This window comes from Gymnogyps californianus, chromosome 1 (genome assembly GCF_018139145.2).
Source record: "Gymnogyps californianus isolate 813 chromosome 1, ASM1813914v2, whole genome shotgun sequence".
In the NCBI taxonomy this organism is placed as follows: Eukaryota; Metazoa; Chordata; class Aves; order Accipitriformes; family Cathartidae; genus Gymnogyps; species Gymnogyps californianus.
Window position 1 is genome coordinate 75,893,555 of NC_059471.1, and position 60,948 is coordinate 75,954,502.

Below are 60,948 nucleotides of genomic sequence, written 5' to 3' on the forward strand. Positions count from 1 at the left end.
TATAAAGCTACCCTCTTTCAGTTTAAAACCATTGCCCCTTGTTCTGTCACTACAGGCCCTGGTAAAAAGTCTCTCTCCATCTTTCTTATAAGCCCCCTTTATATACTGAAAGGCCACGATAAGGTCTCCTCAGAGCCTGCCTTTCTCCAGGCTGAACAACCCCAACTCTCTCAGCCTTTCTTCAGAGGAGAGGTGTTCCAGCCCTCTGATCATTCTTGTGGCCCTCCTCTGGACCTGCCCTGACAGATCCATGTCTTTCCTGTACCGGGGACCCCACAGCTGGATGCAGGACTCCAGGTGGCGTCTCACCTGGACTTAGAGGGGGAGGATCACCTCCCTTGACCTGCTGGCCACACTTCTTTTTATGCAGCCCAGGATATGATTGGCTTTCTGGGCTGCAAGCACACATTGCCAGCTCATGTCCAATTTTGCATCCCCCAATATCCTCAAGTCCTTCCCTGCAGGGTTGCTCTCAATCCATTCATCCCCCAGTCTGTACTGATATTGGGGATTGCCCCAACCCATGTGCAGGACCTTACACTTGGCCTTGTTGAACTTCATGAGGCTCACATGGGCCCACTCCTCCAGCCTGTCAAGGTCCCTCTGGATGGCATCCCGTCTCTCTAGCGAATCAGCTGCCCCACTCAGCTTGGTTTCGTCTGCAAACTTGCTGAGGGTGCACTCAATCCCACTCTCTATGTCATTAATAAAGGTAAGAAATTGTATTTGTCCCAGTATGGATGCTTGAGGGACACCACTCATTACTTGTTTCCACTTGGACATTGAGCCATTGACTGTAAGACTTTGGATCTGCCCATCCAGCCAGTTCCATAGCCATCTAACAGTCCATCTGTCAAACTGATATCCCCCCAATCTAGAAGCAAGAATGTTGTGGGGGACCATATCAAAGGCCTTACAGAAGGGATTTACATAGGGATGATTTGAAGCTCTGAGTTTGGAATGTGTTGGAAGAAATGCCCAGCATAGATAAACATATATCTGAGAGTTTAGTGCATGGAGTGGCCCAATGCTGCTACTTACAGAAAAATTTGCACCTTTTCCTTCTGAAATTGGGGTATTTTTTGACAGTATTTGGGGGCAGGGGGGGAAGAATTAAAGCAGAACAAAACAGACACAAACCAAAGGGCAGAGTGTCTAAGTAAGGGATGATTGAGTGTAATCAAGAAGCAAAATTAAGCCCTCTGAAAGCTACATGTGGCCTTCATCTTGCACACAGGCGGTACCTTGCTGCTTTCCAGGCAGAGCAATTACTCTTTGTTTCTGCTACTTAGGAAGATTCTCAAAGTGGCCACATGATGGTATCCCAGGATCAGAGACAAGCAAGCTAAATCACGGAACTAAATAAGGTGAAAATTTACTTCTTGTAAACTGAAATAAAAACAAACGTTGGGACCAGTCACTGCCACACAGTGAGGAGTTGAACTATATTTCAGCTTCCAAGTAGTGTAATATCCACGAGAGGGCTGTCTAATGTACCTGCTGGATAGCCCTATACCGAGATATACTAGGTGTCTGAAGCTCTGCACTGTTACGGACAAATTTGTATCTAGCAAGCTTCTGCTTACACTTCCCTTACCATGTGAGGTCAGCATATTATCAGCTGCAGTTGCCTGCAATTTCCTCTTTTCTTCTAAAGTGCAAAACAGAAGGAGTAAAAGGTTCAAACAAATCTCCTTGCTACAGTCTCAGAGTGTCTTTTTCATTAGAAAAACAAATAGCTTTGACTGTATGCCACAAATAAAGGAAAAGGAGGGTTTTGGACAAAATCAGCTGATTCTGTAGTTTGAGGAGACCTGGCGGTATTTGCAGATTTGAACCAAATTCAGTCAATAGATTCTTAGCCCTGTTTCTTGGAAGGGTATGAACTCTCCTTGTTAAGATTTGAAGCATAGCTTGGTCATGCAAAAAGGTGAAGACAGTGTTTGTGTTCTACAGAAAATGTCACTGGCCCTGAAGCCAGCTTGAGGCTTGGGCAATTCTACTGCACAGACATGTATATTTGTTGATGGAATTAAAACAAACAAGCAAACAAACAAACAAACAAAACCCACCAATAAGAAAAACTAGTTCTAAGCCATATCCAGGTTGCTAATATCGCTTGCTTTCTGCTTCTGATACCTCCCATAAAAGGCGACAATTTTAAAATAGATTAAGCCAAAGAAAGAAAAATAAGAATGAATGAAAGATTCTCTTTTGATTATCAACTTCTTTTTGACTATAACAGCAATGTTCTTTCTTAGCATTAGCTATGAAGAAGACTAAATGCAAATCTTTGATTTCTTATGTTTTAAAGTAAAGTTTACAAAGCTAGACATATAAAGCTTGTACAATTAGTCTGGTTTTAAGAAGAATCCAGATTGACCCAAAAAGTCTGTGGTAAAACATGCTGGTCTAGTAAAGGATGCTTTTAGACTACTCTGGCATGGAACTCCCCTCCCTTTCATTAAGCAAATCAAATCATCCTTCAGACTGCACAGCAGCTAAGGAGAACTTCATCTTCAAGTTGACTGGTTTGGTGAAAACATCCAGTCAAATACTGATTATGAGACTCTGAATGACAAGACTGGGATGCATATGTAGTACCCCAAATCCTCTGCAGAGGTGATCTTGGGCATTTTGTGAGTTTTCATGAAGTCATACATTCCATATAGTTAGTTAAATTGCCTGTACTGAAAGCGATAGCATATTATTTACTCTGTATAAATATTGAAGGTTTTAACTTTTCCAATCTATATGAAAAATTTTCATATTTAAGGAAATTCACTTGACAATAAATGAAGGCTTTTATACTAGCCCAGTTTCCCATATCCTAATTCACTGTAACAGTTACATCATGACCCAGCTTCTCCAGTGCTGGGACTTGGGGTTCCAAGAATAATTCTGTTCTGAGAATCTGCAGAGTCCAGTTTCAAGAATTACAGAAGCTGAGTAGACACAAAAGTCTAAGCACTATCTTTATCCTCTAGCAGGACTCTCAATTCCTCTACAGAGCAGCAATCAGAACAACTAAGTTTTTCTTCTCTCCCATTTCCTGTTTTATGAAGACAATAATTGTACTGAATAAATGCATTGGCCCATAATTCACAAGGTCTCTCAACCTCCCAGACATTGCCATAATGCAATTTGTCAAAATAAACTTTTGGCGTAACTGTGGACTTCTCCTATTTACCTGCTGTTTATGGTGTTGCTTGATGCAGGTATTCTTCTAAGAACTATAAATAGCCACATAACATAGCTCTTCTCAGATCAGTGCCACTATCGTTCCACATGCTCTGACATGTGTGTGCTTCAGCCCCTCACTGCTTCAGGAAGGTGTTTCTCTTGCTGAAGGGACTTCAGCAAGAAGAAGCATCAGCTTTGGAATACTAGGCAAATTCTGTGTCTTCTTACTGACACCCCTTGGCTTTCTCAGCAGTTTGCTCATTCTACCAGGCTCAAAGAGGCTCTCTTGATTCATATTTGAAATCACAACATTAACCTTTCTTGGTATGTTTATCCTGTGAAATGTTTTATGCAATCACCTTCAGTTCTAACATGAAGCCATCACTGAAGGAGAAACAAAACCTAACCCATAAAAACCTCCTGATATCAACCACCTCACCACTGGCAATATGACATTTGTTTTTCAAGGGAAGCCTTTTACCGGAAGACAAACACACATCTGAAGTGCCAGTTTTCTTTGGGGGTTTCACATTAAGTCTCACAGAAACCAGTTTGCTGAATGATTCTTCACACCTCTGAAAGTGAAGTGGAGCATTTGTTTTCTTTTGTCTTTGGATTCTTTCCATTGCTGTATTTTCACAGTAATTCTGCATATCTTTTTGCATCTGTTCCCACAAGCCTCCAATGAAAAGTTCCTTGCAGAGCCTTTTATGCAAACTGGTACTCTAGAAGGAAGGGAATAAACAAGATACAATACTTTGTCTTAACTAAGAAGAAACTGATGACTGCCCTCACTCATACTGCATTCCTCAGTCTGCTGTTAACCACAATATGTGCATGAACACCATTCATTTATCTGCATTTTCTGTTTGTTGTTGTCCTGGTTTCAGCTGGGATAGAGTTAATTTTCTTCCTAGTAGCTGGTATAGTGCTGTGCTTTGGATTTAGTGTGAGAATAATGTTGATAACATGCTGATGGTTTAGTTGTTGCTAAGTAGCGCTCATCCTAAGCCAAGGACTTTCCAGTTTCCCATGCTCTGCCAGCAAGCAGGTGTGCAAGAAGCTGGGAGGGAGCATAGCCGGGGCAGCTGACCCCAACTAGCCAAAGGGGTATTCCATACCATGGAACATCATGCCCAGTATATAAGCAGGGGGGCATTGGCTGGGAGGGGCTGATTGCTGCTCAGGCATCAGTCAGCAGGTGGTGAGCAACTGCATTGTGCATCACCTGTCTTTTCTTGGGTGTTATTTCTTTTTTTGTTATATTCCTTTTCATTACTATTATTATTATTATATTATTATTAGTTAGTAGTGTATTTTATTTTACTTTAGTTATTAAACTGTTCTTATCTCAACCCATGAGTTTCACTTTTTTTTGTCTCCTCCTCCCCACCCCACTAGGAGGGGGGAGGGGGAAGCGGCTGCGTGGTGCTTAGCTGCTGGCTGGGGTTAAACCACGACAGCTGTGCAGGAAGCTAATCAGGGTAAAAAAAAGGAAAATAATTACAATTTAAGTCAAGTCTCATTCCTCTGTGACTGCATGAGAGTAGCTACTGATTATACAATTTGCTATGTTTCCTTTATTTCTCTCCGTTTCTATTCTAAACCTTTTGGTCTCTTTTGCCAACCAAGCTGCCCCTTTAAAGTGCAGCTTTACAGTGAAATTTCACCTTTTTGTCATTCATTATTGTAGGGAAAGTATCCCAGCCAGGGCAACTTTACAATCAATGGCCAGTGGAAGAGCACATTTTAAAACTTTTTCTCTCCTTGAGAGCTTGCCAAGGAGAGGTTTCCACCATTTCATTTGGAAATGAATTGCAAGCCTAAATAGAGCTTGAAAACTAGTTCTTCCCTGAAGTAAGCAAATAGCCCAGCATTCACAGAAGTTCTCGGAAAGACAGACAGGCACAACCAGTTCTGTGTGCTGAGCTCGAGGTGGAAATCACAGGTGAGTGTATCCTAAGCCGTTCCTCAGCTTGTGGGAGAAACACTAGTAACATGAAACATGCCTGAAGTAGCTGCATCCATGGAGAAAGCGTGTGGTTCTGTGGACCCTTGCAGAGGTTTTGAGGGAAGCCTTTCCAGGTACTTCTTGCCAAAGCATGCCCTTCCCACACACACGCTCAGGATGCAGAAATGCTGATACAAAAGAGAAAGGTAATACAACTGGCGCTTTGCCTTGCAGCAGTAGACTACCACTTGATGCTTGGGTGTTTTTCTTTATCATCTCATCAGTAAACAGAGCATGAGTAACTTGCATGCTGGATTGTCCTGAGAGCATTTGTCTTATAAAGTGTTACAGCTCATCTGGTGCCAACTTGGCATCTTGCCACAGGCGCTACAGAGGCAGGGTTGGTTTGACTGAATTTTCTCTAGTCATTGCAAGATGTCATAACTAATGAGATTTCCTCGGTGGCCAAACAGAGAATGCACAGTAGTCCCAAGATCACCAATTAGCTTTGTTCTACCTGAACATAATAATATAAAAGCACACTTCACAACTTGATGGTTACCTTTCTGTACACTATAGAACAGTGAAAGAGAAACAGTGCTGAGAATCTTGTTTTCTGTAAGATGTGCCAGTTTGTACCTTACCTAGAACTTACTTAGAACGCTCATCATGAAAGCCATTTTGTTTCTATGTTGGCAGTTTCACTTATTTCCTGAGGTTAGGTCATGATTTTGGGGTTTTAGTTGCAAACAATTAATATATTGTTTCAGGGAAGATGTAGTGAGCGCAACTCGTGCAAGTTCACCAGGTACCACATCTTGGAGCTAAATTAAATACTAAGCTCTGAACCAAACACAAGGACAAGTTCTTCCTCTGTCACTGCTGACAAAGAAGACATCCCTAGTTTTATTCTGCATGATCCCACTCTGCTGTTTTCATGAGTGGCTTCACCTGAAGGCTCATGTGTTCAATGACAGATTACCTAGTGATGCCTATGGTTCTGGATCAGGTCCCATATTTTTCCTCCTGGTTGGCATGTAGAGAGTGCATATTAAGTGTCCGATTGTCTACGAGTTTGCATGTACTACTGATGGGATTTGGACTCTTTTCAGCTCTGACCTTTCTATATCTTTCCATTTCTTTAACTTCCTTTTTTTTCCTAGGCAATCTGCCCTTAACAGGTTCCAGGACATGGTGGCAATGTGCTTTGTCAGTAGTTCATTAAAAGTGAGTATAGAATTAACTGACACTTTGAAAAGCAGCAATCCTACCAATGGACTAAAGAACATAACCAAAAAAATCCAAGAAATCACTGGACTATTACAGCCATTTTCCTGGATAATTCATCCCTCTAACAATGTTAAATGTTCTGAGAAATTCTTATTTATTAAACTAGAAAATAATAGTAACAGGGTTGCAGATTGTGTTCACTACACAACAACTAGTATTTCCTACCACACTGAGAAGCTTTGACGTCAGTGTGATTACATACATATACGATTACATATCCTTTCCATGGAAGACCTGTTTCATTCTGTGCAACTTATGGATGCATATGAGAATCAGTTGTTTAGCTTCGAACCTACACAGCATTATTGTCTTCTCGCTGGGTAGGTTGTACCTACCTTATAGAAAATTAGGTTTCAGGTTCACTGATACAAATCTATCCCAAAAGCATAATTCACTCCAATTTTATAGAAGTGTCTACAACAGAAAGTGAGAAAGAGAACAAAAAACCTTACTTCTGCAGGTCCTGAAATGAAGTGTCTTAGCAGGGAACGTGCTAGTGTCCTGTTGTCTACTCTACGAATAAAATTGAGGAATTGAGACCTGAAGAAGAGGAAACATCTCAAGAAACCCACCAATTCCTCCTCTGCCCAGAAGAGCAACAAGAACAAAGGCTGATGGGAATAAAGCTGTACCAGATACAGACAGACAGAAGCAGGACAGATTTGATCTGATTTACCACTCTTCCAGTGAGGTATAACAGATATGTATAGTAAGACTAGTACACTCAGTGAACATTATAAGTAATCAGATTTAAATGCTGTTGTCTACTTTAGTAACTTCATTTTCCTGTTCAAATTATTTAAAGGTGAGAAAGGCAGAGGGCTTTGTAATCAGACTACTATGGGGTACATGAAAAGGCAGGTGCTATGTTTCTCAGTTCACAGAGAGTTGCTTTGCTGGACAAACATCTTTCAGGACCCAGGCACACTCTTCAGTGTCAAAAGCAGTCAAGAATGCAAAAAACCCTTGGTCTTACTCATTTTGGAGCCTGCTAACAAGGGCAGTTCTGGATGTCTGTGCCTGGGCAGTGCACAACTGACTGTGTTAGCACTACACTGTGTGTGTGCTCACATTGCTGAATGCAGTTGGCAAGAGGATGATCAGACTCTGCAGCCAGAGGGCAAGGGGGATTGCACACCCTCCTGGGACCAGGGTACGAGCACAAACAAGTGACATAGTGTTGATTTGGTACACTCAGGGCATTTGCACGTGTGAAGAAACTTTTCCTGGTCTGTGCGTTGAGTTCACCCAGCCCAGAAAAACGTGTACGCATGTCAAGTAGAAAAGTTGTGGAGGCTGGTGACATTGGTTTGTTACCCATGTACAGGAAATGAGGCTGGCTAGTGCAAAGCTGGGAACGGCTCTTATGAAGTCCGAAGCACTAGGCTTATTCTCCTGTGCAGGGTGGTCAGCCTAAGCAATAAGCAGAAAACAGTGGCGTGGCTTGAAACAATGGTACCTGACCTATACCTGAGCCAGAAGGTAGACTCATATATTCACCTCCCTTTGAGGTTGTGCCCTGTACAGAAGCCTATATGAAAAACATGAGACAGAAACGAGTGAAAATTATGTGAATGAAGTGGTAAAGCAGGCGTCCCTCTATGCTGACCTGTAGAAAACCAAACAATGGCTGTAACCACACTTCTCCCTGTTACATTACAGAAGTACACGGTAACGGAAATGAGTAAGACATAGGCGGGATTTTTACACCCTGTTACATGAGCAGTTCAGAAGACCTTAATGAAATCACGTCGTCAAAGCACACGAAAACATGCCACCAAGGCAAATTCACAGCTTCCGTCCTTTTTGTGCCCCATTACTCTAACTGCCACAGGGAAATGGGTTTTCAAGGAGAAGGTAGGTTTACTTTTGTCTTTGTCCATTGTTTACTTTTACTCTAAAGAAGCTAGGCAAAGAAATACTGCATTTTGTTATTTGTGCTAGTTTTCATGTTAAAGTAACTGTGAGGGGTGGATAGACACTACCTGCAAATGCATGCTTTTGTCTGATGAATGTCTTAGCTAAAATTTTGATGGTGTATTTTTTCTACAGTCTGAAAATAATTATATGTCCTGGTTTCGGCTAGGACAGAGTTAATTTTCTTCCTAGTAGCTGGTATAGTGCTGTGTTTTGGATTTAGTAGGAAAATAATGTTGATAACACACTGATGTTTTTAGTTGTTGCTAAGTAGTGTTTATACTAAGTCAAGGATTTTTCAGCTTCTCGTGCCCAGCCAGCAAGAAGGCTGGAGGGGCACAAGAAGCTGGGAGGGGACACCACCAGGACAGCTGACCCAAACTGGCCAAAGAGCTATTCCATACCATATGACATCATGCCCAGTATATAAACTGGGGGGAGTTAACTGGGAGGGGGGATCGTGGCTCGGGAACTAACTGGGCATCGGTCAACGAGTGGTGAGCAATTGTATTGTGCACCACTTGCTTTGTATAGTTTAATTCTTTTAGTATTGCTATTGTCATATTATTATTATCATTATCATTGTTTTTCATTCCTTTCTGTCCTATTAAACTGTCTTTATCTCAACTCACGAGGTTTTTTTTTTTTTTCCTGATTCTCTCCCCCATCCCGGGGCGGGAGGGGCAGTGAGCGAGCAGCTGCATGGTGCTTAGCTGCTGGCTGGGGTTAAACCATGACTTTATATAAAAGTATTTTAAAATTAGCAGTTTCCAGTATATACTGGCCTCATCCACATGGCAGTATTTTGCGTGTTAAGTTGAAACCTGCATTACAGTATTGAAGAGTGCCTACATAATTTTCTCTTGAAAACACCGTCGAAATGGAAACGGTCAGATTTTAGCTCTTTACATCCATAGAGCAAAATCACTACACAGAGTGAATCCCATTTAGCAGTACTGCATTTAGGCATCAGTAGAATGGAAGTATGTCAGTGTCTTTTATCTTATTACAATTTTAATAGTGAAGTAGAAGATTTCACATATACACGGTTCTCTGAAAATGTCACAGGAATGTAGGCATAATTTTATCCTCATAGCGCATCCAACATGTAAGCAGTAATTCCATTTCATATATTCCCCCAGAAAAAAATAACTTTCCAAGTGTTTCAGAGGCAAAGTTGGGAAATAAAACTCAGACGTCTAGTCTTAAGTACTATAACCAGCACAGATAAGATATTTCCCTTAACAAAAAATAGTGATATAAAAAAGAAGTGTGTTGTTTTGTTTTTTTTTTCAATTACAAACCTTCCTTCTCATTGATTATAAAAATCATAGCAATATTGAGACATGATAAGCTACATGGTTATATGTTACTTATAATCAGCAGGTTATTGGGCAGCTTTTATTCTCATCTAATCAGCTCTCTAATGAATCTGGATCAGAATAGCCACTGCAGCAGGATTTCAACCTCACTGATATTTCCAAATTCCTAACATGATCATCTCCTGTGGACATGTGTCAGGATTCAGCATGCTTTGAGAGGTAACTGAGAGTGGCATGTGCTGTAGCACGGCGTCTAGCAGTAGCCAATTTTCATAGAAAGTTTATAAAATACAGTGCAGAAAGGAAACAACTTCACACGGAAATATTTTGTTTCCTTAAGATTTTGATCAATAATCTGCACAGGAATTCTCTGAGATGTGAAAGGAAGTTTGGACCACATCTGAGGAAAATAGTACTGTTCTCTACTGCAACTGTTTTTCTGAAGAGAAGAAGCACATGATACTAGCACAGGTATAAGAAAGAAGAGGAAAAGACATTTTCAAAAATAAATTTGCAGTTTTCAGTGAGAAAAGAATAGTAGCAGCATTTCTGTTTAGTACTTACACGTGGATTACAGATGATGTAAGAGGGGAAAGGAATGAATCCTCCTGGATTCACCTGATCAAGGTGGATAGCTTAGTCTTAGAGGGATCCCTCTGGGCTGGTCACCCTGGGCTATCTTTTCAGTGACTGGCAGGAAACAAACATAGTGAAGTCTTCATTCATCTCATCCTAGACGAGGCTGAATAAACTGTGTCTTGAGTAGCCGTTTCTTTCCAGCCACTATTAAGGCAGTGTAGAATTACTGGTTCCCCTGTGGGCATATCTATACAGCACTTGGGTAAGTTTAGGTAAGACAATCTCCACCCCACAATTTGACAGCATCTTCAGAGTTTGATTAAAAGGTTAAAGCAATTTAATTTCCTTTTATTCATTTCCAGTAGCAAGTATGTTATTTGCAATCCTTTACAAATTATCTGATCCATTGTGTCCAAGAGTCAAGAGCAGTTTATGCATTTTCTATCTAAGAACTACTGAATAAAAGTAAAAATTCTCTTGGGCTCAAAGCCCAGAGGTGAGATCCTGTACTTCCTTGTTAATAATCCTGATTACCACAAAGGATGGCAGAGTCAAATTTTCTTTTCGCTGATATTTTTCTGCAGCTACTACTCCTACACAGTTTCTAACATCTGCCCAAAAGATGGAGGTAATCTAAGTTGACTCAAGAAAAGTAAACAAACAAATAAATAAAAGCACTGTGTGTGCCTAAAACAGTGAGTTGTTATGCAGTTGGGTGCAATCACAGTCATCCCATCTGTCTCAATTAAGTACCTTACCTCTTTCATGAAAAGATATAAAGAATGTCAAGAAAGATTTCAAATATAGCTAAAGATATTAAAATATGGAAAAATAAGTTATTCATGTATGAAACAAAGGGTGCTTGTAAGGATATTAGTATACTTGCATCTGTATTTCATTTTCATTATCAAAGAATATAGGAGGCAGTTCAGAAGGAAGAGTGCACTACAGAGAAACTAAACTGTTCTTTGCATCACAGCTCACAGAAATGGATCATGAGAGTATGGTCCTACCTCTTTTTTAAGGAAATAATGACAAAGAAGTGACAAATATGGGGTTATTAAAAGAGGAGTGGTTAAGCAAGAAGCCACTGGAACAATTTAGCTAGTCCTCAAGTATAAACTGGAAAGAGAAAAATTTCAGTTTCTCATTGAAAAAATGGGAGATAATGGGAGAAATGTCTCATGAAGACTTAGCTCTGTTCCAGGTATTCCTAAAAATAAGAGTAAAACTGTAACACTTGCACTGTGAACGAATACAGTAGGCTCAAAAATAAACCTTAAAGGAAGGGTAGTCATACTTGCCTACTCTGCTAGATTTTCTTTGGCATATCCACAGAAAGGTGAATAAATAAAAAATGAAAAATAAAACCCCTCAAAACCTGGAACAAAAGTCCTGTCTGCAAAGGGAATAGAGTGACTCACACATACCTGGGTGATCTTCCCACCATGTGCTTGATGTTGGTATGAATGTGACACTGTGCAGTTGATCGTGGCTGTTTTGTAGGCAGAGTAATATTCTGGCTGCAGAACTTAGGTGAATTAGTTTAAAGAACATCTGAGTACATCTCTATACATTTCTCTCAGATACAAAAAAACTGAGGCCATCGCTGAAGAAGCCAAGGATGTGGTTTCATTTGCCTTTTCCTTGACCACAATGCCATTTTAGGACTTCCTTTCATCCTATTTCCTATGTTGCCAGCCAACTCAACTGCTTCTTGGGCCACATGTGAATCAGGTCATGATCTGATTTGAAATCAGAATAATCCTTTTTTCTTTTGATTTGCAGCATTGTCAAAGACTTCACAAAGCCCATCCCTCTAAGACCCTTGCACAATACCTGTGATCATACTTCAGACTGCTGCATTTACCTCACAGTTTCTTGATAGGAAGAAAACTTCTTTATTTCTTTTGTAAATGAGGAAGTGAAGTACACAGATTTGACTGACCCTGAGTCATAAAGTGAATCTGTGGCAGACCAGAGAACTGAGCAAAGCTCTCCATCACCTCAGTACAGTACCATAATTACTGGGCTCTTGGGAGTGGTTTGTTATACATACATATATGTATAAACTTACACATAGATTGGATATAAGCAACTCTACACTGAGAGCTTAGATCCCTCTAGTGACTAGGGGTCAATATTTCTTGCAGCAGCAGAAATATCTTCGACAGCTCTCCTCTGGATCTTTGCCACTAACCCACACTGTCATCTCAGATGAGCTTGTTCCATTGTTTCTGGTAAAGGATGATAAGCCAGATGAAAAAATATGAAGAAACAAAAACTGCTGGGGTGGGAGGAGCATTATTATTTTTACTGATGATCACTTCTTCAGAACCACTCACTACGAGGCCCCACAAGGAATGGCACTAGCACAGCCAGGGAGGCAGGATGGAATCAGGAAGGAGCCATGGAGGATGGGGAAGGACAGGGAATGCTTAGGCCAACACTGCTGTCAAAAGAAATGCTGCTGAACCAAGCTCTTGAAACAGTTTCTACCTTCCTCTTGGAACAGAGGAAGTTTTCCAGAAATCCAGGAGTACTCTGACAACTTTGTTGTCTCTTGAACAATTCCTCTTTATTTCGAAAGTTTTAAGAATCAGATGGTTGCTACTCTTGGGACTCCTTTGCAAAGTCCTGTCCCTGACAACATTTTCCCTAGCACATGCTGACTCCTAGTGTGATGAGCATGAAGTGAACGCTTCCACCGAGGTGTTCTGAGGGATGGGGTTTAATTTGTCCAGCTATATTTGTAGCTAAGCTACACAACATCATATTAGGTCAGATCTCCTAGATAACAGCCTTTTCCTCTGGAAACTGTGATCCTAGCCACCTTTATTATGTGCTCACACCTGTAGTACACTCAAATAAAAAAATCTTCCTTCTCTAGAGTGGTCCCAAAAGCCTCCATACAGCACAGTAGCTGTCTGGAGCAATCCATGAAAAAATATTAGGTACAAGTGTGTGTTTGAGCTCCTTCTCTTCTGGAGAAGAATTGCCATTTCTCACGTTACAGCTGAAGAGAGGAAAGGGGCCAGAAGGAAAATACACCTTTTGAATTTTCCCTTTGCTCATCTTATTGACAAGGGATCTGGTAGAGGCCAAAAAAAAAAAAAAAAAAAAGATTCAAAAGGGATGAAGGAAATTAATGGGGGATCAGGCTTTCTCAGACTGCTGAGCACAGTGAACTATGAGGTAGCCTTTAACTTTGGAAGTCCATAGGGCTCTGCTTGCTGGTAGCTGAGAGAGCATACAGGTGAAGGCTTGCATGGTGCTTTCTCTCTCCTTATACTTTTCTCCCTAAGCATCCAATGATGTTGTCATGGTTTAACCCCAGCTGGCAACTAAACACCACCCAGCTGCTCGCTCCCTCTGGTGGGATGAGGGAGCGAATCGGAAGGCTAAAAGTGAGAAAACTCGTGGGTTGAGATAAGAACAGTTTACTAATTGAAATAAAATAATAATAATAATAATAAAAATTGTAATGAAAAGGAAAATAACAAAAAGAGAGAGAAATAAAACCCAAGAAAAACAAGCAATGCAAATGAAAAACAATTGCTCACCACCAACCAACCGATGCCCAGTCTGTTCCCGAGCAGCAGCCCCCTGGCCAGCTTTCCCCCTAGTTTATATGTTGAGCATGACATCATATGGTATGGAATATCCCTTTGGTCAGTTGGGTCAGCTGTCCCAGCTGTGTCCCCTCCCATCTTCTTGTGCAGCCCCAGCCTCCTCGCTAGCAGGGCAGCATGAGAAGCTGAAAAGTCCTTGATTTAGTGTAAGCACTGCTCAGCAACAACTAAAACATCCCTGTGTTATCAACATTATTCTCATCCTAAATCCAAAACACAGTACTATACCAGCTACTAGGAAGAAAATTAATTCTATCCCAGCCAAAACCAGGACAGATGTCAAAAGTTTTTGTCGGCTCAATAACAGCATTTCTTTTGGAATCAGTGCTGTCAGCTACATGATCAGATGCTTGTGGGAATGTAAGGAAAAAGAGGCTTCCAGCTTGGACTGCAGTGAAGCTTGGACAGGAGGCAGTCGCTTGTTTTCATAATATGGTGGCTTCTGAGCCATGTTTGGGAACCTGTGTTAGATATGTAGGGAGCTTTTAGCTTAACTGGGGAGGTACATGTAAAGGCAAGCAGTGGTGGTGCTTAAGCTCAATGAACCACTGTCATGGAAAGCTGTGACCCAGTCCTTCAATTCATGATGATAATAGTTAAGAAGAGGTACTGCATGATTATTATTTCCTGTGGGAGATCTCACCTTTTGATAGGGAAGAAACAACACAAGGAATTAATCCCTTATGGGAATACACAACCTGAATAGTCTTCTAACCTAAGCAAGCTATCAACTTCTGCTTCAGTTTTGTCTTGGTTTTACATTAATGACATGGATATTCAGGCCTGCTTCTATCAGTTTCAGTGCAAACAAAATTCACCCTGTCCTTGAATCCAAAGTGCCAGAATGGATTAGCAACCGTTTTCAATTCAAGATCAAAAAATATGCCATTCTCTCTTCAAAATCATGACACTTCTGCAGGGACTAGCTTCAGGAAGCAGTCTCAGGGTTAGGTTGTAATCACCCAGCTGTTACACAGAAGAAAGTGGTGGACAGCTTATTTTAAATCCTTAGTCCTTCATAAGTCAACCAAGGGTCAGAGCACTTAAAAAAAACACAGGAGAGAGAACTTGCTTTGCTCATGGTTGTAGAATTTATATTCCACTGTAGACTGGACCTTAGATAAACAAGGGATCTAAACAAAGGACACAACAGGGACTGTCTTTTTGTTATTAGCTTCCACTACATCACTGTGCCTGAGTTGATTAAAGAGTTGATTAAATCTTAGTCATATCTTCAGCATCTGTAACAATGGTAGATTATCCTCGTGGCTCAACACAAATAAAATCATTGCTATCTTAAAGTAAGCACATAACTGCAAGACCCAAACAATATGCAGTTGGATTTACTAATCAGGTGGTTACAAATTATTAAATGAGCGTGCAGATATCTGCATGATTTGAGCAGTTATACAGTCATTCTGCAGAGTGGACATGGGATATTCTTCCTGTGTTCGCAGGCATGAACGGGACAGCTATCGAAAATTTTGTCTGTGTCATCTTTAATGTTTCCTTCATGAACTGCACTTGGCATGTGGGCAGGACTGCTTCAGGAGATACCCAATATTTCCTGTACTGGAGGACCTCAAGGTAAGTAGGTCTGCTTGAATCTAAGGAGTTTTGATTTCTGGTCTGACACGTGATATTGTCAACATTTAACTGATGCAATATGTCATGTAAAGGAAAGAAGATTTCACAGGATGTCAGAATTACATCAAAGATAATTGTGGAAGGCATACAGGATGTACTTTCCAAAATGTGACAATAGAAAATAAGACAGCTTATTTCCTGGTAAATGGATCTAGAAGTGGACAAAACATTCAGTCATATGAGAAGAAGATTATTCTGTACAAAATTGGTAAGGATTTTTTTTTTCAATTTTATTTCCAGTTTTATGCTAAGAGAATGAAGAATTCATCCCTGGAAAAAAGCATATATTTTTTAAATACTGCTCCTCAGAACAGGTTTTTTTTTTCCTTTTCCCCAGCAAAGTCAAAAGTATAAGAATGAACAAAACCAAATGAATGCAGAGACAATCTGAAATCATAGGTCAGAGAATTGTGAACATTTCAGTCAAATATTTATTCTCTGAAAGAAAGGTGTCATCTTTTGCGGTTAACTAGCTAAGGATGCCTGAGCGGGACTATCTAGATGTTGGTCTTATATCATTATCTGATCAATTCTGTTCATCCACATAATACAAAAGAACCAATTACCTTAACACTGTGACCAAAAACTTTCGGTTTTTTAGTGGAAGAATGTTGCTAATTAAAAAATAAATAAATAAAAAGAAATTACTTCTGTTTAATATGAACACAGTATAAAAAAAACCCTCTGCATAGATTATATGTTGAATTCAGTAAAATCTAACAAATGGTTTGTGTTTTTTAATTTTATCTACTGTTGCTGCTGACACTCCAGGCTCCTCAACTGGAGTGTTAAATCAGGGAGTCTTGCTTCAGAATATGGGGTGAATATAATAATTTTGGTAAAGCTGCATTACATCTTTCTAGACTAGTTGCTTGAACATCTACCTATATTTTTAAAAAGCAGAGTGAAGAGAGCTGCTTCTTAATCAATAATATTTCTGATTATATTAATGTAGAAAAACTCACCCCTCCATTAAATGTCACTGTGAACTGTAAGGAAGCTTCTCATGGTTGTGAAATTCGGTGGCAACCACCTCACACAAGTCATGTGAAAAATCATGCTTGTTTCAGATATGAAATTGTCATAGAAAACAAGGTAAGAATAATTATGGCTCTTAACAGTATTTTATATGCTTATATTTCCACACGTACTACCATACAACCAATACCCTGTTATCTTTCCCCACTTAACTAATCTCTCCTTTTTGATCTGTAGTGCCCCTCTTGCACATGAGCTGAGGACTGCTGTCACTCACAAATAGGGGCAGCAAATTGAGGGAATGCTTTCAATCCACTGTACAGCCGGTCTTTAAAGAAACTGGGCAAGGGATCCCCACACTGAGGGTGAATAGCTATTCTAGCACATACAGGGGGACGGACCATATTACCTGACGACTTTATTACGAACAGTTATAGGATACATCAAATGAACTCTAAGCACACTACAAAAAAGCAAAGCTACTGTTAAATTGTATACAACCACTTTTATGTGTCCCTGTAAGGCAGTTTAGGTCCCAGTGTAGTCTTTCAGTCCTACTGCTGGTTTTTGATGAAGTTAGGTCAGGACCTTCTGTTCCGTGGTTTTCCTCTCTGCAGTCTTCTATCCCATCAGTCACTTTTTATCATGCCTTTCACAAACTCACTTTGCATTTGTTCCTACTTCCTGTAGTCATCATTACTGCTCAGTCAGGTTTATGGTATTACTAAATCAGGTCCAAAGAAGTAACACATGCTTTATTACAAAGGCACACCTGTAAGTTAGGATGTGCTGCAAGAGCTCTTAGCTATCTCCACCTGGACCCCCGTACTTTCCATCCTGTCCTTTGTGTATCCAACCTTGCCTTCTTCTCCTATTGCCTCCATGTACTGACACCAGCGTGGTGTTGCTGAAGGAGTTTAGGTTTATCTAAAGTAGGCCTGCAGCATACACAATCAAGATGGTTGCACCACAGCTGTCACAGTCAGATGTAAGGGGCAGTAATACAGCATCTGTTCATTGTGGGGTTTTACTAAGTTCTGTATCCTTTCTTTTTAACTTAAAATGGAAAGAGCCATCCACATGTTTGAATAAAAAGAAATATTCTGTCAGGTTATTCGTATAGAATATCCAGAGTTTCCAGGTCTTAGCTGTATATGGTTGTTATTATACATTTCAGGAATTGCAAGTATTTTGAAGACTTGGGTGAATATGGAAAGTAGTATTACATCCGTCAAAAACAAAGTTTGAAATATTTGTAGAAATATTTGTGAGTTCGTTGTTCCAACAGTAAAAAATAAAAAAAAAAAGAGACATAATGTAGCTAGATTAAATGTTTAAGAATGTAAAATCTACACAGACAAAGGTTTTAATGGAAAAAACATTGTCCAAGTTTACTAGTATTTTTTTAGATACTTTATTTTGTACAGGTAAAACATAAAATTTTAATTGGTGGGCAACCTGAGCATTTTTTGGTTTAGTTGTTTGATACTCAGTTCTGCAATCAAATTTAAAGGGTACAGTATTTCAGAGCACCCGTGGTGAGGAAAAACCTTTCAGTGGAAGAACAGCTTAACTTCACAGTCTTTAAAAGAAGGTATTTAAAATATTAGATGTACTTTTTTTTCCCTGAAAATCAAACATTCATCAGGCAGTACCCTCTATTATATAGTAACAAAAAGAACAATCATAAAAATTAAAATTTTCTCTTGTTGCTAGGCTGATCCCAAGAAAAACATCAAAAAGACATCTAAAACAGTAAGTCTTTATTACCATATTAATCTAACATTTATGCTGGGCTGAAATTTCATCTATGTCAGAGCATCCTCCAACCAAATTGTTTTGGTTTCACACTACGAGTTTCGGCATACTACGTATGCTCTTTATTGACAAGTTTCCTAAACTCAAAGTTTTAAACTGTTATTTATAAAACATGGTACAAAAAAAACACCTGCACATGTGGAACTTTATATTACTTCTATGCAAGTCACAAAATCTTCCATTTTACAGTCTTGTGTACTTCCTACCAATTCATATGTATGTAGAAATATGGACCATAATTCCACGTTACACTTGGACACACAAAATGTGGAGAATTTTTTCTTTATTAATGGTCTCTGGAAGGGGATGAGATGGAGCAGGCAAGAAAATATCACCTGAAAGATTAAACCAGTATAAAGAAGGAAGAAAAAAATCAAGTTTTCAAGAAGGCTCAATATCCTCCTGAGAAGGATTTCAATATATGTCAAAATGTTCCCTTCTGTATAATCTGGCTGTTAAACTCTACTTCAGTTTTGAAAACATCCACAGTAAAAGAATGCCAGATCTTTGAGGAATTGCCTTCTAGTAGAATAAGTCATTTACAGACTGAAAATAAACTATTGATTTTTTTTCCCGAAGTCCTATTGTTTAGCAGAGGCTAAGGAACCAGGGAATCATAGTGCAAATTTCATTGTCATATCACCAATAAAAAAAATGTTCAAACAAAAGGAATTAGGATGGAACAAGCTAATTTATTAAGGGATAATTTTCTGTTTGTTATTTCACTCTAGTCTGTTCACAGAGGTATATGTAAAATTTTCTTTTGTAACTGTTTGCATCATTAAATGAACCTGACGCATTCTTAACATCTCTACATCTAGTGAATAAAAAGTTCTCAGTCTAGTTGTTTTGTATTTAGGAAAGAAGCATCACAGAACACTCCTACATATTTGAGAGCTTCAGTGCAGAAAAAAGGTACAGCGTCAAAATCAGAGCAACTGACAACAGCTGTTTAGTGAGCACAAGCTGGGGAGAGTGGAGTACACCCGTAGAGTTTGGTAAGAATGAAAATCACTTCCTTGACCTAGTTTTCCCTCAGCTATTACTCGTCTACCTTATTTATTATTTCATACTTACAGATGGAAACACATTGATATTTGCACATTAATTTGCTAGGATGAAAAGGATCAAAGAATTGGCATATCTCTCAATACAAGGGAGGTCACCAAGCATTCTAGTGGGTGCTTCTTGCAAGGAGATAGTGAATAAAGCAGGCCTTTTTGAGCTCTGTTGCCAGCTCTTTTCCTTCTTCCATTTCTACTTCTGGCTTTATAAACTTCTCTTTTCCCCTGTTACTCTCTGCCACCTTGGATTTTGAAGTACTCTGTAGGCCTCAGTTCTTCACAAAATGTTTGGTAAGGTCTCAAGTTACTGTAGACAGTCCACACACTGTCAGCCATCCTGTTCCTTCACATATTACAGGGCAATGAGGTGCTAAGCTAAAGAAGATGCCACTTCATACCAGTGCTTGACACTATCATGCAAAGCAGATTGCACATAGCTGTGCAGTCATTCCTGTTTTGTGATACATTTTGATGATTGCTTGTCTTTCAGGAAAAGAACAACTTACATCTACTTCATCATATACGTTATTTCTGATACCAGTGCTGGCAGCAAGTCTCGTACTTTTTCTCTGCACACTGTAAGCCTTATTTCTTGTTCAAAATTTGTATTCTGTAATTGAAATAACACCTCTTTCCCCAACAGAAAATTTCTGGCCTCCTTTTATAGGAGAAGAGGGACAGGGAAAATCGACACTGAACTATAGCAGGAATCACGACCTGCTGCATGTTCCTCAAGTGGGCTCTATATTTCTGATTCCCAACCTTCTTATCCAGTTAATCAATATAACACAATGCTTTCCAATACTGGGACAAGACCTTGTATCAGCGCCACTCTCCTGCCATCAGACCCTACAATGTAGATAGGTGGTACATGAAATTGTTTCTTTGTTTTGAGGATATTTCCCTTTCAGATACTTAAAAAACCAACTTCCTATGATTCTTTAATAAGCCATACAAAATAAATTATTATCATCCAAATTCTGAACAATGAAATTGTATTCAACCTATGTAATTTTTAGTTACTTTTCACTATTTTTGTCTTAGAGGAATAAAATAATACCTCAGGAGCATTATTATACAGTATGTGTTCATATGTTTGCATACTAAGTCTTTTCTTCACCAATCCTTTCTTTCACTGTAGAAGTATTTATTTGAAAAAAACATCTGCTATAGTACCACAGCCAAGAGACCCATTCCATGACCTCTCTGCAATGGATTTCCAGGTATGTTTTCTTTCCATTTGCCTGAAATTTGTAGTAAATAAGTATGCATTACAGTCTCAAAGGTATGACCTAAGTGTCAGAAAGATGCACAGAAGGGAGGATAAATTTTCTTTCTTTTTCTTGTTCTTGGGGTATTGAAAGAGAAGGTCCATATGCAAATAATTCTTCTGGTTTTCCTTTTCCATTTGGAAACAATTGTCATCCATCTACCTGGAGCATTGGAGAAAATACACAATTTCACCCTGCTCTCCCTACAAGCCATATGCTATCACTAGAATAGTGCTGAGCCTAAGCTTCTCAGCACAATAATAATGCAGAATCAGACTGTTGGTCAGCTATGGGGAGAGAAGGGACAAGGAAATCTACTGCTGGCCAAAAATAGTTGTGCCATAGCAGATGTTGAGACCCATGTTGGTATTTGGTAATGATACTGAAGGAGGAAAATTTTCTAGGGTATGGCAAGCAAGAAAGTATAGCAGAGACCTGAGAGGTTCTAGCTTATGTGGAGAGCTGGAGAGACTCATAACAAGGAACAGACAGACAGACATTGCAGGAACTGCCCATCTAGATGGGGAACTGCCCATCTAGACAACATGTTGCAAAGTTTGCTGCATTTTGCAATTTGCAAAGTCTTTAAGTTGGCTACAGCCGGGTCTGGAAGCAAGAATGTGTCTGCAAGGACACACTGGGTCACTGGTGAGCCTTTATAAATCCTTTTATTTTCTGTTCCTTTGTCATGTTAACTTTTCCATGTTTAAAAAGATGAGTTTTCTGGCTTTTAAGTTGAAAAGTCTTTTGTTCCTCTTTGGAGAGCTCATCATGGAGGGAAGACCAAGACCTGTCTGCTTCAGTCCTCTCATTGACAGAGTCCCACTACAGTTTCTATATAATAAATAACAACTCTCTGAATGACAGAAGATTCATAAATTGTAAACTCGTGGCTAATATCATGCATGAAACACTAATGAAATGTTTTATTCTTCCTTTAATAGACAGAATATAAGAATCAATTAATAAAGCATGAAACCGAAGAAATAACAATTATTGAAGAAGTGACGTAATGGCATGCAAGTGAAACAAGCAACTTCAATTTTTTCAAATATATGTATCTTATTGGCAGTAATTTACAGGTTTTTCATATTCTCTCCCTCTTGCAAGCAGAAAGAATAGCATGGCCTGTAGAGACAATTCCCCAAGAGCCTATCTTTAACAGCCTCTTTGTATTTGATTGTATTTTCCATAAATAATTTGAATTGTTTGGACTATTTTTCTTTCTTCTTATGATGAGTATCTTGCAATGTTTCAGCAAAAATATTTCAGTAGTGCTTTGGAAGTTATTATACTGCTTTTCAACACCATGCAAAAGAATAAGATAAGAACAACCAAACTTAAGAGGTTGTCCTGGTTTCGGCTGGGATAGAGTTAATTTTCTTCCTAGTAGCTGGTATAGTGCTGTGTTTTGGATTTAGTGTGAGAATGATGTTGATAACACGCTGATGGTTTAGTTGTTGCTAAGTAGCGCTTATCTTAAGCCAAGGACTTTCCAGTTTCCCATGCTCTGCCAGCAAGCAGGTGTGCAAGAAGCTGGGAGGGAGCATAGCCGGGGCAGCTGACCTGAACTAGCCAAAGGGGTATTCCATACCATGGAACGTCATGCCCAGTATATAAACAGGGGGGAGTTGGCCGGGAGGGGCGAATCACTGCTCGGGCATTGGTCAGCAATTGCATTGTGCATCACTTGTCTTTTCTTGGGTGTTATTTCTTGTTATATTCCTTTTCATTACAATTATTATTAATTATTACATTATTATCATTATTCTTAGCTAGTAGTGTATTTTCTTTTACTTTAGTTATTAAACTGTTCTTATCTCAACCCACAAGTTTTACCTTTTTTTCCCCTCCTCCCCATCCTACTGGGAGAGGGGAGGGGGGGAGCAGCTGCATGGTGCTTAGTTGCTGGCTGGGGTTAAACCACGACAGGGGTGTATTCAGGATCTCCAGTGGTCCAGTGCCTTGGAAAAGGTACAGCCACACTGAGATTGTGATCAAGAATAAAAATTTGTCATCTGTTTGAAAACCCACTGAAAACTGGCCAAGATTAAGCCTCTTAAAAATAATAATTTGCTCATATAAAATGAGTATTGTTAAAGACTTCAGGAGACAATTTGCTCAGAAGTCTATTTGTTGCCTTCAAACTATGTTGCTACATCCTTCAGCACAGCATGCCCTAGATGTTGCTCACAGCCATTTACAAAACCAAAAATTTCCTCCCACTTTTCATCACTTAATATCTATGGTAGCTGAAAAAATAGCTTAAAATATGATTGCTAACAGGTAGCAGATAATTATGTGTATGTGTGTGGGGTGGGCTATGTTGGAAATGGAACTTTTGAGTTCTCCAGCAGAAGCCTGCCACTTGCTAGCTGCAAATGGTACAGGCTGGTTATGTGGTTTTATAACACCTGAACGAAACAGAAGCGGCACATCCTGAATCCTCCAATTGGTAAGGAGATATGAGACAAAACCATCAATTTGGAGGGCAATCACACATTGTGTGTCTGTGGATGGACGATTTAGATTGGGAAAACCAGGGGTTAGAGGCCATTTATAGCCATGAAGTCCCCAGTGCCATGCCTGTGTCCCATCTCTTATCCAGCCCCATGCCTCTACACCTCTATGCCCTATCCTGTGTCTCCATTTGTAAAGGCCTCTGCCGTCATCCAGACCTACACTGCATCAGTACACTAGTTGTACTGAGTTGTAAAACCTTGGTGGTACCATACAAAGATAAACAGAAGTAAAACAAATTAGCCATGGACACCTGGTCAAACAAAACTACAAACAGGTCAAGAAAAGTTCAAACAGAGCAAGCCTGACAAACTTCAGCCCTGAGGCCTTGCAAACTCGTTACAAAGCTCATGGCGTGTTACTAGCAATGGCAATACCATATTACAGGGCTACATGGTTGCAACAGCTAAGTTCACTAATACTGCCATTACAAATGAGCTGTTTTTTCCTCACATCAGCATTACTTGGAGAGTGTCTCTACAGAATAAACACTAAAGGTCGCCCATGCCTACTAGGCAATTCTGTTCCTGACTAGCTTTTCCAAAGCTTTACCTGAGGCTGCTAACATGACTTATTCTGAAATTGGTTTGATCTTTGTTTCTGCATTTCTGCCAGAAAAAAAAAATAGGACAGACTCTTGCACAGGGGAATGTCTTGAGTGATTTGCATGTTCTGGTAAATTGAATCCCTGCAAAACAGAAGAAGTGCTGCCGAGGTTAAGAAAAGACTGTGCCAGGTGAAAAAACTCAGTATGGTGGCCCTTAAACTGAGAAGCTGGAGTTAGTTGTCCTCATCAAACCAGAGCTTCCTATGGGAGTTTCACTTCTGTCTGGAGCAGAGCCCTGGCTGGAGGGGGGCATGCCTTGAGCCATCTCATACTGTGAACTGAGCTCCAGCAGACGGGCACCAAGGGAGGTCCTGCAGCAGAAGAGATAGAATAGAATAGAATAGAATAGAATAGAATAGAATAGAATAGAATAGAATAGAATAGAATAGAATAATAGTTGGAAGGGACCTACAATAATCATCTAGTCCAACTGCCTGACTAATTCAGGGCTGACCAAAAGTTAAAGCATGTTGTTAAGGGCACTGTCCAAATGCCTCTTAAATACTGACAGGCTTGGGGCATCGACCACCTCTCTAGGAAGCCTCTTCCAGTGTTTGACCACCCTCCCGGTAAAGAAATGCTTCCTAATGTCCAGTCTAAACCTCCCCTGGCACAGCTCTGAGCCATTCCCACATGTCCTATCCCTGGATTCCAGGGAGAAGAGGTCAGCACCTCCCTCTCCACTTCGCCTCCTCAGGAAGCTGGAGAGAGCAATGAGGTCACCCCTCAGCCTCCTTTTCTCCAAACTAGACAAACCCAGAGTCCTTAGCCGCTCCTCATAGGACATTCCTTCCAGCTCTTTCACCTGCTTTGTTGCCCTCCTCTGGATGCATTCAAGGACCTTCACATCCTTCTTAAATTGTGGGGCCCAGAACTGCACACAGTACTCAAGGTGAGGCTGCAGCAATGCTGAATACAGCAGGATAATCACCTCTTTTGGCCAGCTGGTTATGCTGTGTTTGATGTACCCCAGGCTGCAGTTTGCCCTCTTGGCTGCCAGGGCACACTGCTGACTCATGTTGAGCCTGCTGTCAACCAGCACCCCCAGATCCCTTTCTGCAGGGCTGCTCTCCAGCCACTCCTCTCCCAATTTATATTTGTGCCTGGCGTTACTCCATCCTAGGTACAGAATCTGGCATTTGGACTTGTTAAATTTCATCCCATTAATTGTTGCCCAGTGCTCCAAACTATCTCGATCCCTCTGCAAGGCCTCCTGTCCCTCAAGAGAGTCAACAGCACCTCCCAGTTTGGTATCATCAGCAAACTTGCTAATGGTGCATTCAACTCCTGCATCCAGATCATTGATAAACATATTGAACAGAACTGGCCCTAGAATAGAACCCTGAGGAACACCACTGGTGACTGGTCACCAGCCAGATGTAGCCCCATTCACTACAACCCTTTGGGCTCTGCCCTTCAGCCAAATCCACAAGGTCAGGAGGAAGCAAGTGGTCGCAGAGGGCGCAGAGACCTGGGTCTGCGTGGTATGCGAGGACACCTCTGGCATAGCAGATTGTGTGCCAGGGCAAAGGTGGAAGATGTCATGAGCTGTTTAGAGAGGTTACTTGGGACTGCAAGGGATAAGCTGTGGTACATGTCATGATATCCAAGACACAGGAAAGAACAGGAAGGATGTGCTGGAGGCTAAACTCAAGCTGCTGGCAGGAGTCCAGCACATCCATAGTGGAAGTCTCTGAGTTACTGCCAGTCTCTCAGTTAAGAGCTGAGCACTAGATCTCAGATCCTGTTCTGCCCTGAGCAAGCTGAAGTCTGCTCTCATGACATCCAACAAATATAGCATGCTGTTTCCCTTCCTCCTTTCTCTCAGGATCTTAAAGTTCACCACATCATGATCCTTGCAGTCAAGACTGTCAATGACTGTCACATCTATAATCAGTTCTTCTTTGATGAGTTGCAGATCTGGCTGACTACCTCATGCAGTCATCTTGTCCAGCATCTGTATCAAAATATTGTTCCTGGTGATCTCTATAATTCTCCTGGCTTGCTTGTACCCTGCTTTTTTGTCCTTCCAGCAGGTCTCAGGATGGTTAAAGTCATCTCAGGTGGTTGAAACCCTCTCATGGTAGATAAAGTTCTCTCAGGGTGATAAAATTCCAGATCAGATCACCTCCAAGAGGCCACCTTTGAAACCAAATTTTTCTATGATTCTGTGTTTCTAAATAAGCTTTCATTAACAATTTCTTTTGAATAACTTTTTAAAACAGAACCAGAGCAGGAGCCTTCTGTGTAAGTTATAACTGTCTAAAGATAAGAGCACCTGCATCAGAAGTGGTCAACTGAAGCCAAAGCTTACTTTAATCTAAGGGGAATTAAACAGATAAGGTCTACAGGATCTTCTCGATCCTGCTTCATTCACAGTTGATCACGGCCATTGGTGCACCTCTTACACTCCCACTGCTTTCACTATGAAAGCTGCTGAGACTGCAAAGCCATTTAGAAAACTTGTTCACTACCAGCACCCTGATGAGGACACCAGAAATCCTATCCATGAAACATTGGAGGTGGGAGTAGGAGTGCGATTAAGGTATCCCTTTCCCATCCCTGGGCAAAGACCCAATATAACACTCACTGGGAAATGTTGGTCAGGTTATATAACCTTATAACCAAGTGGTTCGGATGTTCACACAGGTAGAAGTCCTTTATTCTGGTCTCCTATGGCTCTTCCTCTGTTCTGTGGAGAAATTAATTTGCTAAAAACTAGAAAGTTCTTGCTGCAAGGACCAAAGAGAGGGCCTTGTCTCCCATTTGTACTTTTGTGGTCTACGCAAAAGCTGTAACACACTGGCATAGCAAAATGCCCAGGCAGTTCTTGTGAGCATTCCTATTGTTGTTGGAGCAATAAATTATTCTTCAAACTTTTGGGACTTTTAAGAAAGGTTGGTTTCAATCCTGTTCCTGCAGTGACTCTACTCCCTGTAGAGCCAAAAGTTTGTAAACAGCCTTAGTGTCTCTGCCCAGCTTTCTCTTCTCTTCTCTCTCTCCTCTCTCTTTCTCCTCTTCTTCTCATTTCTCTTCCAGCTTCTGGGTCATAGTGAGGCCACTCAACACTAGTTTTCTGGCCTCTAAAAGATAACAGGCTTTCGTAGCACCATCACTAGCACCAGCTTTGCTTGGAGATTTTTTAATTTTTTTAAATTTGTTTGCATTTTTAGGACTTGCCCTAAATATAGGCAAGCAAAGAAATCCCCTGGGTAGGACAGTTCCTTTGTCTGTGGTAACAGCACTGTCCTTGTGGGCTGTTTGGATTGTTCTGCTGCAGTATATTCCAGTTTAAAAACAAAAAGTACCCAAACCCCAAAACCTCAAAACCCAGACTTCCTCATTGTGTTACAGAGCTGCATAATCTGAGAGAGCACCAGAGAGCACACTGCTCCTCTGCTGCCTGCTCTACAGACTCGGGACATCTTCAGAGTGGGAGCATGGGGTTTTGCCTGGGGTGCACAAGTAGCCACACAGTTGAGACTTCAACTGGAGAAAGAGAACCCAGCACTGGCCAGATGTGTTTGTCTTTGTCCATCCATTGCAAGATGCGTAATTGGGATGACTCAAAGGCTGGAAGTTGACAGTACTTCCCAGGACCAGATTTAGGCACAGAAGAAACACACAGTTGCCCAGAACAGTCAACATCCCACTGCATCAATGCTAAACAGTGTGATGAAAGGATGTCTTAGATACAGACACTGCCCAGCAATCCAGCCACAGCCATCAGTGGGCACAGCCTTGTGGTCCAGCTGCTTCTGCCAAGAAATCTCCATAGGAGTGTGGAGCTACAGCCCCCTCACAGCAACAGCTGCCCTTAAACACCATCCCTAAAGTAGTGCAGGATCAGTAAATGCAACTTTGGTGCAATTGATCCTAGCCTTCCTTCTCCGCAGCCCAATCTCTGGGCTGCATGGCTCACCTCAACTCCCTCCCTTCTCTGCTCCTGCAGTGTGAGGTGCCAGAGGGTAAGCAGAGCTCCTGGTTTGGATCTGTCTGCTGATGGAGTGTGTGGGAGACTGCTTAATGCTCTGGGAACTGACCTGTTGGAAGATGGACACCAAGGGAGCGGAAAGGCTGGGGGAAAGGAGAGAGAAAGGCAGATGCAGAGAAACTCTGTCTTCCTTCATTTTCCAGAACACCATTTGATTCTCCATGACATTTCCTATGGCTCTGACTTTATTAACCTGGGCACTTTCCCCCCTCCCTTCGCCATGAAATACAGTCTGCTACCACCACAAAATTGACTGCTTTCTTCCAAAGATGAGGGCACAATAAAGTGTGGGGTTTTTCATTCTTTGTGATCAGAAGTCTTTTCTTCCACCTTTACAGCACAGTAAGTGTTCAAAAAATACCTACATGGATAAGTATGGAATTTCTTTAATCTGGAAGTACAAGGAAACTTCTGACAATGGACTACTTTTTCCTCTGAATGACTATCATGGGCCCAGACCTGAAATTTAAACTTTCAGTGGCTTTGTCTGTTGACACCTTTAATGTGATGGGGGTAGTCATAGTGATCCTTTAAAAAAGAGCTGCTTCTATGACTAAATCTGCTTTTTGGTAGAATATCCACCTATTCTTATTTGCTCCTCATTCCCATTATTTGTTTCACAGCTATGCTTCAGAAAAACTTTGTCACATTTTTATTCTTTCCTAGCATATGAAGAAAGCGAACTCCCATGAATTGGTCCTTATAAAGCCACTATTGCCTTAGACCTTTCCCTCTGAAACCACAAAAGACCAGGCCAGCTTCTGTTGATTCTCACATGATTACAGTTTCTAGGGATGACTGGAGTTTTTTAAGTTCTGGATGCTCAAGGTGAGTTGTTCATCTCCTCAACCAACACCAAGTTACTGACAAACATTGTCAAATGCATGAACACAACCATAGGGTGTCACTTAACACATTGTTTTTCATGTCATGCCTTGCTCTATGCTTCTAGTACTGCATGTGAGCAGAAGTGGAGCTGGTTCAATTTTTATTTTTGTAGAAAATACTTTTGCAGTCAAGAAGTTGCTGTTCCCTTTATCCTGTATGAGTTGCAGAGAAGAAAGCAGGTCACATATCCACTTTGAGGTGTTGGCTGGTCTCAGTGACAACTCAGTATCATTCATGTTTACAAGCAACATGAGAGAATGAACCAAGAAAATGACGGTCCACTTATAGCTTATTAATCATCAACCTCACACTCTAGCAGGAACCTAGGAAGCAGAAATACTCATGAGCCTAGGCGTTTCTGGGTCTCTAGAAAGTAAGCCCTCTGTCCCCAAAGACAGTCAGCACTGCACTGTCTTTGGCTTTCTCTTTTGGAAATAAATTTATCTTAGTTATGTATGAATAGCTGATACATGAACTACTGCTGATATGGTTATACGACTCCATATGTCAATAAAGAAGTAGTAGGATAGGAATGACCTTGGGATTTTGATAAAGGTGAATCCTGGAGCATCCTGGAAGGGTGCTGGGCAGCAGATGACTTATAGTAGGCAAGAAATGGGAGTGGTAGAGAAGCATGTGGACAGTTCTCTCTCCCACAAGTTTTTAACACCAGTAGAGCAGATCTGCCTGTTTTTAAGAGGAAAATGGTGACATATCTTGCTGTTTGAAAAATGTCATATTTTCTAGTGATGCTTCAATTTCAACATATGCAGAAATGAAATTACTTTACATGGATTATAAATCTCCATATTAAGTAAATTACATTGTCTTCTGCGAAGCAAAACCTTTCAGGGTATAAGGGAGCTTTGGATGTTTTATACTGTTTATAATAACCCTCTCCTTTAGAAAATGCACAGCTGTGACCTCAGAAGGGAACAAAAGCTCAGCAGCAGGCCCTGGAGTGGCTTTTTGTAGTTGGATGCTTACTACTTCCAATTTTTTGTTTGTTTTTGCAGTGGTTTGGTTTTTTTGACACTGAAATGGACTGAGAGCTAATCCAGATCACAACTTTTGGTAGTGATATATCTTATTTGAAGACTTTATATCCAAGATTTGAAATCCTCTTTTTCCACAGGCTTAAGGAACTTTTACAATTTGCATTGTCGTCTCCCTGAGTGCCCCCATAGACCATCCCTGCCCAGCCCCCCGGGGCTCCCCCCACACTGCCCAGGGCCCAGAACCCCATGTCAGGGGTATTCAGCCCCTGCCCCAGCAACGCCGCAGCAGGGCCTGTCTCCAGCTCCCCACAGCCCTGCCCTGCCCAGCCATGGGCCTCGCTGAGTTGGGCCCACCCATGGGCCCATGTCCCAGCCTGGCCTTGGCCCGTCTCTGTCCCCAAGGAGGTGCCCAATGCCCAGGGCTGGGGCTGCCCCAGTGCCCTCCAGCTGCCTTGCTGCTGGCTGGGGGTGGGATAGGCCCTGGCTGCCAGGCCCTGCCCTGACCCACCATGGGGAACCCCCACTGCTCTCAGCCCTAGAGATGGTTTGCGTTGGGAGATGCTTTGTACTACTCAGTATTATCTAGAGCTAGAGAGAAATATCTGTAAAAGAACAGATTTTTATGCACTCACTGGATTCCCAAGCACCAGTGGACTCTGTACAACAGAAAGGAAAATTTAACCTGCTAACTGCTTGTTCATAGTATATGAAATCATGAGTTGTGCAATAACATGAATTTGGTACGAACCAAGAGGGAAGTGATGAACATCATGTCTTGCAACATTTCCGATGGTACAACAGTTCCTCAAAACACAAGCGGCAAGGGAGACAGCCCTATTTATAGCTATACAACCATTTAAAATACAAGTCTTTCCGTCATCTCTGAGCCTGAAGACTATGAAACAAAGATAAACGAGATAAAGACGTTTTGAAATAGAAGGTAGGTCCATCTTTGTCTTTCCGACTATTTTGTTTGCTGAGGTGTTCACTGAGACTCTAGGAAGTCCAGGGATGGAGGGGTGATGTCCCAGGCAAAATCTAAAAAGCTGTCAGAGGAATACATGGAGCTAAGTTGAATGAAGTTTTTTGCAAATAAAGTACCTACTGCCTGCTAAGAGAGGTCTTATCCACAATTTTGATTTTCTTACTGGGTTTGGTACTGAATTTGTAGAAGTTAGACACTGCTCCTGGATCCACTTTTAAGCATATACTCAAAAACATCCTTGAAAGCACATGAACTAATGCCCTCACCAAACTTATCATATTTACCATTGGGTACCTTGAGCTGATTGATATTGCTGTGACCCATTTTGATATTTTCTGTTTGCAGCTGTTTACCCACCTGCTTGACATCTATTCATCCTAACCTTTGTATACAGCAGATAGCTAAATAATCTTTAGACCTTAAGATAGCAGTCACCAAATGTATGTATGTAACGTTTATGCAGCGCTCCCAAGATCACCAGCTTTACGAATCATCACACAAATTGTTTTGTTACAGAAAAGGACAACTTCTTTAACTTTGTTACTGTTTATTTGAACATTGACTGCTTGAGAAGTCTACCTAATCTTTCCTCCCACCAGAACTGAGAGTTGGTCAGATGGTGTAGAAGCAGGCATATAAGCTAAGGTCAGACTACACAAACTTAGGGGAGAGTGGTTCACACCGGCATCTTTCACTTTGAGCAAGTTTCACTGTTCTCTGTCTCCAAGGAGGAAGAGATGGTTGCTCCTTTTGCACTCATCTTCATGACCCAGTGGATGTTGCTGATCACCCAGTTGTGCGTTGGCTGGCACTGCACAGACTGTGAGTAGAACACTTCCATGGGGCAATTCTCCGAGGTGGAGTGTAACATGCTTCTCATTACGGGTAGTTGTGCTTAAGTTGCCTTCTGTCTTAGATGTGCTAGGCAGTAACCTCTGCACCCAAAAATCTGGGAATCAGTCCTGCACCTTACCAATCCTATTATGTGACATTTGCAGTGGAGATGCCAGACTCACCTATTAGAAATTTGATGCTGAATCAGTGGAAAATGGAACTGAGTTGGATGAGCAGCATGAATTTCACTGAGGACTGGTGTTCAGTGACTGCAGGAGATTTTACCGAGACTATAATGGTAAATTTGCTATGTAAAGTTTTAACAGAGATAAATCATTAAACTTTCTTCTTTTTCTTTCATATCCTTAAGTAACTGAAAAAAGTATCCTTGGTAGGAACAAGATAGTCTGTGTTATAGCAGTCCTTTCTAGTTCTTCTTGAGACCTGTCTTGGTACTGAGGCATATTTGCCCTCTCTGGCCCTTCTTGTGAAATTCTTGCCTTCAGAGGACTCTTGTGGAATCAGGGCCTTGATGGAACTGAAGTGTAGGATTGTCTCTTTTCCTGGTTTCAGAGGAGCTTTGGTAAGAGGCATCTCATGCTGTGCAGATGAGAATTTTTAAGTACAAAGGACAGACTGAATTAGATACATGGGTCCTTACTGACTTACCTAAAAACAAGACATAAACATTCAGGGACATTGAAGATGCAGTGATGTGCTTGCTCAGGGCTGACTGGTGTGACACAGAAGCCTGTGAAGACACAATATTTCTGGAGTGGCTCTTGAGGGCCAAGCAGGTTCATAGAATCATAGAATGGTTTGGGTTGGAAGGGAACTTTTAAAGATCACCTAGTTCAACCCCCCTGCCATGAGCAGGGACATCTTTCACTAGATCAGGTTGCTCAAAGACACATCCAACCTGACCTTGAACACTTCCAATGATGGGGCATCCGCAACTGCTCTGGGCAACCTGTTCCAGTGTCCCACCACCCTCATTGTAAAAAATTTCTTCCTTAAATCCAATATAAAGCTACCCTCTTTCAGTTTAAAACCATTGCCCCTTGTTCTGTCACTACAGGCCCTGGCAAAAAGTCTCTCTCCATCTTTCTTATAAGCCCCCTTTATATACTGAAAGGCCACAATAAGGTCTCCTCAGAGCCTGCCTTTCTCCAGGCTGAACAACCCCAACTCTCTCAGCCTTTCTTCAGAGGAGAGGTGTTCCAGCCCTCTGATCATTCTTGTGGCCCTCCTCTGGACCTGCCCTGACAGATCCATGTCTTTCCTGTACCAGGGACCCCACAGCTGGATGCAGGACTCCAGGTGGTGTCTCACCTGGACGTAGAGGGGGAGGATCACCTCCCTGGACCTGCTGGCCACACTTCTTTTTACGCAGCCCAGGATATGATTGGCTTTCTGGGCTGCAAGCACACATTGCCAGCTCATGTCCAATTTTGCATCCCCCAATATCCTCAAGTCCTTCCCTGCAGGGTTGCTCTCAATCCATTCATCCCCCAGTCTGTATTGATATTGAGGATTGCGTCAACCCATGTGCAGGACCTTACACTTGGCCTTGTTGACTTCATGAGGCTCACATGGGCCCACTCCTCAAGCCTGTCAAGGTCCCTCTGGATGGCATCCCGTCTCTCTAGCGAATCAGCTGCCCCACTCAGCTTGGTGTCATCTGCAAACTTGCTGAGGGTGCACTCAATCCCACTCTCTATGTCATTAATGAAGGTATTACATCGTATTTGTCCCAGTATGGACACTTGAGGGACACCACTCGTTACTGGTTCCACTTGGACATTGAGCCATTGACTACTGTAAGTCTTTGGATGCACCCATCCAGCCAATTCCTTATCATCTAACAGCCCATCTCTCAAACCCATACCTCTCCGTTTTAGAGTCAAGAATGTTGTGGTGGACCATGCCAAAGGTCTTACAGAAATCCAGGTAGATGACATCTGTTGCTCTTCCCTTATCAACTGATGTAGTCGCTCCATTGTAGAGGAGCACGAGATTACTCAGGCACAATTTGCCCTTGGTGACGCCACGTTGGCTGTCTCTAATCACCTCCCTGTCTTCTCTATGCTCCAACTTAACTCCCAGGAGGATCTGTTGCATGATTTTACCAGGCATGGAGGTGAGGCTGACTGGTCAGTAGTTCCCAGGATCTTCCCTATGACCCTTTTTAAAAATGGCCACAATATTCACTTTTCTCCAGTCACCAGTATGTCGCCTGACTGCCATGACTTTTTAAATATGATGGAGAGTGGCTTGGCAACTACATCAGCCGATTCCCTCAGGACCCTAGGATGCATCTCGTTGGGTCCCATGAACTTACGTATACTCAGGTTCTTCAGGTGGTCTCAAGCCTGATCCTCTCTTATGATGGGAGGGACTTCATTCCCCCAGTCCCTGCCTTGAGATTCAGGGACTTGAGAGATGTGGGAAGAGTGATTGCCAGTGAACACTGGGGCAAAAATTTGTTGAGTACTTCAGCCTTCTCTGTGTCAGTTGTCACTAGTTGTCCTGTCTTATTTGTCAGGGGCAGTACACTTTCTTTAATCTTTCTTTTCTGACCAACGTACCTGTAGAAGCCATTATTATTATTTTTCACACTCCTTGCCAAATTCAGCTCCAGATCAGATCCAAACTTCAGCTCCAATTCAAATAGAAACTTTTGATAGCAGACAGGAGATCTAGGACTCAGATCTTGTGTAAATGGATTACTTGAGAAATGTCATGACTTTATGAAAAGGCAACTTCTGCTTCTGATTTAGTCTGTTTTCAGTGCTTATGCAGAGAAGACAGCAAGCTAAGCATTTCCTATTTTGCAACTATTATGTTTGTTAAGCAAAATAGTTTTCTCTTTCACTGGTCTCTACAAGCTGCACAGATACTTCCAAGAGAGTCATGAAGTTGTCCTCTTGGGAGTATTCTTTTCCCCGTACATATATTACTCCTGCCTTAGCTAAGTTCTCCTCCTCTAGAGCTCAAAGCTGTCTCCATCCATTTGGCCAATATTTCTTGTGCATCTGATTGGGTAGGTAATCTCCAAAATAAAGTTGTTTCAGTAACAGGAACTGTAACAGGAAGGTACTGGTTTTGACAGTCTATTTTGCATGAATAGAGAGGCAGCATTTTACGCTACACTATTGTGTCAAGCAAGATGTATACCACATCTATGGCAAACATTAATGTTTCCATAGGCAGTTTCTAGAAAATTCTGACATTTGGGGACTCCTCTGATACTCCATGCAGTTATATTGCCTGTATCAGTAATCACAGATTTGAATAGATTCATGTCACCCTCATTTCAACTATTTAAGCATTGAAATTATAGTCCTCTAAGCTCTGACAGGAGCTACCAGAGAGGTACAGCCCCTGCCTGAAGGCAGTGTATCCCATGCATCTTATATGCCGCTGTGTCTTTGTTCACCACTGCATAAAGGCACCTATATGACTTGCCCAAATTAGGTGCTAGTTTTTAGAAAGCTAATGTTAGTTGAGATGAACCTCAAGCCAGCTCCTTGCCCAGGCAGTCTTTTGTGGGGTATCTCCCTTTGCCTTTCAAAGGAGTGTAAAGCACATTACAGCCATCTGTTGATTCTTATGAAAGCACATATGCTCTATTTTGAGGCGGTTCAATTGATTTGGTGGACTATTGGTAGAAGGAGGGGAGGAACTGCTATTGCTAACACTGTCATGAGATTTGCTGGAGGGAAGCACTGAACTCTTCACCTTGCACTGGTAAAGGTTCATTACGCAAAACTTCTACGAAAAGAGTTCTCAAGCCTGGGAAGATATCAGTACCTACTTCACTATTGTAGTGGTCCCACTGTTAGAAATCAAGCACAAGCTTAAGCCCTTTCTACAGGGAGTAGCACTGTGTAAACCAACAGATAAAAAACTGAAAAGTAAACCTTGTGCATGACATTTTTCAGGCAGAGAATATGAAGTGCATGTTTGGAAAAATAGCACCTCCTCTGCACAATGGGGCAAGCTTTTCTGTCACAGCAGTGAACATGAATGGCACATACTCAAGCATATGCAGATATATTCCTCAAGGTAATATGCTAGACTTTGGGAAAGGATTTGTCTACTTGCAATGGCCTGGGGGTAAAAGAAAAACTGAAACTCTTCATTCCTTAATTAATTTGTTTCCTGTAGGATTAAGGGGTTCTTGTTACACAAACTTATGACAATGTTTCTGTGAAAAGAAAAGGAGTTTCCTACAACTAGCTCAGCAATTTTTTAGTCCTCAGTTGCCATCTTGCTTGGTGCCATCTTTTTAATTGCCAATTCTCTTTTAATTGTTTGTGCTAATATTTTATTGACCACATTTGAATGTCTTTAAAATGCTATTACAAATCCAAGTGCAACAGGTTTGTGAGTGTAGTTTTGAAATTCTTCCTTGAGAAATCTGTGACACCTTGAATTTTGTCATGGTGTAACTCATGGTGTAATGCCCAACACTTTGCAATGTCCCATCCACAATAATGAAAGGTCTGAGAGAATTTGCTCCTCTTTATATGATACTGTTAAGAGAATGAGGTACAAGATCTGCTCATTTAAGCAACATGGAGTTGGCATATACAAAATGGCACCACTTCCGGCCTCATCAAGCTCAAAGTATTTGCTGATTCCTTACCAAAGGATGGATAAATCATCCTTCCTTTTAAAAGGTATGTCTAGTCTCCTTATTGGGTTTTGTTGGGGGTGGGCGTTAAGGAGTGAATTGATATGTTCATGATCAGGAGAAGATTCCTCATGTTAATCCCAGGTAGAAGAAGGTATCGCTGCAGAGCACAAACACCTCACAAGTTTACATCTACACCTCCCTGAAGTCTTGAAAAACTTCACAGCTCTGCACTTAGGTTTCTCTCCCTCTCTGGAGTCCACAGGGAAGATCCTCATGCTCTCCACTCATTTAACAGGGTGCCGAAGAACATACTTCAACTAGAAATGCTACAGCAGGGTACTGAAGGATGACAGGAAAATGTTTCACTTTGTGGCATTGTGGCACAAGTGTCTGCTTTTGAATAGGAACAATTCAAAGCACAGGGGTAACCACTTGACGTGTCAGCCTGTACTAGAGCAGTGTAGGCTCCCCTGAGACTTGTTCTATCAGATGCAGTTATAATTATATCTTTGGAGGATTTATCCGTGACAAATTCTTCATTGAATCTGTCAGTGCAAATATCTTCCAGTGTTACTACCCAAAATGAAGCAAGTCATTCCTAACCCAAGCAGTAACCAGCTGGAGTTGCAGGTGTCCAACATATCTAAGCGTGTGCCATGATCCTCCAGCTTGGAGCAGTCACACAAGTTTTCCTCATCATGGATATTCCTGTGTTTGCAGGCATGAATGGGTCAGCCATTGAAAACTTCTCCTGTGTGATTTATAACGTTTCCCTCATGAACTGCACTTGGCAGGCAGGCAGGGATGCTCCAGGAGATACCCAATATTTTCTCTACTGGCAGAACTCGAGGTAAGTAGGTCTGCTTGAGTCTAGGGAAGTCTGAATTCTCATTCGACACATCACACTGCCCACGGTTAACTGAAATACCTTGCTATATACAGAGATGACGAGGAGATGGAATGTGAGCTTTACATTAAAGATGAAAATGGCAGAAACACGGGATGTAGATTCCAAAATGTGAGGATAGAGATCAAAAAAGCTTACTTCCTGGTGAACGGGTCTAGCAAAGACTCCGTGATCCAGTTCTATGATGAGTACATTCACCTGTATAAAATTGGTAAGTCAATAATTTCTTTCTGCTTTATTTTCATTATTGCGTGAAGGTAGTAGACCATTTATCCGTGAGAAGGAACTAAGTACCCTGTCTCACCTAGAGTCAAAAGTAAGAGACTGTGGCCTCTTCAAGAAAACCTATTGCCCAAGCAAAAAAGCAATGAGGGAAATTAAGCAAGAAAGCTCCACAGCTGCAGCCTCCCTCAGATTATTTAGCAATCTACCCTTATTGGTTTTAGTTTTTTCTCCAGCAAGGTCCACAAGAATTAAGAGATTGTACTTCCCCCTGCTGTCCTTTCAATGATGGCCAAAGACCTTTCAACAGAGGAGACTTTTCAGAAGTTTATCTGAGCACTGATTTCTGCTTCTCATTGTGAATGGGGATGGCATACACTGACGCCATACCCTTGATTAAATAAATGAATAAGTGTACAAAATACCCCAGGTTTTCATACTATCTGTCAGATGTGGTGCTCTACTTGGAAGCATCCTGTGCAATTACTTTTACTGTGGCAAAGCCTTTTTGGCAAAGTCCCACCGTTTTTGGTATTTTCTCCAAAAAATTGGACAAACAATACTTCATTCTATAAGGAGAAGGAATTAAGCTGTAATATCACTCATGGCAGATGAAACAAGACTGTTCTTTGACTAAATAGCCCATCACAAATAGACCAAGTCTGTCTCTAAAGACTGATGTAAAGTAGTAGTCTAGCTGAAACTAAGCTTTCCTCTGTCAGCCTTTTATCACCCTTTCTGTCATGAGCGACTGTCTTTTGCTGTTACAATAATCAAGTCCTTGGCGATGATCGATATATAAAGGTCCTCACATTTTTGCTCACATCTGTGAAATTAGGGGAGATATGTGAAGAAGTTGGCTAGATTCTTAAAACTGAAGTGTCTTTCTTAAATTTTTATGGCTAATTTTTTGGAAGGGGGGAATAAACTCTATAGTTTACAACACCAAGCAAGCAACACCTTCATGTCACAGAAGCATTGTGTGAGGAGGCTTGAAGAAAGAAATGACCTTTGGATTTCTTACATTACGGTTAGCATCAGCTTGTTCTTCTGCAGTAAAAAACATCCTTATAAAAAGAAGACAGGACTCTACCTTATTCATCTAGAAAATAAATGGAGGGAGCTTGTATATTTGTATGCTCCTAAGTCGTGTTCCCTGGCTTAGTCCCTGTTTTTTCTGGGGACAGGATTTAAAGAACTTTGGTCTTTCTAACAGAGTTCCTCAGAAAAATAGATACCAATGAGTATCTTTCTTAGTAGCGGTGTTACTTGCAATTGCAGTCTCTTTTATCAAAGTAAAAAGAGATCAAGTGATTTTAATTATTTGAATTCTTGGTTGTATCATTTCAGAAAAGCTCATGCCTCCATCAAATATCACTGTCAACTGTTATGAAATTAAAAATGATTGCATAATTCAATGGCAACAACCCCAAATAAGTCATTCTAACAAAGACAAGTGTTTTAAATATGAAATCGACATAAAGTATAAGGTAAGAGGAATTTCTTCACTTACTTTTAACATTAATACATATGTTTGCATTTACCAACACACATGGGTGAAAAGAAAATCAGTTTCTCTTGTATGGTGTAGCCTTCCTCATACGTAGCACCATATAGCTTTGTGGTTGTGCCTTTCAGGCACCCTGTTATGCCATACTGCCCCATTTTTTTTATCCCTGTTCCCCCGAGTGAGATATTGCTGGAGATACACTGGATGACTGTGTGTGGGACTAAGAGGAGAAGCATGGTTAATCAAGACTTGAACATATCACAGCTTTGGCTGTGACAAAACTCAGAAAAGCCACTTCTTTCACTAAGACCTGTTGGAGCTGTTCTGGATTGGAGCCCTTCCAGGGGTGACTGCATCTCTGTGAAAGGGCAGAGCTGGGCTGAATAGAGAAAGGTGCATCCACTTAACAAGTATGAGTTGATGAAGGTGAATGAAATTTCTCTAGATATGAAGTGTAAATAGCTTATCCAGATATCAAATATAAGCAACACACCTGTTGGTCCAAAAGTTGAAGCTGTATAATGTTAAATAAAAGGAAAATAAATATGAGAGAAAGCAGAAAGGCAGTGTGAATAAGCACAGGTTACTGAAGGAATGATTTAAGCTACTGAAAGTCAAATTCAGACCTTGGCTTTACGAGTCTTTTTGCAGCAATAGGGAAGGAGTGAGATTGCTGTGTTCTGCTGTAAGAGGAGTAGACCTAAACTACTGTAACTGTGGCAGAATTGCGTCAAATGACCACAGGGTGGCAGATAGTGACTACAAACGATAAAACCTGCCTGTTCTACAAGCAGATTTGGCCACTTCGTGGCTGATTGAAGGCATTCCCTAGATTTCTGCTATGTGGAACTTCTTAGTCTGGATCGGGCTTGCTATTTCATGGATGAGTTTTCTTGCAAGCCCAGCTAACTGCTACGAAACTGCATTACTTCTCTGAATCCTTTGGCTGTTGCAGCAGAGAAAGCTTATAGAAAACTGTGTGACATTGGAATAAAAGTGGATTGCAGTAAAGCAATACATACTTCTTAACATCTTTTAATATGCCTAACATTCGGTTTATAAAGAATAATCAATTCACACGTAGTCTGAATTGCCTAGCAATTTTTTAATAATCATTAGCAAGTTTCATGTTACTAATTATGTCAAAGTCCAGCAACTACTGTATTGCAAGATTTATTGGTTTACCACTGCCAGGTATAAACATACATTGTTTTACTAATACACTATGACCAACATATATAGTCAGCCTTTAAACTTTATTTTCACAAATGGAAATTACTTGCATTGGGAGCAAACAAAAAAAGGATAACACCATGAGTAACATAATTTCAATCACATTTTTTCATGTCTGACACCGATAAACTGAATTTGCTGAGACTCTTGGTTTCTTCTTCAGCAACATTTTAAGTTAAAGCTTTATAGATCAGGATACCTGGGAAACCTGAAGGCAAACTTTGCCAGTGAAAATTGAGCTAAAAATGCACCAAATACCTTAGCCTTTCCCATATCTCTTGTCACTAGGGTCCCCCAACTCAGCGAGCAACAGGCCTGCATTCTCCTTAACCTCCCTTTTGTTGCCAGTGCACTCATAAAAACCTTTCTTGTGTTCACCTCCCTCACTAGTCTCAACTCCATCTGAGTGTCGTGGTTTAATCCCAGCCGGCAACTAAGCACCACCCAGCTGCTCGCTCACTCCCCCTCTGGTGGGATGGGGGAGAGAATCAGAAGAGTAAAAGTGAGAAAACTCATGGGTTGAGATAAAGACAGTTTAATAGGCAAAGCAAAAGCTTCACGTGCAAGCAAAGCAAAACAAGGAATTCACTCACTACTTCCCATCGGCAGGCAGGTGTTCAGCCATCTCCAGGAAAACAGGGCTCCATCATGCGTAATGGTTACTTGGGAAGACAAATGCCATCACTCCAAACGTCCCCCTCTTCCTTCTTCTTCTCCCAGCTTTATATGCTGAGCATGATATCATGTGGTACGGGATATCCCTTTGGTCAGTTGGGGTCAGCTGTCCTGGCTGTGTCCCCTCCCAACTTCTTGTGCACCCCCAGCCTACTTGCTGGTGGGGTGGGGTGAGAAGCAGAAAAGGCCTTGACTCTGTGTAAGCACTGCTCAGCAATAACGAAAACATCCCTGAATTATCAACAGTGTTCTCAGCATAAATGCAAAACATATCTCCATCGTACCCACTGTGAAGAAAATTAACTCTATCCCAACCAAAACTAGCACACTGAGCTTTGGCTTTCCTGACTACATTCCTGCATGTGCAGATGATGTCTTTGTATTCCTCCCAAATCCCTTCTTCTACCTTCTGCGTACTTCCTTTTTGTCTCTGAGCTCAGACTCAAGCTTCATGTCCTGCCATGCTCACCTGGCACACTTGCTCCATTTTCTACACACTGGAATGGACCATTCTCGTGCTCTGAGGAAGCTGTCCTTGTAGATCAGCCAGCAACTTTGCCCTCCAGGGCAGTTTCCCTTGAGTACCAAGGCCAGTGGCTGTGAGGCTTTCTCAAGCTGCCTGGAAAGGGTCTCATCTGCTTCCTTTTCTTGATTGGGAGATCTGGAACAAACACCTACTACGTTGTCACCTGTGTTGGTCTGTCCTCTGATGCCTACTCACAAGCTCTCTTTCTGGTTCATCATTTGTCCCAAGACAGAGCTCTATGTATTCAAGGCATTCCTTTACATAGAGCACAAGGACGAGGTTAGCAAGCTTGTTTGCAAGGACACTCTCACCCCACTCGATGAGATGCATCCCATGCCTGCTCAGTAGCCCCTGTTTCTCAAAAAGGGTCCCAAGGTCATAGAAGCCAAAGCCCTGCCTGTGACACCAGCCACCCAGACAGATGTTGACCTGGTGGATGAGTGCAATTCTGCTCAAGCCTTTCCCTCTCACTGGAAGGACTGAAGAGACAACATCTGGACTTCCTGCCCTTCACCATCCCCCCAGTGCTCTGCAATCACCCTTGAAACCATCCAGGTTACACCGCCCATATCATTGGTGCCCACACAGAAGAGCAGGAAGGGGTAATAGTTCAATGGCCAGACAAGTCTGGCAGTCCTTCTGCAGCATCCTGGATCCTGGCCCCTGGCAAGCAACAGACCTCCTTCAGGTCAGGTCAGTAGATTGATGCCACCATCCGCTGCAGGAGGGAAGTCTCTTTTAACTATCAAACACATTTTCTCCTTCATTTTTTTAAACGCAGTGTCCTTTAATACATCTCTTCTTCCAAAATTTGCAAAAGACCAGCAGTCCCTTTGGAACCTCACTTTCTGAAGTCTTCCATGACCTCATTGTTTTCATTTCTCGATATTGTTTTAGTATAAACGCAAAAAAAGGCAGACTACATTGTTGCACTTTCTCCTAGATTGATCCCTGTGCTTAAGCTAGCTTGTTTACGAATTCTAGAAGCTGTCCTGTACAGCAGCATGCCTTGCAAACTCATGTTCAGGTGCCACATGAGCATGCATGCAGTTATTTGATAAAACAAGTTTGGATTAATTTCATTTTGTTTTAAAATGGAATAATACAGAATGCAAAATAATTAAGAAAATACATAACTGGCAGGTTAATGGAGATGATACAGTCTGCAGTCATTAGTTGTGGGTGGTCACTACATTACATGGTAGACATTATGGCTGTTCAGAAGAGATGAGTGAATTTTATTCTATCAAAAATGTAGTTGGAGGGCAGCCTAAAACATCTGTGTTTTGTCAGTCCTGAATATTTTCATCTGAGGGAAAAGGAAACAATGTTTACATAGTATTTACAATTAAATATAGTGACATTTATTGTAAAATATAAACACTAGATGTAAACGAAAAAGTTTATTTCACAGATTTTTTTTCTTTTTTTTTTTTTTCCCCTGGTGTGTGTAAGAATAAAGTTACAGTTTTCATTCAGGTCTGGTCTGCTTGTGCTTTAGTTTAATCACCAATCCGAAATAAAATTTATTTCTCAGCTCTGGTGGTAAGTAAAACAAATACTTTTCCACAGAAGAATTAGTTACTATATAAATTTGGCACTGTAGATGATTTATGTGTTAGACACTAAATGCTAGATAAATTACTAGTTCTTCCGAACAAACTGTCAAGTAGATAAGAACAAGTAATGCAGAAAAAGGGGACAGCAGATAAATATGACTTATCTAAACACAAAATAAGCAATCATAAAAATAAAGTTTTTTTCTCAATTTACAGGATAATCCTGAGGGAAAAACCAAATATACTTCTATACAAGTAAGTCTGCTTGCTCTATTAATCAGCAATACATGTTAGTTTCATAGTCATTTGTAAAAAGTAAATAGTATGCAAATGCCTTTAAATCAGTATGTGTTCAATGTCCTATGCTTTATTGGATCCTTAGTTATAAATTTCATGGATGTGTCAAACTGCTAAATCATCACGACATATGTCATTTATTATACATTCAAGGGCAGAATTTTATTACTGTTCTGTAAGTATTTTGAAACACCTTCCATTTTACATTATATTGTCCACTCTCCCCCTCAAATATTTGGAACAGAATTTGAAGTTACACATCAGTGACAGCAGAGAAAAGAGACACAGAGAAAACACCTCCTAGGACTTTAGTTTTGTTTATGAAAAACAAAGATCACAAAAGCCCTTTGGGAGAGAGGCTGTCCTCCAGGTATCCTGCACCTCCTTCTAATCAGTGCAGCTTGCACATGCCACTTCTATCCTGAAAGTCTCCAAGAGCAAGCGTGTTTCAGTAAATTCTAGTAACACTAAGTATTGCAGTCTTCTACTTATTTTACAGGTTTGGCTGGAAAGTTATGCTTTTCCTGAAAAGTCATAATGCAAAGGCTGAGGAAGGTGAGGTGCATGCAAACTGTTTATTCCTCAAATCACTCAATTCTAGCGGTATTGAAATGAGACAATTCAACATATTTTTCTGCCTCTGTCAATGTGCCAAGGGAAACCATCAATAGATCAGACAATATGGCAATAAATTACAGGATATAGTTTAAAAGACAAAAAGCTTCTAAACATAAAAAGTTTATTGAATGACAGGTTATTTTTTAAAGGAGATACACAGATACGTACATATTATATACATAATAAACATGTATATGTTTATTTTTTGTCTTGTAACAGCAGTCTACTTTAACAAGCAATGTTCTCCTAGCCTTGTAAAAGTTTCACTGGTAAATGGAACTTGCATATTATCAACACCTAGACATGCAATAAAGAAAAACAACTCGGTTTTGCTTTGTTTTTAGGAAGGGGGGAGTAGTCACACATTTCAAAGATCCAATACGAGAAAGAAGTACCTCTTGAAAATGAGAGCAGCTGGCAGTGCCTGCCTCGTGAGCCCGGCCTGGGGGGAGTGGAGTGCACCTGTTGAGTTTGGTAAGAACGAATCCATGCCTTGGGCTACTCTTCCCCCGGTGATGTCCTGTCTACCTCACACATTGCTGTGCACCTACGGACACACAGATATATAAAGGATTGGCAAACATATTGTTACCCTCCACATTACTGAGAAGAAGATGAGGAAGAGAATTAATACATCTCTTAACACTCTAAGACTGGAAATCAATATAAAAAGTTACACATTTGGAACTGAAGTGGGTACCTGCTATACTGCAGGGGATGGACAAATAGGCTCAATGTCAACACTTCCCAGCAGACATTACCGCTAAGGTGCTAAATTAAAGAGTTGATTTTTATTCCAAGAGAAACCTTTCAGACTGACATTCAGCAGTCAGTCACCAGAGTAGGTGTCTGACAAAGCTGTGCATCTATTCCTCTTTATTAACAATAATACTTTATGACTTTTTCTCTTTCAGGAAATGAAGAAATTATTTCTTCTTCAGTATGGATTTTACTTGTGGTAGCAGTTGCGACACTCTTAGTGGCAATCATCACAATTTTGTTCTGCAAAAGGTAAACTTAATTTATGCATTGATTTTATTTTCTGTGGGTGTGTGAAACATCTGCAGTTCTTAAACAAATAAGGTAGAGGTGTCTCTGTAGTATAGTGTCATGGTTTAACCCCAGCCAGCAGCTAAGCACCACCCAGCTGCTCCTTCACTTCCCCCCCACTCCCAGTGGGATGGTGAGGAGAATCGGGAAAGAAGGTAAAACTCGTGGGTTGAGATAATAATGGTTTAATAACTAAAATAAAATATGATACTAACAATAATAATAATAATAGTAATGAAAAGGAATATAACAAAAAAAAGAAGAGGGGAATAAAAAGAAATAAAAACAGTGATGCATAATGCAATTGCTCACCACCCGCTGACCCATGCCAGAGCAGCGATCCGACCCTCCCGGCCAACACCCCCTGTTTATATACTGGGCATGATGTTCTATGGTATGGAATACCCTTCTGGCTAGTTCGGGTCAGCTGTCCTGGCTATGCTCCCTCCCAGCTTCTTGCACACCTGCTTGCTGGCAGAGCATGGGAAACAAAAAATCCTCAAGATAAGCGCTACTTAGGAACAACCAAAACATCGGCATGTTGTCAACATTATTCTCACACTAAATCCAAAACACAGCACTGTACCAGCTACTAAGAAGAGAGTTAACTCTGTCCCAGCAGAAACCAGGACATATAGATAAAACTTTTTCACTCACGCTGTAGTAGAAATCAATCCAAATGAGCGATCCTGAGGCAAGTACTATAATGGTGATGCCCAAAGTCCCTCCCCGGCTGATCCACGCAACTTTTTCCAGGGCCTCTTCTGCCAACATGGCAAGGAGAGCAATTATATGCAATTACTTATATTAACAGTACAGCTGCTCTGAATTTTTGTAATGTAGACTGTCTATGCAATAGGTTTTCTGATTTCTTGAACTGCTGACTTTATTGCAAACACACAGGTTGATTGTACTTACCGGTAAAGATTTTGCAATGTTCACTAGAATTGTCCTAGCAAACTAAATGTATCTGAAAGCACATAAGCAAAGCAGCTTGCTTCTTGAAACAAACCATGTAAGTGAAACAGAAAGAAAAAGGATATTCTGCTGTATCACACACTTTGTATAAAAATATACAGTAATTCAGAGAAGATACTGTTCTTCCAACTTGTTAAAATTTTTACACCCTGGTTGCAGTGTACACACACAACACTGGTTGTAGTGACTTAAAAAGCAGGACAATTGGGAGTTCCTTTTCCTTTCAAAGAAGAAAATAATTACTAGTGAATCTTTAACCAAAAATGAAACTATTACCGTCCAAATTCTTAGTGTCTTCCCGATATGTGGTCATTCTGTGCTGAGATGATGTATATTTTTCATTTCTTTTCTATCCTGGAAGAGGAAGATAAGAGCTGTTTCAAGGGTGCAACGGTTTTGACACATGATGGTTACTTAATTTTTCTTTTCTATTCCATCCCTTTTGATCTCCAGGACTGGCTGTTGGAAAGCAGCATTTCCCCAAATCCCAGGGCCAAAACATGTATTTCGTGGACTGCCTGATACAAATACAGAGGTATGTTCTCTTTCTATTTTATATTAAATGTGTGAAATACATACAAGACTCTATTGAAGGTATTTTTTAAATGATAAGGAACTTAACACAGAGAACAACTCCTCTTTGCCATATTTTGAGGAATTACAAGAGAAAATCAGCAGGCAAGTTTGTTAAGGGAAGTCAAATGCCGTGCTCTTCCAGACTCAGGGGGTTTCTCCCGTTTAACAGGTACAGGGACTGATGCTGCCATTGGTAGGTCCAGACAGCAGCAAGAGCTGTGCATTTGCCCAACACGAGGCACACACATGCACAAACACATACACAGAGGACACTAATGCAGCCAGCCACAAAGACCAGCATGGGTGCCTTTGCTGGTACCACATCAACACCAACAGCAATCACATAAATAGGGTTGCAGACAGCCCAGTCCTGCTGCTCCCCTCTGGCTGAGCAGGGCTGAAGTTTGCCAGTGAGACATGCACACACCCTCACTCTCTTCATTCACAATAACCATAAATTCACAAGTTCCTCACATCTGATCTCTGTGTCTGGACCGTGGGTCCCCCCACCAGGTCACCAGCTCTCACCTTGGGTCTCTCCAGGTGCAGGCCTTCTCCTACTCACCCACTAGTCCAGCTTCAATGAAGTTCACTAGCAAGTTAGACACACAGGATAGAAAGCAAGGTGACACAGAAAATGGTTCGAAATAGGATTCTATAAGGTAACAGGACAGACTGTGGTGATCAGACACAGCATTTGACCAGACCAACATACCAACCAGCAGCTCACTTGTGCCCTTTTCTTGTCCAGCAACTTCTCATGTTATGTGCAGTAGTTTCTCATGGTCTGTTCAGTTAGCTAAACTTCAGGCCAATTTGTAGTCATATACTTTCACACCTTAGTGAAGTTAATCTTTTTGTATTAATTTGAGAAGTTTTGTGATAATCTGCATGGTGCTTTGGAGAAAAGCACGTGTTCTCCCTGCCTACTTCCATGCCAGTCAAAAATCATGTGTCAGCATTACCAAGTTGCTGAAATTTCACTGTTATGTCCAGCTAAGGAAAGCTTATCAGCTAAGAAACAAAGAAGTGAAATATTTCTATAAAATATGCAACAAAAGTTGAAATACTCTCAGAATTGTGCATAAGTAAGTAGAGGCTAACCTAACCTTATGTATAAAACTAATGGAAGTTTTTATTTTCCTTTCAGCTGATGGAGAGCAAAATAACATCTGAAAATGAAGAGATAATATTAGTTGCTGACGTAATGAAATAACCAAGAAAAACTGAGGAATTTGAAAGTGCATTTCTTAGCTCAGGCAGCTGCATATTCCTGTGGAAATCTGGAATAATATATAGGCTTTCTTCCTTTTCTTGGCAAAAACAGTAGTGCAGCCAAGAGAGAATGATACTTCACATGTAATTTTTTTAAATGCTATTGTATTTGCTCTTAAATTTGGCTGACTTTAACTGTTTGGGTAAATTGTCCTTATTGAATATCTTCTATTTTAAGAATATAATTGAAATATTCCAGTCAAGAAATTTTAGTTACATTTTAATTTTTTTAAGGAAAAATAATGGGTTTGTCTCATATTAAAAAGAATAAGAATGAACTTATTGAGACAAATAATTTTTTTTTTTTATTTTCTGGTGCCTGAATGCCATTGTACTACTGTCAAGAATGGGCCTGTTCATACTTGAAGTTTCCTCAGATCTCTTACAGTACGCATGGGCGACTAGAAAACTGAGAAGGACTGAAAACAGGCTGACACATTGAGTGGTGGCCTGTAATCAACAGGACTCTCAAAGGACAGGAGTATGTCTACAACCCTAACTAATCCTAGAGCCTAAGTGTGTTACAAGTTAAGAGATCAGCCACCATTAACTTGATATCAGCCCAGAATTTACTTCTGTAGGTGTCTAGCTCTTTATGTTCTTACTGCTCACTTGCCTTTTTACTACTTTCATTCCTCTTTAACTTCTTAGTATTTTAAAATTTTGAGTGCTGACTCAGTTAATCTCTGTGTCCTTTTGTTCAAATAGAGGCCTTTACTACTCAGCTGGACATTAATTTTTCACAGCCATAGGGTTAGGACAAGGTATTGGGAAAAGAGCCCAGGCTGTTGTTGAATGCAGTGACTGGTCATGAGCAACATTTCTCAAGGATCAATGCTGAGACTCATAGAATTTAGTCTAACAGTGACTTGGGACAATGGGATGAAATGCAGCCTTGGCAAGACTGTGGATGACAGCAAACTGGGGACCCTGCCTGATATACTGGAGGGTAAGCCTGTTATTCAGATGGCTCTTGACAGGCTGAAAAATGTGTTGATAGGAACCACCTGAAGCAAATGCAAAGACAAGTACCTGGCAAAAACTAACTGCATGTATCCTACAGAATGACTGACTGACAGATTTGCAGAAAAGGCTTTGAGGTCCTGTCCCGGTGGGCAACAAACTGAAAACAAATCAGCAGTCCTTCCTTATGGTAATGAAAACTATCCACATACTAGGCTATACTGGGAGGAGTGGACCCAGCAGTTCAAAGGCAGTGATTATTGCCTCTACTCAGCACCCATGAGTCTGCACGTGCAGTTCCATGTCCAAATTTCAGCCTCCTAGTACAAGAAAGACATTGACAAATGGGGTAAGTTCAGCACAGGGCACCAAGATGATTATGGGGACTGAAGTACACAATTTATTGGGGGTCTGAAGGAACTGGTTTTTTTCAGCCTGGAGAATAGAAGCTAAGGGGATCTACCGCTGTCTCCCACTGCATGTAGAGAAGACAGAGCAGACTCGTCTGGGAGTTGCACAGTGTGAGGATGAGAGGGAACAGTCACAAGTTGCAGCAAGAGAAATTCCAATTTGATACGTGGCAAAAAATTATTTAGAGGTGAGAGTGGTTGGATGGTCTCTGGAACAGGTGTCCAGAGAGGCTGTGAAATCTCTGTCCTTGGATATATTCAAAACACAACTGGACAGGGCCCCAAGCAACTGGACCTAACATTGGCTCTGCTTTAAGTGAGAGGTTGGACTCAATGACCTTCAAAGGTACCTTCCAACTAAATATTTCTCTGACCCTTTAAATTAGGAAAAATGGCTCTTGTCAAAGCTGGTCAGCCTTTATAAGTCCCTGTTGTGAAACAATGCGGCCCATTTGTACACTTAAAGCAACTGGGAGAGCTGGAGTCGTATGTACTGATACAGTTGCCTAGAGAACTGCTGCATAACACATGCCTCTTCCACTTGGGAATAGGGCTTGACTCAGAAGGATCTTCTTGTTTCTTTTCAGTGCCGAGCCGTCAGTTTAAGCCAGCACTTCTTTTTCTTTTTCATTTCCCGATGCACTCTGCACCTAATATGTAGCCTTAGGGTTAAGGCTTGGGGAAGCATAGGAAAGCCCAGTATTGGAAAAGATGAGGAGCTCAGGTGACTCGTGTTTTGGTGGTCCCTCTGAGGTAGGAAAAGGAATAACATCCTTTAAAGGCAGTTCTTCGTTTTCTGTTTCACTGTCTGGAAGGGCCCTCTGTCTCTCATGAAACCCAAAAGGAGTACTAGTCTTTGCAGTCAGAAAGCATTATAAATTGTGATTCTTATTCAAAGGAGAAAGAACCAAGGTGTAGTAGCAAAAGGGGGGTGCTTAGGTCTTCTTATTGTGGAGGAATGTAACCCATTTCAACAATATGCTCGTTTTATATAGATGTAGGAATGTGTTTCTCACCTTCTGATCCAATGATACTGCAGACCAAGGAATTTGTGAATTATGCAGATCATTACAATCATAGAGTCATAGAATCATAGACTCATTTCGGTTGGAAAAGATCTTTAAGATCATCAAGTCCAACTGTAAACCTAACACTGACAAGTCCACCACTTGTCAACCATGTCCCTAAGCACCACATCTACACATCTTTTAAATACCTCCAGGGATGGTAACTCAACCACTTCCCTGGGCAGCCTGTTCCAATGCTTGACAACCCTTTCAGTGAAGAAATTTTTCTTAATATACAATCTAAACCTCCTCTGGCACAGCTTGAGGCCGTTTCCTCTTGTCCTATCACTTGCTACTTGGGAGAAGAGACCGACACCCACCCCGCTACAACCTCCTTTCAGGTAGTTGTAGAGAGCAATAAGGCCTCCCCTGAGCCTCCTTTTCTCCAGACTAAACAAGCCCAGTTCCCTCAGCTGCTCCTCATAAGATGTGCTCTCTAGACCCTTCACCAGCTTCGTTGCCCTTCTTTGGACACACTCCAGCACCTCAATGTCTTTCTTGTAGTGAAGGGCCCAAAACTGAACACAGTATTCGAGGTGCGGCCTCACCAGTGCCAAGGAAAAAGGGACGATCACTTCCCTAGTCCTGCTGGCCACACCAGTTCTGATACAAGCCAGGATGCTATTGGCCTTCTTGGCCACCTGGGCACACTGCTGGCTCATATTCAGCTGGCTGTCGACCAACACCCCCAGGTCCTTTTCTGCCAGGCGGCTTTCCAGCCACTCTTCCCCAAGCCTGTAGTGTTGCATGGGGTTGTTGTGACCCAGGTGCAGGGCCTGGCACTTAGCCTTGTTGCATCTCATACAGTTGGCCTCAGCCCATTGATCCAGTCTGTTGAGATCACTCTGTGGAACCTTCCTACCCTCAAGCAGACCAACACTCCCACCCAACTTGGTGTCATCTGCAAACTTACTGAGGGAGCACTCGATCCCCTTGTCCAGATGGTTGATAAAGATATTAAACAGAACTGGGAACAGAAAGGGAATAGTCTGGTGAGAACTTTTGTCCTTTTTAGGATTTGGACATTTCCAATGACCTTTACAGTTCCCAGTATGAGGTGAGATACAGCTAGAGAAAGCAGCCTGAGGAGGCCTAGATTCTTCTGAACGTTGGAGGGTTCTCAGACTTACGAAGAAGTATCCTATCTGCACAAGACAACAACTACATGTAATCTCTGGAAAGTGCTATACCTAATGTTGAGACTTCGAGACAAGCACAGACTTACATTACAGTTTGAGAAAGATCAGACTCTTGTGCCCAGAGCAATGGTTCATCTTGGAGGAAGGGCACATTAGATTTGGACCAATTTTCTCCTCTTTCATTTTCTATGGGAAGTGTATACCCAGCCTCTGTTCACTCCTGGAAAACATATAAGCTCCATCAAAGGTTTTCAGAAAAATATTTCTATTTCTGTTGTTGGTCACAGGTGTCTGACGAGGCCTTACCTTGCCATAAATTCATTTGTACAGATGGAGCACTTTTGAAAGGACTAGCAACAGCATTTTCAGATACGTGATAAACATATGGGAACCATTCCTAAAGAGACGTGAATAGGGATATCTTCTGGAATATTGTTCTTGATGTAGGCTCTGTTAAGCCATCTTCCCAGAAGCCTGGGAGGTTTACTTTGCCGTATTTCAAATTTGAGATTGTGTTCTGCAGGAAGGGCCCTGCTTTAGTGTTGTCAGGTAGTGTACTGTAAAAGCCCTATTACCTGTTTTCTCTGGTTAGAGCAGTAGTACCTAAATGTGGCAGGCTTGAGAGATGTCTGCACTAAATGTTAGATTTAGCTGACCATTGCAGCCAATCTCTTTAAATAAGCTTTAGAAAACTGTTATCATTTCAGCTCTTAATTTTCTCCTCTCTTCCTAATAACACTGGGACAGATTCTGCTAACACTTTTATTAACTCACAAGTGGTTATTCTTTCCAGTGCTAGGTTACTGGCTTTCTTTACACTCTTGCTTTGCTGGATCCCTACATGCTTACGCGATTTATCAGCATAAGTGGTTTCAGAAGAGATTCTGTCCTGCTGTTGGTGTCTTCCCTGTTGCAGAGGACAGGGGGAGTTCTGTCATGCTCAGATGATGCAGACAAATGTATTTGGGAAGTATTTTGAATCTCCCAAGTCAAGCATTTTTAGATCAGACAGAAAAATGTTTGGGAATTTATCGTATAGCAACAGCAATATACAGGGGCATAAAGGCCATACCGTATCAGAGTAAAATGTCCAGCCAGCCAATCCAGCACTTCAGCATATTAGGATTTTTCTTCATCATGTGTGTAACCTTACATTTTTGTACATTGTACATGAAATTGGCATGTCATCTGCCAATTTATCATTCAGTCTCTCACTATTACCAGGTTATTGAACTTCCTCACAGTCATCTTTGGTTTCTATTATCCCAAACTACTTGAAGCTATTTATCCATGTGAGGATCCTCCTCTTATCTCAGGGCAGCTTAGACTTTTCTCCTGGTCTAATGATGTGATGCTGATTTTTTTCTGTAACCCCTTTGGCAATTTGCTTTGAGCGTGATCTTCCCTCGCATTCCTCTTGAAGGAAAGTCCCAGCACGACAACACCCTTGAGGGCATTTGTAGTACCAAATACTCACTGATACTTTCTGCTGTCACCTTACCTCCTTTAACAAATCTTTTAATATACCTTAATCATCTATTTGTTCAATGGTTTCTGATACGATTCCTTTTCTGGGAAATGATTTATTATTCTATTTTTTTTATTCCTTTTACAAGTTGTTCCATAAAAAACTTTTTTGGCCTGACTTACTGTGCTTTTGTATTTATCCTGTCAGAATTCACACACTTTCCTGCTTTCCTTCTGTGGCAAGGGCTCCAACTTTTTGACAAATGCCTTCTTATTTTGTACAGCCTCCCTCACCCTTTTACTTTGCTAAGCCAGGATCAAAGAGATTTTTCTTTTTAAAGAGCCAAAATATCCTACTATTTGATCTGTTTGTATTATGAATGGGACCCAAAGAATACATTTCAATGTTTGATTTAACTGTGTGGGAAGATACCGGAGTAGGCGTAGCCATGTCTTTATCACGTACTGCCATAGTGGCTCGACATGTGAAGGCTTTGTAGAAGCAAAAAATATTAGGTAACATTTCTACAGAGTAACAGTATTATCGGTACTTGGCAAAAACCTACTTTCTGCATCCCTTACAAAGCGTAGCAACGGGCAGACAATGTAAGCCCTTGTAAGCCCTTGTAAGAACTAAGTAGTCAGTAGAGACTGTGAGGTCAGCACAGAAGACAAGAGGCAAATCCCCTCACCTCCTGGGGTGTCTCCTGATACCCTTGACAGAGATCAGGAGTATAGCAACAAACTCTATTTTACTGGTATAATTTGATTTCTGGGCTCCTTTCTTTGGGAAAGAAGCATATTCCAGCAAGGAAGTCAGAATTTGAGCAGGTAATAGCAGAGCACAGACAAAACTTCCATCTTTGGTTAAAGTCTAATTCCATGCAAGGCTCAGCATTGATCTGGAGTTATACCAAAAGAGTCTTATCATCTGACTCCCCAGTTTGGCTGGTTGGTCAGTGAACCATCTATTTGTTCCTACCTGAGGATGTATTGCTGGAAGCTCACCATGACTTCTAAGGTGGTCTTAAGACTCAAGCAGAAAACGCTCAGCAATTTCCTCCCTTAACAGAATAAGCCTTTGAGCACTTTCATTCACAAGAAAAAGAACTTTATCCTCTGAGTAATTTCGATAACTCATGTATCTTGCTGCTCCTTTTGGTCTCTGAGATTCAGATTTTGGGGGTCTCACAATGTTTTTCATAATTGGGTGAGGAATCACTGACACAACAGGTTTATGCTTTGGTGTAAAATTGCTTTTCACTTTGAGATTCAAAGGCTCAGATTTCTAGACTAGACAGTTGAACATAGCTATTTGCTTATTAGACTAGTTTTATAATGATACTAGACATTTGATCATTAGACTAAATACTCCCAGGACTACTTTCTCGCACTGAGGCCAATTGCCATGTAAGAGCCCAGATGATACATTTTATTAAACTTTTAAATAAGGTGGACACATGCAAACTGCCTTTAGAAATTAGCCCTGACCTGAGCTAACCTCTGGACTATGTCCAGGAGTTGTTCAGGACATTGCTTGCAAATCCTGGCCAAATCAGTGTTGGGAACAGTTGTTCCTGGACACATTCCAGCGTTGGGGAGCCTTCCAGTTACCAACGCAGCCAGGGGCGACCCCCACACTGTCCAGCTCCTACTGTAGGTGGATACAAACAGCTCTTGGCACACCTACTGCCTTTGTCAAAAGTTAATGATTGCCTTTTGGTCAAAGACTCGCCTGTGAAGGTTTTTGCAGCAGATCAGAACAAGGCCAATTTCTTAATGAGGCTGAGTTCATGCTGGACACACATGCAAACCATCTTTGTATTTCTCTCAGTATGCAGCAGTGGCCAGAGTTGAAATGCTCACAATCACTTGCTAAAAGAGTGATGGGGCTGTACTAGACTACACTAGTTTATACAACCTTTCATGATATCTTTCCTCTTGGGCAAAATTGCCAGAGTGAAGCATAGTTTGTCTCTAATCCACCAAAACCTAGCCATGAGCTATGAACCATTCATTGGCTCTCTATAGGGAAGAGAATAGGGAAGTATAACAAAGACAATATCGAGACACTCAGGAGATGGCATTATGGTCTTGTTAAATAGATGCTAAACAAACTCCTCATTTGCTTCCTGTTTTCTCCTGGAAATGGATAACATACTTCAACTTATTCAGGAAAGGTGTTATACCCATGTTCAAAAAAAGGCCAAGAGTTCAACCCAGAGAACTACAGGCCTATCAACCTGGAAAACTCATGGCATGAGTCCTCTTGGAGCACATTGCTGGGCACATTAAGGAGAAGGTGGTCACTGGGAACAGTCAATATGATTTTACCAAGGGTGTGACAAGTGGGGTACCACAGGGGTCTATCCTGGGACCTATCTGGTTTAATGTTTTCATCAATGACCTGGAGGAAGTGATGGAGTGCATTGTCATCATGTTTGCAGGTGACACCAAACTGGGGTGACCAGCTGATTTGCTCAAGATGAGGGCTGCCATCCAGAGGGACCCAGACAGGCTGAAGGAATAGTGAAAAAGAAACCTTGAAATCATCCACTACTCACTTGAATTTACATTGTCTGGAAGAGGAAAAGGTAAAAAATATAACATAATTTTAAAATAGCTTTTTCAAAAACAGTGTTTTGAAAAATTGTGCTGTGCATTTCCCAGAACTCTGTGCATTACAGCAGCCCTTGTTAGTCTATTACAAAACAGCTTCATACAACACTTGGCAACTTCTTGAAGGATACGAACACAATTGTTCCAGCTACTGCTTTCTTAGGAAAGGTTGGTAACATTTCTGAGGCTTTTGTTAGCCTGGTGTTTTTCTCAGACCTCCTCCTAATGCTGCAGATGTTAATGCTAAACTGAGACATTATTATTAACAACAGATTTTTCAGACCATGTAGAGTGAATTTTCTGTCTTTCATTTATGACAAGCTATTCATGAATTGGCTAGCAACATCTACATCAACAGCGTGGAACGCCACCTGCAAGAGATCCCAGCAGACCACTCTACATCCATGGAACAAGAGCTCTGGTGCCGGAAGGGGCTATCTTGGGGGGAATTGGAGAGGTCTCTGCCCACCCCTGACTACTCTAGGGGGAGTCTCAGCCGCTCACGTTGCCAACGCTGAACTAGAAAAAAACACAGAACAGCATATTAAACAAAACCGAAATCATTGCTGGCTTATCATAAACACCAGGCTGTAGACTGTGGCAGTTCACAAGCTGTTGAGATGACTGTTCCCAGGAGAAGGTGGGGCCTGTTGAAGGGGAACACAAAAGATTTCATATGTCCTGAAGGAAGCTGGTCCCTAGGAAAGTCAGAGTCCTGGGCTTGTCCAGGACCTGAGGGCAGCCATGGGGCCAGCAGGGCCATGCCCTCCCTGACCAGGGCCCGTCCACACCACCCAGCAAGGGAGCACAGGCAGCCAGACCCCGAGAAGAGGGGAAGGGTGGCTGCGCGAGCTGGTACACACAGAGCCCTGATGAATTAGTCCAGACTAGAGTTTAAAATGGATCAGTTAAAACTAATTCAGCCACTGTTTGGGCAGCCTGGAGGTACTGGTCAGATGACACTGTAAGACCACCCTCAGGTTACCCACAGCCTGACCAAACACACCACCACAACGGGATGTAAACCCCTTCATCAAAATTAATCAGGCTTACTGACACACGCTTTGCATCATAAATATGCGTGGCACAGGAGGATGGTACTATAGAAAAGTTACGCAAGGTGGTAGTGGTCACTGAGGTGGCTGGTGGTAGCCAAGTAGAGCATATTTGATGAGTAGGCAATTTCAGACCACACTGACATGTGTACTAACTGTGTTCTTTTTAGGCTACATAAAATAAGCAAATTAAATCCTTTAGTGAGTAGAAGATTTGAAACATGCCAGTCCTGTTTCCAAGGTACCGAAAAAACTGGCAAGGCCTGAGTCAATGCTAGATATGTGGTTCTAGAGACCAAATTCTGCAGCTGAGCCACTGCCTCACATGCACTCTGCCTTCAGTATTACTCACTTAACTTATCTACAGTTTTTTCATCCATAACCTCAAGGTTTTAAAATGGAAAATATTATTAACACGTGCTTCTGGTGGGAATCGCTGCGTAAAGGTGAGCAAGACTGAGCAGTGTGGACTGAAAAGCAAAGACATTTAAAATTTGAAATGTCTGTGAAGTAATTTGTTATTGGTGAATCTGACCACATACACAAGAAGAAAAAAAAAAAAAAAAGATTTTGACTCAAGGAAAGCAGGGTTAAGAACAGTTCTTCCTCTAACAGACTAACTACTAAGGATCCTGCCTCACTCCTAAGAAGCCTGGGGAATTCTTCACCTTCCTGTTTTTGTGCCTGTCTTGGGAGTGGAACGTAGCAGGTAATTCAAATCACTCTTGCTACAAGTGTTTGGGAACAGCAAGAAATAAAAAGAATCTATTACATGGAGATTACATATCTGCATGCCAGATATCATGTAAAACAGACTGGGAAGTGGCTAACACTCAGCATGACCCAGAGCCACATCTAAAGTTGCTGGAAGTTAAAGCAAACATTGTGGCTTAGAATCTCATATTTATATGACTGCAAAGTCTTTCACAAACTTGATATTACTGAATTCGGTAAATGCTTTGGCTATTTTCTTTTAATTTGACTATTCAGACACTTTTGCACCTAACCCATGATATTGTAGCCTAAGATGAATCAAACAAAATCAACCCATAATCAGGCAGTGAGAAAGTTCAGAAATTTGTGTCTGATATTTTCCTTGCCACTTCTTTGCCTACAAATATGCAAGACAGAATTTTCTTGCCTGTTTGCAAATACATGCTAAGGATTGATCTTCCTCAAAGGAGAACATGGGCTGGTACAGGGATCATAAACAATATATACAGCCAGGCAGGTCCTGACAGAAATAAGTGGCCATGTTGTAAGCACTTTAAACGTGGACTAGTCACACAACACTGCTGTTATTTTCAGAACATATTATTTATGAAAATGTTTTTATTTGTAGGAGAGGTATTTCTATGAGCATATTCATGTACTATGACTACTGAATATTTATGTATTTCTGTATAATGAGTTTGCATATTGTGGCTATTAATGCTTAGTTCATCCAACATAACAGGAAGGAAGGCTTAGTTGCGTGATCAGTTCGTGTGAAATCATTAACATCTGCAAATTAGGAAATTTAAGGAAGTTTGAAAGCAGTAAGGGAAATGATAAACTGAGTCACTTTCTGACTTGCAGCATTTGCTACTTAACACTGGCATGCAGTAAAAAAAGTTAACTGGCAGAGCAAAACACTTACTGATGCCTGCATGACCACAACTACAGGTTCAAGTGTCCTTGCTGCTGAGATCCAAAATCAAACAAGATAAAGGAGAAGAGTTTTTTCAAGAGGAGGTATGTCTCTCTATGTTGTCTCTTGATTTTCTTGTGCCACAGAAGATTTTGCACAGAATACAAATTTTTGCCAAGGATTAAGTTAGGTACAGTTATACTAGCACATGTACAAAATCTGGATTAGCTTCCTGCTTAAGGAAGTCTAGACAAAATTTTGGTGATGCTTTAGCCTATTTGATTAAAAAGTAAATCTGTGTATATATACAATTTCTAAAGATTTCTGCAAGATTCAAGGAAGACTATGAAATGTCTATGATGTCTGTTGCACTATTTGACATTTGTTATCTGACATCTATTTTGCAATAACTGAAAGACATGCTATTTTCTGTACCCTTTCTATAAATTAATCTAACTAGAAATATGTGGATTTCTATTTCTTGGAAAAAAGTAAATCACAGAATCTTGGGACGGTTGAGGCTGGACGGCACTTCTGGAGATTGTCCTGTCCTACCCCTTGCTCACAGCAGGGTCAGCTACAGCAGGTTGCTCAGGGTTTTGTCCTGTCAGTATCTCCAACGTTGGAGACTCCACAACCTCCCCGGAAAACCTGTTCCAGTGGTTGACTACCCTCACAGTAAAAAGTGTTTTCTTGTGTTTAAATGGAATTTCCATGATTTCAGTTTTTGCCCATTGCCTCTTGTCCAGTCACTGGGCACCACTGAGCAGAGTCTGGCTCCATCTTCCTTACTCCCCACAGTTAGGTATTTATACACATGGATAAGATCTCCCTGAGCCTTCATCTCTGCAGGCTGAACAGTCCCAGCTTTCTCAGCCTCTTCTCAGATGTCAGAGCCCTTAATTGTCTTTGTGGTTGTTCGCTGGACTCTCTCCAGTAGCCCTATATCTTTCTTGTACTGGGGATCCCAGAACTGGACCCAGCACTCCAGGTCTAGCTTCACCAGTGCTGAGCAGAGGGGAAGCATTACCTCCCTCGACCTGCTAGCAACACTCTGCCTAATGCAGCCCAGAGTGCCTTTGGCCTTCTTTTCTGCAAGGGCACATTGCTGGCTCATGGTCAGCTCAGTGTCCACCAGGACCCCCAGGGCCTTCTCTGCAAAGCTGCCTTTCAGCAGGTCATCCTCAGCCTGTGCTGGTGCCAGGGGTAGTTCCTCCCCAGGTGCAGGACTTGGCACTTCCCTTTTTGCTGAATTTCATGAGATTTTTGTCAGTCCATTTCTCCAGCCTGTCCAGGTCCCTCTGAAGCGAAATAGCGGTATATCAACCACTTCTCCCAGTTTTATATCATCTACAGAAATCAAAATACTGATCTAAAGACTGAACTAATTCTGGGAAAGTTGCGTTTAGGCAGTGATTTGAGAGTAATATTTCATTGCCTGGTATGCATTGTAAGGTTTTTATTCCTATTTCTATGCCTCCTGGTATGCTTAGCAAGTGTATGGTACTCTTCATATGTCCACAATGTTTAAGCATCAGTTTGTCTGCAATGTATAAGCATCAGTTTATCCTCACATCACCCTGTAAGTAAAATTCAAATTTTCATTTCTGGAAGTGTGTCATGGGCAGGAGTAACTTTCCCAGAGCCATTCAAGAAAATACTCCCTGGAAAAGCTGGGAATTAGAACCAAGGAACCTTGGTCTCAGGTGACATTTTCTGGTAGCATCCTGCACTCACAGCCTAAGAGCAAATACAACAGACTGTACAGACCAAGAGGGTAAGAATTGAAAGTGCTTAAGTCAGTCAATAGATGCTTTCTGTAAAAACTACTATAGACATAACACTGCTTTTAAATGTGATTCTATTTTCCTTCTGACACATTGATACTGAGATCATTCTAAAGCACATTGAGTTTGACCTTGCTACAAAAGATCAAACAGACTCATGTTTGCTAGCATCCAACTTACCACGGATATGATCACTACTGCTGAGTAAGACACATCATACATCTGGTAACATTAGATAATAAGTTTAGCAATGTTTTCCTTGATAAGATTTTGCTAGTGAAAAAAATTAAACATACAGGCTATGCACATACCTCTAAATAAAAGAAAGCTCCAAGGCCAAGTATCACTGGCTGGCTCGTATTCACATAGGTGGATAGATTAGGTTTATAGCAAACCTGTCTTGGAGAGAGCTAGGGAGTGAGCTAAGAACTGAGTGTGGAAACCAGGTGCTTGAGTCCCCGCTGGGGCCCTCCCCTATGCAGCAGGGTAGACACATACTGAGAGGTCAAGACACTTGTGAGGCTGGCCAGGGGAGAAAGAGGAAAGAAGCACAGCAGCAACAAGCATAGAGTTAAGGATGGAGGTTTTCATCCTAATAGATTCTATATTACCTCCTATATTAATGAAATATAAGGAAATACCACTTACACAAGAATATACATGTTTCTTCTGGTCTGATCCTCCAAGTAACACTCCCAACTGGTTTGACATAAGTATGTGTTCCTTCTGACACCTTCAATACTGAGATCTGTTCAGAGCAGAGGGAGTTTTACCACACCTGTCTGCAAAACACCAGTCTGGGAGGGGGTGGAGGTCCTGGAGGCGGAAAGCTCCTACAGATGTGGTGCTGGAGCCATTTGCTTGGCCACCGGGCAGAAGGTATGGATCAGTCAGGTAAATGGCTCACCACAGCTCCTATATCTCTTATCCTGCCTGCAGGCCAGAGAAAAGCCAGGAGACCTGGCTATGTGTTGGTACATTCAGCTGGGGCGACAGAGAAGGAACATAGGCACAACCCAACACTAATCCTTTCTTGTGTGGTTTGTTTTAAAAGTCAGTCAACTGTGAAACACAAATCCTTTGGGAAGCAAACCCCCTTAGTGCTGTGGTCCATGGAAACGGTCATTTCTTATGAGGAAAGTGAACACTTAGAGGCCTTGCTATTCCCACTGCAAGCCCAATGACATGTCCAGAGCCTGGAGGCAACTGTGCCAGCAAACCTTTAAGCCGGCAAGACTGCAGATGACTCCCTTCAGCAGTGCTCC

General features: G+C 41.3%; 2 protein-coding genes across 2 annotated transcripts; both read left to right on the plus strand.

Annotated features, from left to right (window-relative positions):
• Positions 1-15,333: 15,333 nt before the first annotated feature.
• On the plus strand, positions 15,334-21,894 carry LOC127029374 (granulocyte-macrophage colony-stimulating factor receptor subunit alpha-like). Its single transcript, XM_050914969.1, has 8 exons — positions 15,334-15,461; positions 15,554-15,729; positions 16,477-16,616; positions 18,216-18,254; positions 19,177-19,315; positions 19,872-19,959; positions 20,523-20,604; positions 21,597-21,894. The coding sequence occupies exons 1-8, from the start codon at positions 15,334-15,336 to the stop codon at positions 21,663-21,665; spliced, it is 861 nt and encodes a 286-aa protein (XP_050770926.1). The 3' UTR covers positions 21,666-21,894.
• Positions 21,895-31,381: 9,487 nt separating this feature from the next.
• Positions 31,382-47,697, plus strand: LOC127029346 (granulocyte-macrophage colony-stimulating factor receptor subunit alpha-like). Its single transcript, XM_050914924.1, has 11 exons — positions 31,382-31,466; positions 31,643-31,776; positions 35,423-35,546; positions 36,841-36,970; positions 37,063-37,238; positions 38,600-38,739; positions 42,969-43,007; positions 44,012-44,141; positions 44,582-44,678; positions 46,149-46,230; positions 47,422-47,697. Exons 1-11 carry the CDS (start codon positions 31,382-31,384, stop codon positions 47,485-47,487), a joined length of 1,203 nt encoding a protein of 400 aa, XP_050770881.1. The 3' UTR covers positions 47,488-47,697.
• Positions 47,698-60,948: the final 13,251 nt, after the last annotated feature.

Coding starts and splice junctions, on each gene's coding strand:
- LOC127029374 (XM_050914969.1), top strand. CDS start 15,334: ATGAACGGGACAGCTATCGAAAATTTTGTCTGTGTCATCTTTAATGTT. Junction 15,730..16,476: donor GATTATTCTGTACAAAATTG/GTAAGGATTTTT, acceptor ATATTAATGTAG/AAAAACTCACCCCTCCATTA. Junction 20,605..21,596: donor TCTCTGCAATGGATTTCCAG/GTATGTTTTCTT, acceptor TTCCTTTAATAG/ACAGAATATAAGAATCAATT.
- LOC127029346 (XM_050914924.1), top strand. CDS start 31,382: ATGGTTGCTCCTTTTGCACTCATCTTCATGACCCAGTGGATGTTGCTG. Junction 31,467..31,642: donor TGGCTGGCACTGCACAGACT/GTGAGTAGAACA, acceptor TGACATTTGCAG/TGGAGATGCCAGACTCACCT. Junction 36,971..37,062: donor CTCTACTGGCAGAACTCGAG/GTAAGTAGGTCT, acceptor TGCTATATACAG/AGATGACGAGGAGATGGAAT.